Here is a 72,089-nt window from a genome sequence, read left to right as displayed (position 1 = left end):
ACAAGGATTTCACCTGATTCTCAGAAATGGATGTGGACAGATCTTTTCCTTCAATAGACATCACCCAGTTCAAATCTGCTGGTGGCCGGTTGTCAGCAGCAGGTGATGAATGATATTTTTAGGTGACTTTATAAAACTGGGGCATGGAGCACTGATGGGCTTACAGCAAAAGACACACTGTTAGCCAATCTTTGGTAATTCCGTAAAATAATAGTGATGACAATAATTTAAAAAAAAGTCTTCCTGGGCTTAAGCCACTGAATGGTTTTACCTTGGGCAACAGCTCAGTGGTCTCTGCTAGAGAATTTTTTGCAAAATCTTCATCCAAGTAATCAGCCCTTTAGGGAGAAGGCTTCCCCAGCTTCGGATGTGAGGCTGCGTGATCAGTGCATGGGGCACACAAGCAGTGTTCCTGTCTTCCTAAAACTCTTTCAAAGCCCGGAGACAGACAGTGAGCAGGTAACTGAAATCACATCTGGTTTCAGGTGACAGCAGTGTCTGGAAAAGATGTTCCCCAGGGGGTGTGAAGAGGGTGACAGGTACAATGGCCTTGCTTGGCAGCAGGAGCCAATTTGGGCTCAGAGACCAACAAATCAGTAATTGGTGTATTTTGACAGAAGGCTGAAATACACTGCCTTGTGCTGCCTCATTCCTTAGGTATGTGCTTGTAGTTAGCTCCTGTGGAGTTCTAGAACACCACGCCGCCTTTCAGTGGCTCTGGGACCGCTCAGACCTAAAGGTCGGTCATAACAAATGGATGCACAGTTCAGCGAGTGTCTTCGCTTCCTAAGTATCTTGTAATAGTACCTAAAAAGAGGTGGAGACAAAAAAAAGTAGTTACTGCTATGCAGTTATTATGAAAGAAATGACTTGAGTTGAAGTGATGTAATCTTGATCAAGTGGGTAAGGCTGCAGTGAAAGAGGCTGGGTTTTGGAGACAGTCAGGACTGAGTTCAAATCCTACCTCCGCTGGTCATCTATGGCCTCCGTGCTCAATGTTCTTATCTGTATGTGGGCGACCAGAATATTGAGTCACTTGGTTGTCGGGAAGGATTGACAAGGTAAGGTTATAGGTGCTACTGAGTTTTGTGAGGGTCAGTGGACATGTGATGCTATGGCTCACAGGGCATCTTTCCGAAATGTGGTTTCAATATCCCTCTGGAATGTTTTCTCTCAACGTTTACTTTAAAAAACAAAAAACAAAAAAAACTTATTGAAGTATAATTGATCTACAATGTTGTGTTATTTTCAGGTGTACAGCAAAGTGATTCAGTTTTATATGCGGGGTTGGCCAGAAAGTTCGCTCGGGTTTTCCGTACGTTGTTATGGAAAATATATATTCTTTTTCAGATTCTTTTCCCTTATAGGTTATAACAAAACATTGAGCATAGTGCCCTGTGCTATACAGCAGGTCCTTGTTGGTTATCTATTTTGTACACCGTAGTGTGTATATCTTAATCCCAAACTCGTAATTTATCCCACCCCACCCTTTCCCCTTTGGTCCACCTTCATTTTGTATCGTACTTTAGGCCTCATAGTAACTCACCAGGCAGTTGCGTCAGCCTCCTACCTGGTCATCGTGCTGTAATTCTTCCCTTAACCAATCCATTCCTCTCACTTCTACAGGGGGACCACCATAACCCACCGATGTGTTACTCACTCGCCAGATCAAAACCCTCAAGAAGCCCATGCCCTCTGCCACTCTTTATAGAATATTGTCAGGACTCCTTATAAGAGAATTCAAGGCAATATGACATCACCCCATATTTCTAGCCTCATCTAGTAAATACTCACAGTGGACTACCTACTGCTTTCTATACACAGAAAACAAGTAGGCCTTCAAGGTCTACTTGGATTCTCCCGTCCACCATAATTTCTGTTGCCTGTTAATATTCCACACATAATTTATTCAACAAGCATCCAATGAATGGATGCTTTGTGTCGGAAGTCTCTGCCCAGAGGTGTCTGAGCTTCCTTTGTAAAGTGCTCCTTGGGTGCTCTCTTCCCGAGCTCTCAGTGTAATTGGGACATTATTTAATGATAACACATATTGAACAGTATTAATGTCCAATGTGTTTTTGTCTGTCTCTCCTCCTGGATCTCGAGCATCTATCTTGGAATCACTGCCACTGGGCATAGTATCTCACACACCATAGACACTCAATTTTTATTTACTGGATCATTTTGAAACTATTCTTCTATGCTCTAAAGAATTAAGAGTTTAGCTTCCATACTCCCTACTTATACCTAGAGATAGTTTTTTTTATGGTGCATTGATAATTATTCTGGGATTTATTGGGATTTGGGGGAAACATCAACTCAGAATGAGATTATAATTTCCTATTTTGATAGCAAGAATAAAACCGGGCCTGCAGAAGATGGAAAGAATACTAATTTCCTGCTCATGTCTTCCTAAGGCAGAGTCAAAGCATGGTAGCCATAGAGATGTAGCCCCCATATGTCCCATGAATGAAGGACTTGGCCCCCTAGCTGTTGGTAGAGCTATTAGGAGATAAGCTTTAACTGCCATCTTTTTCAGGGACTGCCTCAGCTTCAGAGAGCCATCTTGACCAAGGTCATGGCCTTCCAAGAATGACTCACCTGGAATGACTGATCAAGGCAGTGGCATAAAGGTCCAGCCATTTTAGCCCAATGCAGGGCAGTTCTGATGAACCATTTTAGTTCCCGAGCTCTCCATGTTCTCCATGGGACTGGCTGAGGCTGTGCCTGGGAGGCAGCTAAGCTTTTCCTTTTGGCCAATCCTGCTTTGTCTGCTTCCCTTCCATGGAGATTGATTACAAGGATATTCTAATAAACACTCTGAACACTGAATTTCATCTTAGAGTCAGCATCCTGATGAATCCAAATAGTTGATTGAAGCAAGCAGAACTAAAATGAGATTTTTGAGCTGGACTATCCACCACCCAGCTGGTTATTAGGTTGCAATCACTTGTGGCTGGTGGTGCACATATAGTCCTGGAACAAGATGGTATCTGTTTGTTAAAACTTACATTGGAGGTGAGTTGGGATGCTATGCCAGTGAAAGGGAATGCACTAGCTGGTGTAATACATCAGGCATCTGAAACGTATGGAGAAAATAGGGGTGATAAAGGCAGTGAGATTAGTATATGAGTATTGTTAAGCTGTATTTAAGATCTAGAAAAACATAAAGCTAAGACTGAGAGTAATTAAGAGACCAAGTGTGAAAGCCAGAGTGTCTGTAGTAGCATATAAAAAGGCTACCATCCCCTGTAGCAGAAGGGCAAAGAAAGCTGAGGAACAGCCTCACAACTTAGTCACCATGGCAGCTGAGCTACAAAGAAGAGTAAACTCATCACCAACATGTTTATGACTGGGTAAAGAGCCTGATTGGAAAGAATAGCACCCAGACACACGGAATGAAGACATATGGGTTGATGTCCCTACAATTTTTGAATTCCCAAATTCCCCCAAATTTCTGAGCCTGCTCAAGGGGCCTTCCCCTCCCTATTAACCTAACCAGATGTTTCTCCCCTGCAAGACATCGGATTTAACAATTAGCAAAAATCCTCAGACATGGTGCAAACTTGTTCCTAGAAACCTAGAAAAAGTGATACCCAGGGTGAGTGAGGACTAAATGCCAGAATGTCTGTGTTTTATGGGACTCGAAGGCTCAGGAAGTGGGCATGCGGAGGCGATATACAGTGTATGAAAAACCCACTTTATGGGTTTTCCCAGAGGAAACAAGGAATGTGCTGGTGAGAAGGACATCAACATCACTAAGAAGTTCATTGGCGGTTCTCGTTTTTGGGCAGGATTGACAGTAGGGGAGCACATTATAGAACTAGAGTCACGGATAGCCATGAGGATGATAGAATCTCTGTTTAAGCCAGGTGATGGCAATTAATTGTTGAAATACAGGTAGACACAATCATTGTAATACATGGCAAGATTGTAACAGCAGGCTAGAAGAGAGCTGTAGAGATAATCATTAGCATGCAGTGTCCCTAGAGTCAAAGTAGTTGGAAAGCCAATTAGGACAATACTCAAATTGTCTCATCAGAAAAAATCAAGGATGAAAGATCTGGAGGGTGAAAACAGTTGACTCCATTCAAAAAATAAATTATGATCTCCTACATAGCTTCTGGACCTAAGCCAACTTTAATACTGAGAATCTATTAAATAAGGGAGAGGACAGAATGAAGGATCCTGCAATGCCATGGAGAATTGCATCGGAGTCATGATAATGACTCTCCTAGTCCTTCCCCAAAGTTGTCAACTCGGACAACTTTATACGGAGGGAATAGGAAAACCCAACTTGACATTGACACCAGACTCAAAAGTCATCATGGCCCAGTGTTGGAGTGGGGCCAGGTAAACAGACCGAGTCCTGGCCAATATCCAACCAACTGTGGGTCCACAAAGTCGGCTCCTTTCCCCAGATCTTTCTGCAACTGCTCCTCCCACCAAGCCAAGAAAGTAAATCAAAAACGGTATCACATCCAGGTGAACATTTGTTGAACGTTAGTTTCATTCACAAGTATCTAAATGATGCATAGGGAGTGGTCCCTGTCAAACCTCATTTAATCCATCAATCTCCTGCAGAAACCAGACGAGTTTTAGAGGAGGATAACAGACTACCATAAACTCCACCAAGTAATAATACCAACTGCAATTTCAATCTCTGTTCCAGACCAGGTATCATCGATACTGTATATTAACATGATTTCAAAGTACATGGTTTGGGTCTGTTGATTGTGGCCAATCTTTTCCATCCCTATCAGAAAAGAAGATCAAAAATAGTTTGTGTTACTTTGACTAGACAGAACTATAGGTTCATGCTTGTGCCCCAGGATGATATTAATTTCTTCTCTCCCTCACCTAGTCAAAAATATAGTCTGAAAAGACTCTGGACTATCTGATATCCCACAGAATATTACATTAACCCACATCACTGATAAGTCATGCTTATCAGATTAGAGGAGCAAAAAGTGGCTACCTTGTTGAAGCCTTAGTGAGACACATATACAACTGAAGGGGGGAGATAAACCCTACAAAGTGTCAAATCAATAGAATACTTAGGTGTTCGATGTTCAGGGGCAAACCAGGATTCCATCTATATTGGTTTCCTGAGGCTTCCATAACAAATTACCATTAAAATAACAGAAATTTATTTTCTTACACACAGTTCTGGAGGTTAGAAGTACAAAATTGAAGTGTTGACAAGGGCAAATTTCCTTCAAGGCTCTAGGGGAGTTTTCATCCCTTTCTTCCTCCACTTCTGGGGGCTCCAGACATTCCTTGGGTTGTGACTCCTTCCCTCCAATCTTAGCCTTCATGGTCACCTTGACTCCTGCCCTTGTGTCTACCAAATCTCCCCTCTGTCTCTTGTGAGAACACTTGCCCTTGGATGTAGGGCACACCCTGATAATCCAGAATGACACTCAGTCTCTGGTACAGCACCACTCCTTCAGCAGACCAGCTGGTCTCTTGGCGGCACATCCCACACTGCACGTGCCTGCATTTCATTCTGAGAGAAATTAAGAGATACTTTAGATACTCTTGCACATGGGTTCTTGGACAGCAACACTGTCTGAAGATTTATGGGGTGTTGGATCCACTGGCATGGGATCCTACATAAAGTTGCAAAAAACCAGTGGGCCCTCTGATAAGCAATGCTGGTGAAGGCCTGGGTCAATGACCACAGATCTGATCATAAATATGACACCACCCAGAAGCTACTGGCCTGAAAGAACATTGGAACAGCAAGAGCACAGCTGAAGCACCAGCTCAGAGACTGGTGGAGGATGGGATGCCATCCTCCAGGAAGCAGTAAATGCACTGAATCGGAGTCTCTAGGTGATGCTGTGTTCCTAGTAGGAAAAAAAAACTTGGTTCCAGGAGCAACATGGTAGAAGCCGAAGTGGCACCTCCTTAAGAATTCTGAGAGAAATATTTCCAGCTGTTATTCTATGCCATCTTTACCATCAATTATGCATGATTATAAAATAGTCATTTTGAGATGTTTATAGGCTCAAAAATTACCCCCCCCCCCAAATACTCCTTTCTAGATAGCTATTCAAGGAAGCATTTTACCTAAAAAGGGGGAAGGCATCAACAAAGGTGGGACTCATTAAACTAAGAATTCAATACAAGAGAGCCAAGGGGGGTCTCCAGGGTAACAATGAGAAGAGATCCCAGGCTCAGCAAGCTGCCAGTCTGAACAGAAGCCTCTGGAAGAAATGTCTTCAAGTGGATGAAATCTTTATATTACTGGATGTATCCAACTACATTATGGGGAGATTTTCTTTCTGGGGAAGATTTGGGGGTTGAATTAGCAATAATAAATAGAAAAGAGATAAGACAATTTTAGGAAAAACAAAACTGTGCAAGGAAATTCATTGAAGTGTAGTATATCACTCTACTGTGAATAGCTTTTACAGTCATAATAAGGTAAATGCTAAATTTTTATCCAGTTAAAATTATAATATGGGTAGTTGGGAAAGATAATGGGCCAAGAAATGTGCATGAATAAGGCAGGGAAGGGGATTGGAAAGAGAGGTAAAGTCTCATCTTCAAGGGCCTGCTTTTTACTAAACTGTGATTTGGCAGAAGAATATCAGCTCACATGCTTATCAGAAAAGAAAAAAAAAAAACTCTATTGTATTTACTTTAGAGATATATTTGAAGATTGGTCTCCTTTTATGTCCATGTCACCTTTCTGAACAACTATTAGGTAAATTTCCCTCTGGTTATTTTACTGAGAAATGTTATATTTCCCTTGAGAAAAACATACTTTTTTGTTTTTACATTCTTCCCTACGAACACATGAACCTTACACTAATCAGTTTTGACTCTTTTGCTTTGAATGCTAATAAATGCAGGGGATATTTTGCATTACATTTTTATCGCGTGCACAGAATATTATGACATTCATCTTGCATATTAACTCGCTGCTTGGTTCATTGTATTTTCTGACCTTCATTTTTCTTTTCTTCATAATATCTTCATTGAAAAATTCTCATAATGGTTCTATTTCTTCAAATTGCCATAAATTATTTTGTTTTGGAAAGAAGCAAGGTTAAAAACAAATAAACATACAAATAAATGTAACTTTGAGCGCATTCATACATTTTGGATGCGGTTTTTGTAATCGCTCTGCTTGTTTATACTGTGCTGTCACCGCGTCTTCCCACTGGAGCATAAATTTACAAACATCATGCAAATGCATTATTTGCAATAAAACTGACTAATGAGCATTAAAAGCCAATTATTTCTATACAGCTGCTGGCTATGGCTGGCAATAGTCGTGCATCATTCAGATTTATGGCTGTGTGTTTGCCTTTAGCACAATTTTAATCACTCATTAATTTATGGATCACAATTTGCATCCTGGGCGCCAGCATTCCCCAAACTGCCTCAGACTTATAAATCAAATGCTAGAGAACTTAGAATTATGACAATATAGGCTTCCTTTGTAAATTGATTCTTCATGCCAATGTCTACTGGATAGTCAGAGATGGGACCAGACAAAACCCCCCATAAAACACATTGGGAGCAGTTGATCTTCTATTGATGAATGACTTCACCATTTTTTACAACAACATACTACGCATTTTGGTGTTACTTTTTGACTTGTCAGCTAACTTCTTGATAGTCTAACCTCTGGAGATAGGAGATAGAGTAGAAGGGAGAAGTGGGCTTAAATCTTGTTTCCAGTCCTTATGTGTTGCGAAATTTGAGGCAAGTCACTTAGTGGTTCTGAATCCATACCTACGAACACTTTTTTTTTCTTTTTTTTTTAATAGCAAAGGTGCAGTATTATTAGAAGTGAGCATTTTGATGAATGGCATACTGGTATTTGAAGGAAATGTTCCTACCTACAGTAGGAATGAGCTTACTGGGGAAAGGACCAGTGAGTGACTCCTACCTGGACCTCGGAACTTGAAAGCAGAGAGGCTGGAGGACGCTGCCGCCTCCATGGCATAGCCTCTCCCCCAAGCGCCTCATCTCCATGCTGAACAAAAAGGCCTTTTTGGCCCCCAGACACATCTACCCAGGTGAGACTGGGCCTGCTTCCTCCCCTCCGACCCCACTGCCCACTTACGCTCACCCAGCCCTGATATCAGCAAGTCCAGCTGTGGAAAGGACCTCACACAGTAGAACATTGTCAGTAACAAGTCCACTAGGGGCAGCGGCGAATTAGAAGCACTGGCCTAGGAGGAGTGCATTTTCACAGGCTTATAGAAACAACAAGTATAGATTCTCTCAAATACACAGAAGAGAGGATGGGAAGAGAAAACATTTTGTAACAAATTTTATTGAAGTACAGTTGATTTACAACATTGTGTTAATTTCTGCTGTATAGCAAAGTGATTTAGTTATACATATATGTATTCTTTTTCATTATGGTTTATCACAGGATATTGAGTATAGCTCCCTATGCCATATAGTAGGACCTTTTGGTTTATCCCTTCTATACATAATAGTTTGCACTGCTAACCCCAAACTCCCAATCCATCCCTCCCGCACCCACCTCCACCATGGCAACCGCAAGTCTGTTCTCTAGGTCTGTGAGTCTGTTTTGTAGATAAGTTCATTTGTGGCATATTTTAGATGCCACATATAAGTGATGTCATGTGATATTTGCTTATCTCTGTCTGACTTACTTCACTTAGTATGATAGTCTCTAGGTCCATCCGTGTTGCTGCAAATGGCATTATTTCATTCTTTTTTATGGCTGAGTAGTATTTCATTGTGTGTGTATATATATAGATATACATATTATATATAGATAGATAGATATAGATAGATAGATAGATAGATAGATAGATAGATAGATAGATAGATAGATAGATAGATATAACATCTTCTTCATCCATTCACCTGACAATGGACACTTAGGTTGTTTCCATGTCTTGGCTATTGTAAATAGTGCTGCTATGAACATACGGGTGCATGTATCTTTTCAAATTATAGTTTTGTCTGGATACATGCCCAAGAGTGGGATTGCTGGATTATATGGCAACTCAATTTTTAGTTTTTTGAAGACCCTTCATACTGTTTTCCACAGTGGCTGCACCAATTTACCCTCCCACCAACAGTGTAAGAGGGTTCCCTGAGGAGAAAACATTTTTGATATTCAGAAGACCATATCGAGGGGATGGAGGGGGAAAAAAATCCAGCCTTGCAGTAAAGCAGCACAAGATAAAGTTCTGCCAGATACTAGACTTGAAATTGGGGATGGTGCTTATAGCACAGTTTAAGATGTGAGAGAAGAATCAGGGCCGCACCCAAGTGAACAATAAAAAAGATGAAAATGAACACACATCCCCGTCTGTTGGCAAACAGCAGACATGTACAGATCTCACTTCATAGAGGAAAAACTAAAAGACAGCAACAGAAAACAACAATACGGGCTGCAAGAAAAGATTCTGACATATAAAAAGGTAAGTCATGGCCATAAAGGTTCAGAGCAAAGGCACATTTATGAAAATAATTCAATACAAATGGCAGGAAAATAAATAGACTGCATCTGCTTTCTGCTCTTAGCATGTAAATAAATATTAGTGCTATGAAGTGGGATGGAATTTGTGCTGGTCCAGTGGCAGATAAAGTTTGTTTTTATTTTTTTTAATTTATTTATTTTTGGCTGCACTGGGTCTTCATTGCTGTGCGCGGGCTTTCTCTAGTTGTGGTGAGTGGGGGCTACTCTTCGTTGCAGTGCACAGGCTTCTCATTGTGGTGGCTTCTTTTGTTGCAGAGCATGGCCTCTAGGCACACGGGCTTCAGTAGTTGCAGCACGTGGGCTCAGTAGTTGTGGCGCACGGGCTCTAGAGCACAGGCTCAGTAGTTGCGGCGCACGGACTTAGTTGCTCCGCAGCATGTGGGATCTTCCTGGGCCAGGGCTTGAACTCATGTCCCCTGCACTGGCAGGTGGATTCTTAACCACAGTGCCACCAGGGAAACCCCAGCAGATAAGGTTTTAAAGGAGCTGGCAGAGTTAGAGGAAAAATGCAATTAAACCAAAATACAATTATACCAAATATTAAAATAGGGAATAGAGGCAGTAAAAAGCTGGATCAATACTTGTGGAATCAATGATGTAGTACAAGGGTTGGCAAATAATGGTCCAAAAGCTAAATTGGGCCTACCCCTGCTTTAGTATTGCCCTTGAGCTAAGAATGATTTTTACGTTTTTAAATAGTTAAGAAAAGAAAAATCCAAGAAGAATAAAATTTTATGTTCTATGAAACATTTGAAGTTCTAACTTCAGCATCATAGGTAAAGTTTTATTAGCACACAGGCACCTCTTTCCCATTCATTTACATATAATCTACGGCTGCCTTCCTGGTATAGAGGCAGTGTTTGGGCAGAAATCCAGTAGCTCACAAAGCCTAAAATATTTACTCTGTGGTCATTTCTAGAGAAAATTTGCCAACGTCTGATGTAGAGGACTAGTTAACAAGAGAAACCTGGGTCACTAGAGGAAAAGGAAAAATCATTAAAATTATGGGAGAGAAGAGAAAGCCGAGAAAGATTTTTGACCTGATCAATTGAAAGATGAAATTGTTCCCAACATAGAAGAGGAAGGCTCTGAAAGGGTCTGGTTCACTGAGCAACCAGGCTCAGGATCTTAACTCTTTCCTATCTATAACTTAGACCTAGCTGTACATTGACATCACATAGGAGGCTTTAAAAAAATATTTTGATCCTTGGCATCCACCACCAGATATTCTGACTTAATTGGTTAGGGGAATGGGTTGGGTATTGTTTTGAAGCTCCACAGGTGATTATATGAACAGCCACGTAGAACTACTAGACTAGAGTAGAGGGAAGCTTGTAGGTGGACATAATTGGCTCCATTGGTGGCAGAGAGGAAAAAAATAGAGAAGCAAGAATTATACTGAAAGTGAAGTCAGGATTTTCCAGCAGGTTTAGCACACTGACTGGTATATACTTAGGTGTTCAGTTAATGTCTATTGAAGGAACAACAAATAAATACATTAATTGTGTGTTAAGAGCTAATTTTTTCACAATGTTCCCTTCTCCCAAAATGGCCAAAAGAGAATGCAGGAAGGTTTTGCACAGGGCATCGTTGTTAATCCTCACAATGCCCATCTAGTGTCCTGCATGTTTTTAGTGCTCAGTAAACATGTGTCTTCATTCTGCTCTCTCATGCAAGCAGAGATGAGAGTATGTAACTACTGGAAGTTACTTTTATGCTGAATGAGTTGCTGTGTAACCAATTGCCACTCATTCAGTGGCTGAACACAACACAGACATCTTACCTCACAGTTTCCGTGGGTCAGAAGTCCAAAGACAGCTTAATTGGTTCTCTGCTTAGGCCATTAAGGTGTTGACCAGTGCCAGGATCTCATCTGAGACTCAAAGTTCTCCTCCAAGCTCACTGGTTATTGAAAGAACTCAGCTCCTTGTAGTTGTGGGACTGAGGCCCTCGGCTCCTAAAGGTCACTCATCATTCCCTGCTGCACAGCTACTTCTACAACAAGCCAGTTTGCCTCTTCAGACCAATGGAAGAGAGTGTCTGCTGCTGCCTTTAGACCCTTTTAAAAGGCTCACCAGATTAGGTCAGACCCACTCGGATTATCAGTTGATGTCAGTCAACTGATTAGGGGCTTTAATTACATCTTCAACATCTCTTTACTGTTACCATATAATGTAACCTAATTATAGGAATGACGCGCCCATATACACTTCCCACACTTGAGGGGAGAGGAACATACAAGGGTACGGGTCATTGGGGGTCATGTTAAAATTCTATCTACCACGTGGGCTCTTCCCTCATCATGTAGCCCCTTCGGCTTACACGCATCCAGAGACCCACTGACCCCACAGAAGAGCTCCACAAATAGTGGAGGGAGGGAGAGCAGTGCCAGTGACCTGCCCAGGACGTGAGCAGATCTGGTCAGCTTTGTGACCACAAATCACGTCAAGTATATTTGCTTTTCCTATTGGGAGACAATTCTCCACTGGGTTCTCTGATTTCAGCAAGCATTGCAAGCAGAAGCACTAACAATTTTGTTTCAATCCATCTTGTCAACAGCCTTGGATATAGTGTCACCCTTTGGAACAGAGAGCAGGTTTGTTTACTGTCCAGTAAAATAAAGATCATGTCTCTCTCCAGGGCAAAAGTTGCACAAGTTTGCTTGCTGTCCAATAGAAGGATTTCCATTGCCCTGAAACTTGGGATTCGTCATCTGTGATGCAAACCTACTGTGTGTACAGTGACTCCTGGGCCCGCTTCTGTGTTGGCTCCGTGAAGACTGGGGGACAAGGAGAACCAGTGTGACCATGAAGTTTGTGTTGCTCGCTGGGTTGTAAATAATAAAGTCCTAGTATGACCCTCAGACCATTCATGGTTCTTAGCTGCGCTGCTTCTCACCAATATGTCTCTGTATGAGTGATTTTTCCCAACTGAATTTCCTTAGCATCTTATCCTCTGGTTCTTCCAAATCACCATCAGACATCACTTCTTCCTTGGAAAGTTTCATGACTCATCCTCTCTCTCCCCTAGAAAAAGTCAATCACACTTTACTCTTTTCACCTTTTAATTTATACTTATTTACCATGAATGCCAGATTTAAAGGCCAAACATCTTCCTCAAAAAATATCCTTTTGCAAATAGGGAGTTGTACGCTATCTGATTCCATATAAAGTCTATTACAGGGGCCTCCCCCCCTAATATTTTGTTTTTCAAATCAGAGTAGTATTTGGAGAAGAGACATTAGCATGAAGCAATGTCAGTAAATGTTGGTATTGGATCCTCCTAGAAGTCACCGAATGGAATTATTAACAAATGGGGCAAAGAAATTTAATTTAGGTGTAGTTATTCCTCTGGGTAAAGGGGGATTATGACCTCTTCAGTTCTTTCCTGGCATGTGGTCACCAATAAGGCTTAAAAAACAAATCACTTTCAAAAAACACTAGAGAAACAGATTCATGCTGGGAAGCTCATGAAGAGTGAATGGAACTTGTGGCTTAAGAGAAAATTTCCAGTGACAACATATTACAAGGATCCGAGAAGAGCTGCCCCTCACACAGATGGAAATAAAGATGCTGAGTGTTAGCTGATTCAAAGAACAGTTCTCCTGACAAGGGGTTACTGACACTGAGGGGCCCTGTGGGGAGTCTGAATATACTTGCATCATGAAATGAGAATAGAAAGATTTAGCATCGTTTATAAATTATATAATTTGCAATGTACAGCTAATTTGAAATTTAAATATTTTATGAAGTTTTGGCCAACTTAGCTACTTACATATTGTGTGTGATTGTGTGTGTGTGTGTGTGTGTGTGTTTGTGTGTGCACAACCCTATTTTGGACTTTCTAATTGGGAAGATGGGGCTCTCCTTACAACCACAGCTATTTCGTATTTGGTCGTAAATGGTGAACATTCTAGGTACCATGACCATGACTGACAGTCTCTTCTGAATGAACTGAGGTTAGGAACCATTGCATCCTCAACATTATGCACGGTGTCTGACACATGGTAAACATAAAAATTCATGCTGCAGGTGAAAATCCTCACCTGAAGTGTCAATTTCCTTCTCTGTAAAATAAGGTGATTTGACTCACTCATTTCCGCTGTCCTTCTGGGTTCAGATACTTCAAGACCCCCTCCCTCAGTGGCTGCTGGGATCGGATGCTGTAATTGCCTGCACATCTATGCAAAGACCCAGTTGAAGTTTCCCATCTGAGGCCTGATCAAGACAGCCTTGCCAGGGCTGAATGGCGCCTTTGTGACAGTCCCCATCCCATGTGCGATGGGGCCAGGTCTGTGGGAAGAGGGGAAGCTCGTGCTTTATGGCATGTTTTGCTAATGTGAGAATCAAAGGCTTTCCAGGTGTTAATGGTGGCAACGGTGCAGAAAGCCCAGAGTGACATAACTTGGTTCTGGTCTGTGTTGGTGTGATTGCCTTTCTTGGCTCAGCTAACTCTTCATTTCCTTTCACCTTTCGGTTGCAATGGATCTGGTGAGCTGAGGCAAAGTTTCCTAAGGATTAGGATGTAAACCTGATCTTCCTGAACCCAGATCACAGGGTTGGGAGTCAGCTGGCTGAGGCCGGGGAGGGAACTGGGGCCCATTCCCTCTGTGGAAGCCACCACTCTCTCTGCTCAGAAGATGTCGGAGAAGGAAACATGCTCACAGGGTCCCTTAATTAAGAACCCGAGCCCATCTTTCCTCTGCCACATCGATGAATGCCATTGCCTCACCCTGCCTGCACAGGAGTTAAACGTCTTATTCTGCCTTGTTCATGAAATTCTCAGTTTAAATAGCTCGACCTGACTGCCTATGGTGCCTGGAGGCTTGGGGAGAGCCCTTCCCAGTTATCACCTCCAGAATAAACCTATTCAGGTCTCTGCAAAAACAAATTACATCACCAACAATTACCTTGTCATCACGTGCCATTGACTTCTTTGGGAGGATTTCTACCTGAAACGTGTTCCCTCTAATTCCAAACAGTCCAGGGAGGTGGGCTCTCAGATTCTCAGCAGGAAGAGCACCTTAAAAAAGCCACTTCACTCAGGGTGACCCCAGAACCGATCTTTCTTCCACGGCCGCAGAGCTGGTGTGTGTGCCCTGGGAAAAAGAGCAAGGCATGTGGAGTTAGTTCATGCTGTGTTCATATCCTGGTTCCATAGTTTACGGTGTTATTTAACAGCTCTACATCCTTTGACAAATTTATTTATTTATAAAATGGTAATCATCTCATGGGGTTTCTGGAAGATATAAATGCCTAAATATAAGTAAAGTATTTAAGTTCCCAACAAACATGAGTTCCTCTCTACTTTTCTTTAAAAGATACACCCTTTCACCATCAGGAATTTTACTTGCAGGTCTCCCGAATGGCAGAGTTACAGAAAGACATGTGAAAAAGAATAGATTAAAATATGAGGTCAAACATTAGCACATCATTACAGGGGTTTCATGGAGGGAGGACTAAACAATTTGGAGTTTTCAGCCCAATCACCCCACACGCTAGATGAGCCCCCCTTGACAGATGTCAGCTTCCCTACGACTGTCAGTCCTGCTGTCCCAGGTACAGTGTCACTCACCTGAGAGCAGGACCTCAGACACCAGTAAACTCACTGGTTGTTGCTCTAAAACTCTCTAAACAAAATGGTCGATGACAAGGGGACCCAAGGACAAGTTTCTATTCTTCCACATTCCAATGCAAGCTGGGGCTCAGACTCCCAGAAACTTCTTCTGCACTGAAGGGGCCCCAGTTCCCAGCTTTGACTCTTTTTATTTCCTCACCCTCTGAACAGAATACCTGCCCTGGTTAATCATGTTCCCTGGACTCACTATAAAGCTACAGTGTTGAAGATACCAGTTTATTTTGAAGCAAACATTTCCAACTGAATAAGTCAGATTCTGTCTGAAATAAGTCAGACAGAGAAAGACAAATACTGTATGTTATCACTTACCTGTGGAATCTAAAAAAATACAACAAACGAGTCAATATAACAATAAAGAAGCAGACTCACAGATATAGAGACTCTCTCTATATAGATATAGTGGTCACCAGGGGGGAGAAGGGGTGGGGCACTGTGGGGTGGGAGAGGGGAGGTTGGGTGTAGGACAGGCTTGAGGATGTAGTGTAGGACACGGAATATAGCCAATATTTTGTAATAACTGTAAATGGAAATTAACCTTTAAAAATTGTAAAATAACATATAGGCTGGATAAACAACAAGGTCCTACTGTATAGCACAGGGAACTATATTCAATATCCATGATAAACCATAATGGAAAAGAATACAAAAGAGAGTATATATATATATATATTATATAACTGAATCACTTTGCAGTACATCAGAAATTAACACAACATTGTAAATCAACTGTACTTTGATAAAAATTTTAAAAATTGTAAAAATAAATGAACAAACATCTCCAGCTGAGGTATAAGGAGCATACTCACTTCATAGATGGGAGTCACTGGGGTAAGGTTTTCGGAATCTAAGGCCAGAGAGATGGAGGAACAACAGAAGAACTTCTTTGTAACAACGTTTTTGAATTTTTCAAACGTTTGCTGATCAGCTGAACTTCAAGCTGCTGAAGTTCAGCTGATCACACAGACGCCTCTTTCATCTTCATTTTCTTAAGCTCAGTAGTCAATGTTAACACATGTTTCTGATTCGACCCGACTTCGTTCCTCAGCATGTTGTTTTGTCTAAGTTATTTAACACTGAAAAAATCCCCCAATATCGTGAGTCTTTTTTGGAGAAAGAAGAGACAGAACTAACTACATGATTTGGAAGGCCCAGTGCAAATGTGCAGCCTTTATTCAAAAGCTGTTAAGAATTTCAAAAGGGTGACAAAAGATAATTAAACCAAGCCTGGGACCTTTCTAAGGGCAGGATCTTGTAAGACTGGACAGGTCACAGGCCCAGGAATCCACCCTAAAGAGACATTTCAAAGAGCTCAAGTGCAATTGTTGAAGACCTTCAGACTGGGCATCTTCCACAGATTCTTTAAAATATGACTTCAAAACTGACGATACAGGGATCTCTAAATGCAGTGGAGTCAACCGTTGGGCGACGTCTCTTGCATGTGCATCCGTTCACTCCTCACAGTCTACTGAGGGTTTACTGGGTACCATGCATGCTGCTTGAGGCTGGGGATGCAAAGATCTGTAAAGATAGACCCTGCTTTTTATTTCTATTTCTCCAGCATGGCAGAGAGTCTTCTACATACAAGACAGCTCATGAAAGGTCATTTAAGTAAATATATGGCTCGCATGGATAGAGGCAAACCATTAGATAGTACATGGTCCAGGGCGACGACTGCTCTGGTCGCAGCATCTGTGGAAGAAAAGTTATCCTCGTCACTTGGCTGCATCATGATGGCTTCGCAATCTCAGCCACACCCGCAGCCTTGACTCTCCTCCAGCTGCTGATTCCGCAGGCGTAGGAGTTCCCAGGCTCTGGCTTGGATACCTCCACAGTGACACGAAGATGGCACAAGTAATACTGCCCCAGGAACATACTGGAAGGAGGAGGCAGCATGCTTGGATCTGCTGACATGAAACACTCCTCAACCCACGGCAGGCAGAACCACTGCCGTCCTAGAGAGACAAAGGCTGTTCCTCTACCAGATACATCCCAACCCTTCATTGCAGTGAGTAGGATCCTGTACGTTATACCCTAAGGTGGTGGTGGTGGAGGTGGTGGCTTACACTCAATTAACAGCATCATGTATGGAAAAGATACAGCCAAGCCTGAGTTCCAAACCAGCTCCTGGTCTGCGCAGGTGACAAACCCCAGGTGAGTCAGGGAGGTTTCGGAGCATCTTCTCTGTGCAGGCGGTGACCCTACCATGGTGCTTTGACTCTCTGATTGGTGCTTCTCTCTCAGTTTGACTGATGAGGAAACTGAGGCCAAGAGAAATCAGGTGCCCTTCCCAAATGGGCGCTCAACTCAAGGTGTCGGGGCCCCACCTGTTTTCATACCGCACATGACTGGGGCCTCTGTACCCTTGTCTGCAAAGTGAAAAGCAAACCCCTCTGCTAGTTATGTCAAGGGTTGTTGAATGTCCGATAAGGGGATGGATTAAAACTACCTCGAAAGCTACGAAGCATTGCGGTGATTATGTAAGTGACTATGATTATTTTTCAGCAAATAGAAATACACATTTTATATAAATAGCTTTACAGGAAGAACACAATATCTGTATTGCTTTGTATTCTTCACCAAGTCTTAAGGCAATTATTTTGATTTTTATTACCTGATTATAAAAATCACATATGCTTATTGTAGGAAATACAAGTGATATAGACTAAAAATAAGGGAAAATATACCTATAATCCCAGACCCTAGTGGTAAATATTTATAGCCTGTGTTTTCTATGTGTGAGGGCCCATAAAACGTTTTGTTGAGAGAAGATTATATAATGCAGGCGTACACACACCATTTACATCTTACTCTGAAAATTTAACATTCATTCCTTCATTCAACATGCCTAAGTTTCTACTGTTTCAGGCATATGCTAGGTCCTGGGGGGAAGAAGATGAGCGACATAGAGAGCAAAACTTAGCAAGGCAGGTAGAATCAGACAAAGCAATTGCAAAAATGAACCTGATCAAAGCTCTTGAGCGTGTTGGAAGGAAGAATACGTGAAATGAAAACAGAGGACAAATAGGAGTTAGTAAAATAAAGGGGGGCTGGTTGGGAGAGAAGCAGCCTATGAGCAGGACCAGGAAAGAACACAGTGCACAGTAGGTACACAGAATAAAAATAAGATCACTATGGCTGCAGCTAAAAGAACAAATGGGGGCTTCCCTGGTGGCGCAGTGGTTGAGAATCTGCCTGCCAATGCAGGGGACACGGGTTCGAGCCCTGGTCTGGGAAGATCCCACATGCCGCGGAGCAACTAGGCCCGTGAGCCACAACTACTGAGCCTGCGCGTCTGGAGACTGTGCTCCGCAACAAGAGAGGCCGCGATAGTGAGAGGCCCGCGCATCGCGATGAAGAGTGGCCCCCACTTGCCACAACTGGAGAAAGCCCTCACACGGAAACGAAGACCCAACACAGCCATAAATAAATAAATAAAAATTAAAAATTAAAAAAAAAAAAAAGAACAAATGATATGAGCTATAGTGTATGAAATTGCCCACATCGCTGAAACTTTCTGTGGAATATCATTTTGAAGGTCTGGTGCATTTTGAAGGTCTCCACTGTAAAATTTTAAAACATGAGGTTGCAGGTTGCAGACAATCTGTCTCACCTCTGGCTTACAAGCTGGGAAGCTTTCTTTCCCTGGAGCAAGATTTGGCCCAAGATTCTAAGGAGTTTTGTTATCCTTGTCATCAGGTATCCGTCCCAGAGAAATCAGAAAATGCTGCCTAAAACTATTGTGTTAAAACATATTTATGGGCTTCCCTAGTGGCGCAGTGGTTGAGAATCTGTCTGCCAGTGCAGGGGACATGGGTTTAAGCCCTGGTCTGGGAAGATTCCACATGCCATGGAGCAACTAAGCCCGTGAGCCACAACTACTGAGCCTGCGCGTCTGGAGCCTGTGCTCTGCAACAAAAGAGTCCGCGTTAGTGAGAGGCCTGCGCACCGCGATGAAGAGTGGCCCCCACTTGCTGCAACTAGAAAAAGCCCTCGCGCAGAAACGAAGACCCAACACAGCCTAAAATAAATAAATAAATAAATTAATTAATTAAAAAATATATATATATTTATACTATATTCTTTGATCTATCTGCATGTGTCTCTGGCTCTTCCACATCTTTCTGAGGCTTCCTCAAAAATCTCAATGTTAGGGCTTCCCTGGTGGCGCAGTGGTTGAGAATCTGCCTGCCAATGCAGGGGACACGGGTTCGAGCCCTGGTCTGGGAAGATCCCACATGCCACAGAGCAACTAGGCCCGTGAGCCACAACTACTGAGCCTGCACGTCTGGAGCCTGTGCTCTGCAACAAGAGAGGCCGCGATAGTGAGAGGCCCGCGCACCGCAATGAAGAGTGGCCCCCGCTAGCTGCAACTAGAGAAAGCCCTCGCACAGAAACGAAGACCCAACACAGTCAAAAATTAATAAATAATAAATAAATAAAGGAGTTCCTTTAAAAAAAAAAATCTCAATGTTACAGGATTTGTCTGTATTTCCTCATGATGTGGAGCTTTGAATCCATGCAGCCTGTAGATCCAGGCTGGGCCTGAAAGCAAGGTCATGATTCATCCCCTCCTCTGCCTTAGAAGATTCTGTCTTAGGCTTTTAAAGGAAGATAAGATGGTGGCGAGGACTTTGGTGTGAGGTCCACAAGTGTTTGGGGCATCACTTTACCTCTCTGGGTCTCAGTTTCCTCACTGGTAAAAGAGGGTGAATGGAGGAGGTGAGGATTAACGTAAAATGGGTGAGGACGTGGCAGACCTGGCGCTGGAGGCTACCCTATAAGAGGGCGTAGTTGTGACAAAGCCCCAGACTTGCCGTCTGCAGGGAAAGGCCTCAGGGGAGGAAACCGCAGGGCCCCCTCCATGGATGGGCATTTCCTGACAGGACCGGTCTAACAATGCTTCATTGATGGGCTCCTTTTATACCCTGTGCTTTCGGTGGGGACTGGGTCTGTATATCAGGGTAATTGGTGTTTTCATTCTGTGTATGCATCCTAACAGGATTTCACATTTTATAGGAAAGTCCCCAATAAACGATGAATTAAAACCCCATAATATAGGACTTTTAAAATCCATTTATCATTCAACAACGAAGCCTAAGAAGCTTATGTTGTGCTTGTAGATCACAACACACTTGGAATCAATTAATTTATTGATCTGTGTTCAAAGCAGCCCCTTATCTCATCATCTGCAATGTGTCTGAACTGTGGTGGTCACAGGTACAAGGCAAAGGGGTGAGGGAAGGGATCTCACTTATGTGGAGAACTTACTAAATGGCAAATGCTCTTACTTTGAAATTCTCCCTATCATGATTTGAGACAAGTGCTAGGGTCTGCATTTTATAGAAAAGGAAATTGACACTCAGATTCCTAGGTGGAACTGAAAAGGTTGCTTGGCCAGGAGATGTTGGAGCTGAGCCCTAAAGACAGGTACATTTGGTTCCAAATTCTCTGCTATCTCAGCTCACCTATGTGCTATCTCCAAAGATGAGTGAAAAGTGTCCCCTGTCATCAATTATGCTGAACTTAAGAGAATCTGAATGAGGCCATAAACAGCCCAAGTTCCCTACAGCTTTGAGTCCTTATGCTGAAAGATGGAGGGGAATGGCACGGGCTTGGCTGACTCCTGGAAGGGTCCGTTCTCTGCATGGCAAACTAGTATGAGCATGGTGGTCAGGGAAGGCTGCAGAACTGCTATCTAGGAAGGATGCTGGCATGGAGAGGCGGGCAGATTCCAAAACCTCCATCAACCTAAATCCTGTCAACAAGGTACTCACAATGGGTGCAGACCCAGAGGTCCATCAGTTCAAAAGTTTGAACATAAGTTTAAATCTTGTTCAATCTCTCTGTCCATTTTTAAATTCAATTGTTATTATTATTATTATTACTTGCTATTGAGTTGTAGGAGTTCCTTACATATTTTGGATATTAACCCCTTATCAGATATATGGTTTACAAATATATTCTCCCGTTCCATGTTTCCCATCCACTATGTTGATATTTTCCTTTGCTGTGCAGAAGCTTCTTAGTGTAAGGTAGTCTGATATATTCACTTTTCTTGCTTGTACTTTTGGTGTCATATCCAAGAATCATTGCCTAGACTAATGTCTTGAAGCTTTTCCCCTGTTTTTGTCTAGGAGTTTTACTGTTTCAGGTCTTATGTTTAAATCTTTAATTCATTTGAGTTGATATTCGTGTAAGATAATGGTCCAATTTCAGGAGAAATCCAAATGGCCAACACGTATATGAAAAGATGTTCAACACCACTAATCATCAGATGCAGATCAACAGTGAAATATTGCCTCACACCTGTCTGAATGGCTATTATTAGAAAAAAAAATAAAGAAAAAAGATAAGTACTGGCAAGGATGTGGACAAATTGGAATTCTTATACACTGTTGATGGGGATGTAAAGCCGTGCAACCACAGTGGAAAATAGTATAGAGGTTCCTTAAAAAATTAAATTAGAACTACCATGCAATTCAGCAATCTCACTTCTGGATATATACCCAAAAGAATTAAAATCAAGATCTCAAAGAGATATTTGTACTCCCACATTCTCCGGAGCACTATTTACAGTAGTCAGGATATGGAAACAACCTAATCAATGAATGGATGAAGAAAATGTGATGTATACATACACCACACATACACCAACATTCAAAGGAATATTATTTATCCTTGAAAAAGAAGGAAACTCTGCCCCATGAAATAACATGGATAAACCTGGAGGACATTATGCTAAACAAAATAAACCAGTCACAAAAGGGCAAATACTATATGATTCTACTTTTATGATGTTTCTAAAATAATCGAACATATAGAAGCAGACAGTAGAATGATGGTTGCCAGCTGCTAGGGTATAAGGTCTCAGTTATACAAGATGAACACAATTAGAACTCTGCTGTGCAATACTGTGTCCACAGTTAGCAATGCTGTATTGTGCACTTAAAAATGTAAGAAGGTAGATCTCATATTGTTTTTCCACAATAACAGTAAATGAACCTAAACTCCCACTAAAAGGTAGGTGGGTCCTCCCATCATCACCAAATTGAGGATTCCCATCAGTGGTTCTCTCTTGGCCTGCACATTAAAATGATTTGGACCAGTTTTAACAAATACTGATGCCTGGGCTTCACCCCCCAAAGTCTATTTCAATGTCTAGGGTACATCCCAGGCATTAACATTTTTGAAAATCTTCACAAATGAATCTAACAGGCAGGCAAGTTTGAAAATCAGTGACTGGGACTTCCCTGGTGGCACAGTGGTTAAGAATCCACCTGCCAATGCAGGGGACACGGGTTCGAGCCCTGGTCTGGGAAGATCCCACATGCCGCAGAGCAACTAAGCCCGTGCTCCACAACTACTGAGCCTGCGCTCTAGAGCCTGTGAGACACAACTACTGAGCCAGCACGCCACAACTACTGAAGCCCGTGTGCCTAGAGCCCGTGCTCCGCAACAGAGAAGCCACCGCAATCAGAAGCCCGTGCACCTCAATGAAGAGTAGCCCCAGCTTGCCGAAACTAAAGAAAGCCCACGCACAGCAATAAAGACCCAACACAGCCAAAAATAAATAAATAAAAAAAAAAAAAGAAAGAAAATCAGTGACTTAGAGAATTCTCTTATCTTCCATGGGACTCATTTGCACAATTTCAAGGATGAGTCATGTGGCTTTACCTTTCTCTTTTACCTCGCAATTTCAATGGCTTTTCCTACTTAACATTCAGTATTCCCTTCCCTCAGCTTCTTATACCTGCTAATGGTGCATACTAATTCAACTCAGGGCACTAACTCCTTGGATTTCCCAACTCAGAGAGCACTTCTATTTAGAAAGGGACGTTGATGCCTTAACACAACAGAAATCACAGGAGATCCGAGGGGCCTTTTGAAGGCTTCTGAAGGAGGTTGCATGGGAAACTCTGTGCTGTAATTGTATACAAGCCAATCCTACCTAGAGTACAAACATTCCTTGGAAAACTGCCATCTGATTCTAAGTTGAAGCCCATTCCTGAGCCCTTGAACTAATTTATCTTTGGAGCTAAAGCAGGATTTCTTTTTCTTTAGAGGTGAGGAAACCTCACAAATCCTAGTTGACCACAACATTCCCAAAGCTCCAAAGGGATTCTCTGGCAGGCGAGCCAGGTGATCCAAGACTGGGATCACATCATCTAGTTCAACACACATGGCCAAACATTGACCCCATGCCATGCTCTGTTGTACCCTGGGCCCTGCACTCAGAGAGCTGCTTTCCAGGGGATGGAGAGAATTTGGGGGCCACAATTACAGGACAGTGAGATAAATGCTATGTGGGCCCAGGGGATGGACCCATCACGCAAACTGGAACAGGTGTATGGGTCAGGGAAGACTTCCTGGAGGGGATAAGGACCGAGCTGAGGCTTTTAGGACACGTCACAGCACCAGGGGAGAGGCATTCCAGACGGAGGGGCCAGTGTGGGCAAAGGCATGGAAGGCAAACATGTGACTCTGAGGAATTGGGACAATCACTGCACTAGACTCAAAAGCCTTGGATAATCCTCATCCCAACAGTTTGAAGTTCTCTGTGTGCAATTAAGTAGATAGATTTCCTTTCTCGGAGCCCCACTTTCCAGCTGTGAAACAGAGCAGTGAGTGATCGTCTCTCTCCCTCGTTTCCCATGGTTCCAAGTTCAGGAAGACTTCAAAGCCACCTTCCTGTGCAAAGCAGATACTCCCATCTGCTTGGTGATTTCAATTCTCTTTTTAGTAAGTGCCAGGCGACACTCCCTCCTTTCACCCACCCCTGACCAGTCAGCAGAAGAGGCCAAAGGAAATGAAAATAAGTCTGGTGCAACAAACCAAAACAGCATGCCGATCATGGTGATCGTGGGGCAGTGTGACGCCTCCATCTGGCCTTGCTGTGTCTCTCCTGGGCAACGTGCTCCGTTGTGTTTGTGCAGGAAAGTGACAGCCAAAGAACAGCCCCCGCGGCGGGTCAGGGCAGAGGCTCCAGGGCTGTCTCCAGGCCTGGTCCCAGGCGTGAACTAACCATTCCCTCGGCTGTGGTTAGCAGGCTTTGGTTTATGGTTCCCCAAGGGAAGGCAGAAGGGTCTTTAGAATTGTTTTTCTTTGATTTCCTGCCTCTTCTTTCTTCTGGAAAAAAATTAAAATTTGTTCAGAATCCAAAGGCAATAGCATCTGTGGCTGGTACAAGGTAGATCTCCCTCCCCTGGCTGTCCTGTCCTTCACTGCACGACTCTATTTAATTTAATTTGTTTATTTTTAACTATACTAAGCCCTCCCTGCTTAAGGGAGCCCTCAGACAGCACTGCTTCCCAGGCTACAATTCTGTCTCTGCTCCACCACTAGCTGCCTGGCTTTGGGGAGAAAGGCAGAGGCTGACTCTTACTGACTTCCTGCCCGTGTCAGTCCCTTCAAAGGAAGCAAATGCTCTCATCCATCACGTGATCTAAGCATTATTATTACTCTTGTCATAGTATCATTCTCACTTTACAGATGGAAGACCAGCAGCTGTATCTTAACAGTTGGCTTCAACTGCCTGACTCCAGGGCTTATGGCCTTTTCCTTTTTAATTTTTCTTGCTTATGATGGTTCCTCTAGCTAAGTTACCTTCACTTAAGTTTTCTCATCTGTAAGTAAAGATGATTGCAGCAATCATTAAAATGTGGTATAAGTATTAAGATGTGATAGAGTTTGCAAAGCACTTAACAGAACGCTGGGCACATAGTATGTGCTCAGTTAATGCCGATTTATTTCCCATTTTGATCCTGTCTCCTCTGAGAGTCTCTGTGGGAGAGGAATCTTAAGTACCATCCAGCTTATTGTATTAGGTTGTAGGGCTGCTGTAACAGAGTACAGCAAACTGGGTGGCTTCAACAACAGAAATGTATGGTCTCACAGTCTGGAGGTCAGAAGTCCAAGATCAAGGTGTCAGTAAGGTTGGTTCCTTTTAAGGTCTGTGAGGGAGAATCTGTTCCATGCAGGTGATGGTTAATTTGGTGTCAACTTGACTGGGCCGGGAGGTGCCCAGATTAAACATTATTTCTGGGTGTGTCTGCGAGGGTGCTTGGGATGAGATCTGTATTCGAGCCAGTGGACTCAGTAAAACAGATTGTCCTCCCAGTGTGGGTGGACTGAACAGAACAACAGGCAGAGGAAGGAGGGATTCTTCCCCATTTTTTTTTCTTCTGCCTCACTGTTGAGCCGGGACATCTCCTCTCATTTTCTCCTGCCCTCGGACTGGGATTTATATCATCGACTCCCTTCTTTCTTAGCCCTTCAGACTCAGACTGAATATTATACCACTGGCTTTTCCTGGGTCTCCAGCTTGCAGATGGCAGATTGTGGGATTTCTCATCCTCTATAATTGTGTGACCCAATTGCTCATAATAACTACCATTTTATATATACATATATCTGTATGTATGTATATACATGTGTGTGTATAGAGGATATATACATATTTCCTATTGGTTCTGTTTCTCTGGAGAACACTGCCTAACAGAATGCCTTTCTCTTAGCTTCATTTGCTGAAATCTTTGTCATTCTTTGGCTTGCAGAGGCATCACCCCAATCTCAGTCTTCATCTTCATGTGATGTTCTCCCTGTGCGCATGCCTGTTTGTCCAAATTTCCCCTTTTTCGTAAAGAAACTAGTCATATTGGATTAGAGCTCACCCTAATGACCTCATCTTAATTCATTATTCTGCAAAAAACCTATCTTTAAATAAAATCACATTCTGAGGTACTGGGAGTTAGAATTTCAATATGTGAATTTGCAGGGGATGCAATACTCCCCATAACACTTACTTTCAAGTTGATGCTAGAATCCCGTTTACGACCTCTCTGTGCCTACCTTTGGTCCAAGTGATGAAAACTGACTCCCTGCCCAAGCAAACTTTCTATCTATGGACATCTTGAAACATCCATTTTTTCCTATAATTCTAGCTCTCATGGACACAGTACATATCAATTTAAGTTTCCTTCTGATTCATCCAGATAATTTGAAGAAAAATGCTTTTTGTTTTGAAAAGCCCAGGCTCCTTGGAGTCCTCCATCACAGACATGCTCAACCCTGGCTGTTCACTGGAATCACCTGGAAAGCTTTAAACAAAACCTGATGCCCAGGACCCATGGCAGACCAATTCCATAGAATTTCCAGGGGAGGGACCAAAGCCTCACTTTGCTTTTCAAAGCTTTCCAGCATATTCCAATGTATAGCCAAGGTTGAGACAACAGTGATCTGTTAGAATACTGGGAGCTTGTCTCATCTCTACCAGTGAGAAAACTGATGGTTGAAGAACACATTTTGAGGTCTTTGGATTCAACTAAATATGACACACTGGTACTCTAATCCTTAAAAGACTGGGAAAACCCTTCATAAGCTTATGTCAAATATTCTTTTCTTTAATTTTCAAACATGTATATTTAAGAGAGAAGTGAACCATCTGTTTCTAATTCAGTGACACTTAAGTCATCATTGGAATGCTATTTTGTAAAAATATGCTGATGCCTCAGTACTCCATTTGAAAAGACCTGGTTGTTCAAACTGGAAACCAAGGGATATGGGCTGGGTCCAGCAGGCATCAGAGTTGAAAGCCCAAAGGATTTAGCTAGTGTCCCAATGTGTACTCTGTGAGTAGGAACCCCAGAAGAGCTGACTTCTTTATTATCGGGACCGGGGATGTTGCTGACGGTCACACTTTTGAAGGGTGTGGGGGATTGTGAGTTTCCTGTGTTTCTTTGCTCCTGTCACATAGGTGTCTTGTGGAAGTTTAGGGATTTTGTTTTCTTTCTCACCATGAGGCCTTTAACCCATTTATCAAACTAAACTGATTTGTACCAGGCTCAGTCTTCTAGAAAACAGACAAAAATGACTAGTCATGATAAAAATCTGAGCTGGGAAGCAGCTAAATGACAGAGTAAAATAAATGCTTCCAGGTAAGATATAAGTTCCAGAAACACACATAGCTCTGAGGGAAATACACATTAATGGAGATCATCATAAAATTTTATAACTAGTATATCAGAAACGAATCTACTTCTGTCATTTTATAGATGGAGAAACTGAGGCCAAGAGAGCGAGAGAGATAGCAACTTACTCAAGATCACACAAAAAGCTGTTTACATATCCAGTGAATAAATGAGGTCTCTTCCCTCCCAGACTAGGGTTTTCCAAAACGCCATCCTGCTGGGAGATGCCCAGATAAAAATAAAAATAAAATATGAGCATGATTCATTTAGCCTTGACCAGTTGCACTACTAGCATTTGCTATCAAGCACAGTTTTCAAGATAGAGGGCAGATCCTGTTTAAAATGCAGAAGATGGGCTTACTGGTGACATGGCATGAGAAAATGGCAAAGGGGACCAGGATGCATGCCCAGGTAGGATCCTGTTTCAAGGTCAGGTAAGACTGAAAGAAGGATGCTCAAGCATGGGAGTGAGAGACAGGGTCAGATTTGCATTATTGAACAATGGTTTCCAACCTCATCTGTAAGTTAGAATGATCCAAGAAGATTTTAAAATGATACTGGTACTCAGACTCCACCCCTCCCCCAGTAATTCTAATTGATCAGCAATGGGGTCCAGAAGTTGTTATGATTTAAAACTTTCGTGATGAGTGGCCATGCTCCAATAGTCCGAGGAAGAGATGATGAAGGGAGGTACTGGCATGATAATGGTGAGAATACGCAGTGGAGACAGCTGTAGGGGCGAGATATGCAAGATATATATGATTCAGTGGAGCTTAGGGATTAGTTGGATAAGGGGTGAGGGAAGGGGGAGGTTCTGACTTTGGTGGCTGGGCAGGTGATGGGTCTATTCTCGGGCTGTAGGGAACATGGGATTCTAGGCCGGTTTGATGGGACAGTGATAAATTCACGTTTAGACTTGCTGATTTTGAGATGCCTGTGAAGCATCCGGAGAGAGTTTAGAGCAGCTGATTGGATGAAGGCACCTGGAGCTCAGCTAGTTCTGCCTTGGAGATCGCTGCGTGTTAATTCCTAAGAACTCTACTCGTATTCAAGGCAAGAAATGAATCTTCCAGCCAGAAGAAGGGCAGCAACAAGATCATTGAAAGCCCTGGAAACCTGAGCATACACACTGCCACCCCTCCTCTCCCTCTGTCAGATGACAGCTCTTGGACACACCATACCCCACTCTAGGCATCTTTCCACCCCAGAAAAGGGGTGCATGTCAGGTTGCTAGAAACAGGCCATTTTTCATCATTGAGGACCTTTCCTATCCTAGAGACCTGAGTGGGCAGGGAGGGGTGAGGAGAGTGAAGGGGGACAGCAGGGGAGTAGGCAGTGGGAAGGGGGGTGCAGGGAATCTCTGTGAAACATTCCGTTGTATGTAGCTGGCTCTGGAGGGAAGGAGAAATAGATATCAGTAGCAGAAACATCAGGGGCCAGAAAAAGATACAAGCAGAGCCTCAGACACTAGTCTCACTAAAAAGTTAAGCAAACAACTCAGTCTTACGTCATGCCCCAGATATCGCCAAATATGACTGAGGCCAAACCACAAGTGGGGGCCTCCCCAAGGCTCTGGTCACCCTCCCTCACTCTGTAGAGAGGCTGTCCTGTTTAGTGTGGGGTGTGTGGCTTTGGATCAGAACAGGGAAGCCAGCTCAGGCAACATCTTCCGAGTCCTTTGGGTAGAAGAGGTAGCCACTTACTAGGAAAGGCACAAGGCTTTGCAATTCAACTTCCCTGTGCGTGGCTGCAGGAGACAAAGGTCCCTGATGATGCCTGACCTCCACACATCCCAGATGAAAGCTCACAAAAAGGCTCCCAAGGAATGAGGTCTTCCCCAAACTCAGAGTCCCTTTGAAACGTATGCCGGATCTTAAGCTCAGATTTGACCACATACAAGCACCATGCAGGGCGCCTGACATACATTTTCCTACTTAATCCCTATAAACACTTAGCCGAGGTTTTGTTATCTACCTTGACTATGGTAACCTAACCAATCAATGGTGAATAGGGTCTGTCTAGATCACTCCTGGTCGCCACCCACTGCTTCTATAAATACATGGACACATCTATAGACTGACACATTTCCAGGACTGGGAAGGCAGCCTGCCCTGATTCAAGTGTTACCTTGACCTTATTACGGGATATTTGTTTGTTTGTCAAGGGATGTAAAAATTAATACACCAAGTGTTAGGAACCCTAAATCTTAAATTTGAGCTTTACTGTTCACTGGTCTTGTAATTAACAAAGTATGCAATGTACTCTTTGAATAGCAGTTTTCTATTATAGTAGGGATAACAATACCTAACTTATGAATTTTTTTTTTAGATTAAGCATTTAAAATTTTCCCAATAGGTTAAATTTGCCACCTTGGTCTCACTGTCATTAACATCAACTAGGGAAGGAAGAAACCACCCAAATATTGGACTCTAGCCCAAAACTACGTATTACCTTTATGTTGGTTTTGATGAGATATACTTGGAGTCATTACATTTGGGTATCTTTAAGCTTTAACAATCTAAGTCAATAGTACCTTTAACAAGTACAATGGAAAGTAAGATTATCCTTCTAAAATTGAGCCTTGAGGATGATTTGGCATGCCTTCCCACGCACATCTTCTCCCTGAGCTGAGATCAGCAAAAAATGCCAAACAATGAGCCCAATAGGTTGTATTGGTGAGACATACGGGCTTTGGCAAGGCAGGAAAAAACACCCGATAATTCCAATTTTGACTAAGAGTTGTTTCTTCTGCTTAGGTCCAATGACAACTGGGAAAGCCCAATGGTCCAGTGTCCCCTGCTCTAACCTACTGCTGGTCTCCTCACATGGACTCAGCTGCTTAATTGAGAATATCATTTTTCTTAGACCTACATATTTCATCTCAATCTGGTCTAGATATTTTGTAATAACAAGGATATTTAGACATAGGGACAGCCCATATTTGATCTTAAAAGGTGCATGGTTTTTAAAACCAGACTTTTCTGCATCTGGGTCAGGAAAGGCAGAGTGAAGCTGGTTTGGAGCCAAGATCTGTTTCCCCCACTGACTCACAGTGTGGGCACTCTTAAAGCGCAGTGAACTGTCCGCTCCAGAGAACAATGTCCCCCTTGTGAAGATCGCTGCATTCCAGAGCCCGGGCTTCCTCCACAACAGGGCTCAGCGTGCCCGGGTGAGGAGGCTGAGGCATTCGTGCAAGTGAGACTGTGCATTCCAGTGTTTTCTGTAGCTCCTCTCCCTTCCTGTCTGAAGGAGTCTAATTGGATGCAGCTGGACCATCCCAGCTCTCTGCACTTGCATGCTTGAGAAAAAGGTGTGGGAAAAGCAGTTCCCACTCTTCGCTGAGCCCACAGGCCACCGGAGACTCCTGAGATAAGGGCTCAGACTCTCACTCATGTCACTGCATGTGTTTTCCAACTGTCAAGACCTGGCTACATAAAACTGAAGTCACTCTTTAAGAATGCTTTCAGATTAAATTTATCTTCAGCTTGAAACACTGGGAATAAAAATTAATGGGAAGAAAAGTAATAATCTGTAGCATTACTTACTTCCCCAAATAATTTCCCTGGTGTTATCGGTTGATTGACTACATTAACTTTGTTCTGAAAATGAAATGTTTTTCGACTAGGGTACAAAGAAAAGATAGGTAGCATGATGAAAAGAGCATGACTTGGGTTCAAAATCCAGCCTTGTGTATTACCAACTGTGTGACCTTGGGCAAGTCAGTTAAAACTTACCTGAATCTCTGCTTCCTCAGGTTACAAATGAGCATATGTAAAAGCACGTTTCCAATGGATACAAGGAATTATAAAAAGTGTGATCAGATAGTAATAAAATTAGACTTCTTTCATTGCTTTACTTTTTTTTTTTTTTGAAAGAGCGGAAGGTATATATCTACATGAGTGTATTTTCTTCCAAGAGTTTGTGGAAAGCTTATTCTTATGGTGTAGTAATCCTCAGAACACTTTTGACTCCCAAACTGGGGATTGATAGAGTGCTTGCTTATGAAACACTTGACTTTGTATGACATGATTTTATAGTCACATCCTTTTGTACTCATTTATTTTTATCCCCATTGATAAGTCACTCCATTTATTTCTTTGCCTTGTCTTTGAATGCTTTTTGGCTCTTTGCAAAAATCAAATCCATTCTCAAAGTTCAAAGATTTGACTTCAGTGAAGAAATCCTTAAGTCTATTCCTCCACGTCTTAAATCAATCCTTTGCGTATTGTGAGCAATAACCATGTACAGGATTTACCTTTCCCCCTGGGCTGCTTTGTAAGAGAGAGAATTTGCATTAATTGGATGCTTACTTCATGCCATGCTCTTTCTATGTAGGTGTAGCTCATGCACATCTGATTTTATCTTCATAATAGTATTGCAAGATAGATAACATTATCTCTAAAGATAAAGACTCTGAAACATAGATATTTTAACTTGTTCTCACCTACCTGATACACAGGGGTGCTAGAATTAGACCTCAATTTCCTCCGTGTCCAAAGTCTGTGTCCTTTTTCAGCCACACTAGGCTTCTTCTTCATCCATGAAGATACGCACACCAAATAACCAGCCTCATCATTATACAGTCACACCTTCTTCCCTTATTTGTTCATTCAACCATATTTGTTGAGCACCTTTTGTGAATGTGGTCCTGATGGGGACCCGTGAGATATCCACTTAGACTTCCTTGGCTCTGTATGTCCAAAGTATTCCATTTCCCCAGTGACTCAAAGTACCACAATAACATCACATGTTTAATAATTGTTAGAAATGAATATGATACAAAATTAATTCTTTACATGCCACAAATCAATAATGCTTTGTCCTCAGAACAACCATAAGGATGCTTTAGTTGGATTCAGATAAGATTAAAAAGGAGGTCTAGAATAGAAATATATATATATATATATATATATATATATATATATATACACATATATATATTGAATTATATTTGTCTTCTGGCTTTTATTATACTATTGGAGATATAATTCTGTGGATCAAAAGTAACACAATTCATCTCCTACATTGAGCCAAGCTATAACAACAGAACTAGCTTTAGCTTCCCACTTGAAAAAAAAAAAAAGTCAAACTAACAAAATATATGAGGCAATGGTTTTCAAGGCACTGAGCATCAGGCAACTAAACACAATGATCCATGAGAGACAGAAAACAAATGAGGTAAGCCCTACAATGTTTCCAGTTTACCACCTTGAGATAGTTTGCAGACTATGCTACAGGAGGAAGGAACCTAGGCAGAATGTGGTGAACTTCTTGGGTAGGGAAACAAAGATGAGATTTCAGAGAAGCCAAAGAAGTCAAGATTTGCAGGACAGAGTACTGAAGAGGAAGATATGAAGAGAGAGAGAATCCTGGAGAAATGCAAAGGAGCTTCTTTAAGTTTTCACCAGAATATTGATCCAGACAAGCATGTGAGTAAACTACCCAAGACTGGAGAAAGAACCATCCAAAGAATTAATGGAAACAAGGCTCAGCATTTACATATGGTTGGAAATAGTACCTGTTTCCACCAGCCAGATTGGAAAAACTCAGTGTACCCTGGGCTTTGGGTAGAATACTCAGGAAAGTCATGGCTCAGTAATGGAGAGTAAGCCCTAAATTTCTCTGGATGTACCTAATGAATGACAAAAATAAGACTCTGAAGGATCAAACTTTTTCCAAATAATTGCATCACAGAATAAAGCTCAAGAATGTTTACAAGAGTGTAAAAAAAAAAAAAAAGTATCTAACAAGGTAATATTTATAATGTTTTCCATCCAATCAAAGATTCTGACCCAGAACTGACACAAAGGTTTAAATTAGCAAACAAAGACATTAAAATAGTTATTATAAATGTATTTCAAGTATTCACAAAGTTAGAGACATGGAAGAATTTTTAAAAGCCAAATTGAACTCCTAGAGAGAAAAATGATAACACTGGATAGGATTAATGTCATATTAGACGTTTCAGAAGAAAAGATAGTGAACCTAAAGGCACAGAAATAGAAACAACTAAAACAAACCACTGATAGAATAATAATTTAAAAACTAAAAAGAACAGAACATTGATGAGCTGTAGGAAACTTTAAGCAACTCAATATATATTTTGTAGTCCCTGAATTAGAGAAGAAAGCAAAGGGAACAGAAAAAATATTTGAAAAAAAATAGGCAAAAATTTTTTTGAATTTGATGAAGCTATAAACCTACAGATCTAAGAAATATGAAGAAAACTACACCAAGGCACAATAATCAAATTGCTCAAAACCAGCAATAAACACAAGCTCTTAAAAACAACCAGGAAAAAAAAATAGACACATTTTATACAAAGGAACAAAGATAAGAGTGACAGAGACTTCTCATCAGAAGCAGAGCAAGCAAGGAGACAGGGTAGGAACATCTTAAAAGTACTGATAGAAACAAAATATCAGCCTTGAATTCTATACCCGGCAAAAATATATTTCAAAAACCAAAAGTGAAATAAAGACATTTTTGGAAAAACAAAAGCTGAAAGCCTCATCACCAGCAGACACACACTCTAAAAATGTTAAAGGAAGTCTTTCAGGCTTCCTTTCAATCTTTTAGGAAAATAATATCAAATGGAAATATGAGTCTAGGCAGAGGAATAAAGAGCAATAGAAATGCTTACTACCTGGGAAATAGATGGTTTTTTAATTATGGAAATCACTTTCCATGATAACTGACTGTAAATAAAAATAATAACATACAGAATAACATGTATAAGTAAAATGTATGACAACAATAGCATGAAGTCTGAGAGAGGAGGAATGGAAACATACTGTGTTAAGGTTCTTATACTATATTCAAAGTGGCACAGTATCACTTATATGTAGATTGTGATAAGTTAAAGGTGTACTTTTAAATCTTATAGCAACCACTAAAATAACAAAACAAAGAGTTATAACTAAAAAGCCAAGAGAGGAGATAAAATGGAATTATGAAAAAATGCACAATTAATCCAAAGTGAAGACAAAAAAGAAGAAAATGGGAACAAAAGATAGTTGGAATTCTTTTTTTTTTTAATTTTAAATAGCAAGATGATAGACTTAAACCCAAACACATAAACACATTAAATTTAAATAGTCTAGAAATCTCAATTAAAAGGTAGACGTTGTCATAGTTTACAAAAAAGAAATATCCAGCTATATGCTGCCTACAGAAACACACTTTAAATATAAAGATACAAATAGGTTAAGTTTAAAAAGATATAAGAAGATACAAATACTAACACTACTCAAAATAAAGCTATACTGGCTATATTAATATCAAAAAATATATATTTTAAAGGAAAGAATATTATTGGGAATAAAGAAAATAATTTCATAATGATAATGATAAAGCACATGAAAGTCTTATAGACTGAAAACTAAATACATTGCATAGAAAAATTAAAGGCGACCTAAAAATTGGAGAGATATACCCTGTTCCTGGGTCAGAAGACTCAGTATTGTTAAGATGTAAATTATCCCCAAATTAACCTATTGATTCAATGCAATACCAACCAAAACTTCAACAGGCATTTTAGTAGTAATCAATACATTGATTCTAAAATTCATGTGAAATCATACAGGACCTAAAACAGCCAATATAAGTTTGAAAAACAATAACAAAGTTGGAAGACTGTCACTCCCTGATTTTGACTTATTGTAAATCTGCAGTGTGGTATTAGTTCAAATATAGAAAAGTATAGATCAATAGAACAGAATAGAGTCCAGAAATTGACCCATAGATATTTGGATAATGAATTTTCAACAAAGATGCAAAAGCAATTCAATGGAAAAGGGATAGTCTTTTCAATAAATGATGCTGCAACAATTTGATATCCATATGCAAAAATAAACTTAAATCCATGTCTTGCACCATATGCAAAAATAACTCAAAACAGAAGATCAACTTACAGGTAGAAACTAAAACAATAAAACTTCTTGTAGAAAACCTTTGTGAGCTTTTGTTAGGCAAAGATATGACACTAAAAACAGGATCCACAAAAGAACAAATTGATAAGTTGGACTTCATCCAAATTAAAAACCTTTGCTCTTTGAAAGACTTAGAGAATGAAAAGAAAGACCCGAGAAAAGGGAAAAAAATATTTTAAAAGCATATACCTGACAAAAGACTTGTATCCAGAATACATAACAAATCTTCAAAACTCAATAACAAGAAAACAAAGGATTCAAAAACAACAACAACAAAACAAAAACTGAGAAAACTATTTGAAGATGCATGTCACTAAAGAAGATATAAGCACATGGAAAATAAGAACATGAAAAGAATCTCTATATTATTAATCATTATGGAAATGCAAATTAAAACCACAGTGAGGCAGCACTACACACCTATTAGAATTGTTAAATTAAAAAGAATGACCCTACCAGGTGTTGGTGAGGATATGGAACTCGCATACACTGCTGGTGTGGTGTAAAATGGTGGAACCACTTTAAGAGCTAGATTCTTAAAAAGTTAAACTTGTATCTACCATATGACCCATTGTACCCCTATTTATCTACCCAAGAGAAAATAAAGCACATGCCCATGAAACGATTTGTTCAAAAACGTTCATAGCAGCTTTAATTGTAATAGACGAAACCTGGAAATAACTCAAATGCCAATAGCAGGTGAATGAATAAACAAACCTAGTATACTCATACAATGGAATAAGAGGAACCAAAATATTGCTGTACAATGACTGAATCTGAAAATAATTATGCTGAGTGAAAGAAGGCAGACTACAGAGCACATACTGTATGATTCCATTTAGATAAAATTCTAAAAAATGTGAATTAATGTATAGTGAGAAGAAGCACATCAGTGTGGAGGGGAGAGGTACAAAGAGATGCAGTGCAGGAAAGAGAGATTACAAAGGGGCATGAGAAAATTTCTAGGTGATGGATATTTTCATTATCTTGATTGTGGTGATGGTTTCACAAGATACACACACACACACACACACACACACACACACATATATGCCAGAACTTATCAAGTCTGTGTTTTAACTATGTTTAGCTTACTGTAAATAAAAATAATTAGTATGGTTTTTAAGAACAAGTCTATTTAAAAATGCAATCCATCTTTTAAAAATCACATTTCCAGTAGACTCAAAAAACAATTTTCTAATGAAATATTGATTCAATTGTCCAAAATAAGCCACAGGATATGAATGTTAAACAGCTATGCTAGTTCTAGTTGGCATAAAGCTAGACAGCCTGAAGGAAAAGCAATGACAGCTTCGCTGAACAGAACTCAGCAGAGCAAAAAGTCCCTCCAGACCTAACAGTGTCCCTCAGAACTGTTTTACAGTGGGAGGAAAGGCAGCTCTTTCTAGTGCCTTGGTGTGTATTCCTTAGCACTTGGAAGGCCTACTGTCTTCCAGAAATGCACGGAAGGAACTGACCTGCGGGTAGATGGGCATGTGGGGAAGCTGCAGAAAGAGAAAAGCTCTCACAAACCCAACCATAAAGTCAACACAGAGAAAAGGAGAGGGAAAGTTATGCCTCCCCAGTCACACAGTTCAGTGGTCCCCATGGAATGTGCAGAAGAGCTTCGAGGTGTGACAGTGGGATGGGGCATTTAGCCCTGAAAGGCTGGGAGGCCCGGAATCCTTACGTGATTAACCCCACCGCCATGTCAGAAGTAAAACCCAGTCCTGGCCCTCATTCCTCTCCTGTGTCCTTGCACAGCCCTCTGAAGGGCGAGAGGCAGCACAAAGCCTTGGGGAGCAGTGACCCGAGGCTGGTCCCAGAACACCCACGTCCTATTCTTCATCTTTCATGACTTCCCAACTTCTGTTTCTTGACTCTCCTTCTAATTTGCTGTTTCCTTCTCTCTCTTCCCTCTCTCATTCCTCACATTTCCTCCTTCCTTTCAATCTCCTTTAAATGATATCTGAACAAAGCAGGAAATACATCAATGAAGTATGTGAAGAACACTTTTTCAGCAAATATTTACTAAGGAGCTTCGATGTCCCAGAAACTGTGGTGGGCACTTGGGTGAGCAAGTGAAGAATGAACAACTCACTGTGAAACCAAAGGGATCAATGGGAAATGATGCATTGCAAATGATCCACATATGTGCAAAGCACATGTAAATCAATGATGGTGGCAGCCCTGGGAAAAGACAGACAGCCTTGCCCCCAACCCCTGCCCCGAATAGTCAGGGAAGAAGAAACATTTGAGCATTTGAAGAAAGAGTAGAAGTTTGTCAGTCCAACAAGAAGCGGGTGGTCAGAAAAATGGCGGCATTTCATGCAACAAAGCAAGTGCAAAAGCAAATAGTGGAAATGGGAAGTTTCTATGATTACCAGGCAGAAATCCAGTAGAGTTAGAATTAATGAATTTATGGCTAAAGTGGCTCTCCAGATACTGGTTAAATACTTCCTAGATCTAGGCCTGTGCAAGCTGCTAGCTTAGGACCATAAATTTTTTTTCTCTGTAAAATAAGGAGCTTGACTAAATTTATCACTAACCTTGGCTTTAATTCTGTGACCCCATGACACTCGCACATGTTGGCAGTAGCGTCTCTGGTCTCTCCTTGTACGTGTGTGCACCTGTCGGCCTGACACATTCATTGTATCTTTTAAGCGTATGGGTGATAAACCATCTCTCACATAAATAGAATCCACAAGCAAACCTCTTCTTTGAAGCCAGAGCAGGTTTTGGCCCAAAGCCTGGTCTTTAGATGTAGTCAAGGACAAAGAGGAGTGACCTAAAAGCAGTGCAGTCAAAGGAGATGATAGATTTGACATCCGCACAAGTTTGCCAGCACCGTTACACGCTACTCACAACACAACAGGCATATAGTATAGGTAACTGCTCACTCCTTGTGTCCTCCATCATCCTTGTTTTCAGGGAGGATAACAGGATAATAGAAGATTCGGCAGAAGACCTGCAAAGGACCGTATGCTAGGCAAGAACATTCTCTCTGGTTTGTGCCTACTTCTACTGACCCATTCTGCGATCCCAAGCCCCCAGCCTGCCTGCTATAATGAAGAATTGCACATGTTAGAATTAGGAGTTCCAAAATCCCATATTACAAAGAGAAATCTTCTTAGGAGGCCTAAGAAATGGATTCCAGACTGAGTCATGCAGCAAACTGTAGCCCCTTAGTATAACTCTGGGCTTCTTCTAGGAATCAATGTGAAAGAGATAAAAAAGCATGGGTCATGGAACCAGTCAGACCCCGGCTAGAAATCCAGTTCTTCCCTTTCCTGGCTGAACAGTGCTTAGCAGGATGGCTGCTTTCTCTGTATTTCCTTTTCAAGTGGGAATAATAACATCTAGTGCAGAGGATTGCTGAAAGGATTGGGGTTAATGCCTGTGAAGGGCTTGGCATGGTGCCTGGGAGGTATTAAGCGCTCACTGAGTCCAGGATAATATATACACTGCATGAGGCCTCATCTGTGTCTTTCCGGTGACATATAATAAAGGCATATTTCTGGTGGAGGTGGAGTTATGAAGTTAACATAGGTGGAAAGTGAAATATAGTCCAACTGCCCTTGAAAATCCCTTAAAAAGATTCCATGGTAGAGACCAGCACATTCTCACTCGAACACAGCCATGTGGTTTTCTTTTCCAACCCAGCGATGTAACAGATCACCTTTTATTTGGTTGTCCACCAGATAAAGTCACTGGTTTCTGTTTAGAGACAATATTCTACCCAGGTTGTAAAGAGTTGTAGAGTTCAGGCAGCTGGCAAAAGAAAGAGCAGATGCTTTGTTTCTTCCTCTGCCTGAAAAAGATAATAACAACCATGTAATCTTAGGTGTCTGCCCTCCTCACAACGTTTTCATGAGGGTCGAATAAGAAAATGCGGGGGGGGGGGAAATCTATATTTGGCTGTAAGATACTTATAAGTTAAAAATACTAAATAGATCTGTCTTCATGCAGCTGACAGTAAAGCACTCCAGAAATTCCTGATTGCAATAAAGAAAACTGAAATAAAGAAGATTTAAAATGTCACGGGTGATACCAGTCACCTTTAGTTGCAGCCAAATTTAGATCTGTAAATAGAAGGCCAGGGGGATTTAGAGATGCCTAGCGTGATCGTAGATAGCCAAGTGTGATTTTGCCTAAGGAAAGTGAAACTGAACTATTGTATTGATTCTTTCTCTATGGGCAGAACGGAGAGGTATCTGCCTGGAGGTCAGACCAAGGAGAATCCAAGAGCAAGGTGAAGTGAGTGTTAACACAAATTCTCTCTAGCTGCTGAGAAACTTAAAGAGCTTTTCCTATCTCTTGAAGCTACCCTTTTCCAACAGGTCTAATGTGCATTTTTAAAAACACTTATCAGCTCTAAAATCCAGATGCATCTGAAGTGAGAGAGACTGAAAATTCCTGTCAGCAAGGCAGTATTAATATTGTAATTGTCACTGACTGTGCATTCATGAACTTGGACTTGGCTACTCATATTGTTTTTGCTTCAGCGTCTAAAACATTATAAAATAGCCTTTTCAATAAGTTTAAAATAAAAATTCAAAGTGGTAAAGAAACGTTGTATCATCACGTGATGACAGCATTCTTGTCCTCTTCCTCCTTTTCCTCCTTCTCCATTTCCCTCCTCCTCCTGCTTCTTGGTGGTTCTTCTTCCATTTGGTGGCCTCTTAAGTGAGATGAAATACAGTTATCCTACAGAAGAGATGTCGCTGAATTACACTCAGTTTTAAGATTCTTCAGTTTCCCCCTCATCCTGGTTCTAGACCCATGGAACCACTTCTAATTATAACTTAGCTTCCCAAATACCTGTCACTAAAAGGGGAGACTAGACATACATTAGACATGAGTATCCTACGAAAGGTATCCTTCCGTGTACATCAGTAATAACAAGGTCTGGTTTTCACTTCCATTGCCTGAAGTTTTGACGGGCAGCATGAGAACCCCTGAGTCTTATCACTTAAGGGCGCTTTGGCAAAACACAGACTCTCAACCGGAAAATCTGTAAGGAAGATGCCAAACCATGGTGATCTCATCGCATTTCTGTCCCTTTGCAAGGCTCTGCTTGGGCAGCCAGCCTGGCTCCTATAGGACACGGCTGTCCTCTCTCTCTCCCCACACACCTCTGTCTTAACACTTAGTGCAGCCTCTTGCGTTAAATCTCCCTTATGTGTCAGTCCTGCCATTTGCCTTCACATTGAATCTTGCCCTCTCCTTCCGCTGATTTGTGTGGCAGGAAGGCTGACCCCATTCAGGCTCCATTTCCCGGGTCCTCGTTCAGATGCTTCAGCTTGGATTCTGTCAACGTGAGGGAATGACAAGCCACGGGAGGGGGAGAAAAAGGGCAAAGCCAGAACTTTGTCTCCTTCTGTGCTTTGTCTCAAAGAGTGTTCCCGGCAGCAGCTCACTCTGTCTGCTCTGTATCCAGCTCCCCCAGGGAAGCTTATGGTTTCAGCTTGTGCCAGGAGACCCCTGCTCCCTTACTCTGGTCACTCCACCTCCTCCCTTTGTCCTTCCAGCTGAGAGGTGGGAGCTTTTTACTGCTGTTTCCAATTTCTGTATTGCCCCTCCCCTTTCTGCTTTTCACCCTTGCATAATCCATTTCCTATAACACCCTGACCAGCTTGTTTCCCTGCTTGGACCATGACAAATACCTACAAGTCTGTATCCCCAACAGGATTATGAGCTGCTGGAAGTCAAGAACCCCACTGCACACCTCTGCACCCTTACATTTGAGTGGGTACTTGATAAATCATTGTCCAATTGAATTGAAACTGTGTCACATGAAATCTAAGCTGACAAAACTGATAGACCTGAGATGTCGTTGTTCTTGTGTTGCGCAGCTTGTGGGATCTTCTCCCAGCAGGGATGGAACCCGGGCCACGGCAGTGAAAGCCTGGAATCCTAACCACTAGACCACCAGAGAACTCTCGTTGTTCATTTTAAATGGAAAAATTTGTTACTATAGTTAAAATATGACTTGCTTTAAGAAAATCACATGTTCATGTCCTTTCTGGGATCACAGGTACCTGTAAAATCATTTCCTTTGAAAAAATCACTGAACATTAACTGAGTACCTATTAGGCACCTTAAGGAGATGATTTATAGTTCCCACCACTAAGTTCTGCGGTGTGTAGTACTCGTCCCATTTAACAGATGATAAACTTGCTTTACAGAGATGTTGAGTAACTACTCCAAGTTCACACACTTGGCTTGTAACTTAGTCAACACGTACTCCAGTAATGCTCAAACTTGAAGCACCGTAAAAATCAAATATTTGTAAAAGAAAAAGAAAAAAAAAAAAAAACCAAGGCCCGAAGTCCATACCTAGAGAATCTAATTTAGCAGGTCAGGGTGTGGCCCATTTTTAACATGCACAGTGTAATTATTCATTTATAACATCCCTGCCTGATTCTGATGCATTCTCAATCACACCTTGAGAAATACTGAGCTAGAACATAAGGAAAATACATCTGTGTTAATTTAGTTCACTGACACACACCCCCAAATCCTAGCCAAGGGCCTGGTACTTAGGCAATGATCAATAAATTATGGTAGCATTAATAAATGAATGAATAACTTAACCATTTCTGCCTGAATTCAAATCCTGAATATTTTCTATTACCTTTCACTAGCTCTTATTTTAGACATCATGCCAAAGCTTATTCATTTATTAACTCACTCAGTGAACATTGGCTTAACCCAACCACTCTGTTGACTCCTCTTACTGAAATTTGTATTATTTTCCTTATTTTTTAGGTGGGGAAACTAAAGCCCAGAGAGGTAAAATGGCTCGTACAGGACCACCCAGATCAGCTCAGTGATGACACAACTAGAACTACTTATAATTTTTTATTTTCCTGGTGCTGTTCTAGATTGAGTCTGTAATATCCACATAATGATGAAATGGGTGCACTTGTTGACCACCTTTAACTACAAAACAATTTAGCATCATCTCATTTCCCCTCCATGACGGTAGCAAGGTCATTGAAAATTAAATATGTCAGTGATATGGCAAGCCATGCAGCCATGAAATGGTTGGGTCATTTAACCTAGCTTACCTCTTATCTGAGCCTGAAATTTCCATATTTGGAGGAACTCCATTTGTTTCTGGATTGTCCTTATTTTCCCAGAGTCATTTTTTAAGTGTAACTATTTAATATGGAAAACCATTACTATTCACTCTGGAGATAAAAAAAGGGGGGAGGCGGGGAGAACACTTGATGGATTATATACTAGTTCAGCTGTAATCTAAGATCTCATTTTTATTCCTTTAACTGATAAACAGACCACTAAACCATGATAGATTTGACTTTTGTTGAAGAACAAAAATATTTAAAATGACCACAACATTAAACTTTCCAAATATTTGCAGCAATATCTTTTTATAAACTCTAGTATTACTCTTGAGTATTATCACATTTGACATAATTATCCCTTGTAAATACCTCAAACTTGTAATGACATCCTTTCAAGAATTATTACTAATTATTATACTTGACATGACAAATTAAACATGTTGTTTGATGTAATTACACTAAATAATTCAAAATGCTAATTATGCTTAGAAATAGCAATTAGCATAATTAAAGAAAAAAAAAAACCAAACTGCTGGAAATTTCAATACAAATTCCAGTATCACAAGCTGGAATTTTTTAGAAGATTTTAATAAAGATTGACTGATGTGACTTATAAAATTGTATCTTTAATCAGGAATGATGAAACATTTATAAAGGTTTTATAAGTCCTGGAAGAGACAATAAGAAAATAAAAGAGGGGGCTTCCCTGGTGGTGCAGTGGTTGAGAGTCCGCCTGCCAGTGCAGGGGACACGGGTTCGAGCCCTGGTCTGGGAGGATCCCACATGCCGCGGAGCGACTGGGCCCGTGAGCCACAACTACTGAGCCTGCGCGTCTGGAGCCTGTGCTCCGCAGCGGGAGGGGCCGCGACAGTGAGAGGCCTGCGCACCGCAATGAAGAGTGGCCCCCACTTGCCGCAACTGGAGAAAGCCCTCGCACAGAAACGAAGACCCAACACAGCCAAAAATAAATAAATAAATTAATTAATTTAAAAAAAAAGAAAAAAGGAGGAAGACCTCGATGTTGTATGAAGGGCAAAGTCTATAGAGGTAGCCAGACTTGAGTATGAACTCAGACCTGGCCACCGTTAACTGGGTAACTCTAGTTTAGAGATGGAGTCTTTCTGAACATTTTTCCTCTGCCAATGGGGGCTTTATTTGCCTCCAGGCCTGATGTAGAAATCAATATTGAAGAAATTTTAGCACTCCTAGGTTCATTGCAGCACTATTCACAAGAGCCAAGGTATGGAAACAACCTAAGAGTCCATCAAAGGATGAATGGATAAAGAAAATGTGGAATATACACACAGTGGCCAGAAAAAGGAAGGAAATTCTGCCATTTGCAACAACATGGATGAACCCTGAGGACACTACACCAGGTGAAATAAGCCAGTCATCGAAAGACAAATATGGCATCATTCCACGTGTATCAAGTCTAAAATAGTCAAATGCGTAGAATCAAAGAATGGAATGGTGGTTGCCAGGGGCTGGAGAGAGGGGAAAGTGAGGAGCTACTGGTCAACATGCGTGAGGTTTCAGTTCAGTAAAATGAATGAGCTCTAGAGACCCACAGAACGACAGCAATGGTCAACCCATGGTCAACAACAATGTCCTGTGCACCTAAAAACATGTTAAGAGGGTCGATCTCATGTTGTGTTCTTAGCAGAATAAAATAGTTTTTTCTTTTTTTTAAAGAATAGACTAAGGATATAAAATGCCTGACACAGCACATGACCCCTAAGAAGGGCTCAGAAAAATTCAGGTTCCATATACCCTACTCATTAAAGGTAGAAATATGTTGGATGTGGTATCCTAGGCTACTTGGAGAAAAAATAAGGGAGATATTGTAGAAGGTAGTTATCAAAAAAAAAAAAAAATCAACAACCTGAAAAGGAGGGGAAATGATCTCTAATGTATAAGTTTGTGAGGATAAGGTGAGGTGGTATTTGTAAAGATAACTACCAAAGTGCCCGGCACAGCTCTTCATAAATGATAGCTTCTTTTCCCTTTTATAAAAACAGATTTTTTATTGAACTATAGTTGATTTACAATGCTGTGTTAATTTCTGCTGTACAGCAAATTGATTCAGTTATACATATACATACCTTCTTTTTTACATTCTTTTCCATTATGGTTTATCACAGGCTAGTGAATATAGTTCCCTGTGCTATACAGCAGGACCTCGTTGTTTATCCATCCTATATATGATAGTTTACATCTGTTAATCCCAGACTCCCAATACAACCCGCCCCCACTCCCCCCTTTAACCTGAGCCTGAAAAGTTTAGACCTGTCCAAAATGAATAAGTTGAATGGGGATTTGAATTCAAGTCCGAGACTGATGTAGCCGCTTTGCATGATGTTGTACTGTCTTTAAGGGGGCAGGTCTGCCCCAGTCAAGACCCCTCCTTAACTGGCTCTTCTGGGTGTGTCCCATCAGCCTCTGTCCAGGCTCCAGCCGCCCCGGAGGCTCCACTTCAGAGACACCGCTCTGCTTGGCTCTCCTGGGGAATGTCCGGACTGGTGAGGTAGACACCACTTTTATTTGGATCTTGACAATTTTCTTCTTATTTGTAAAACACTGTGATAAAGTAACTTTGTGTCTAAGACAGACAGCTTATCAGACGTCTCATCAGGGAAGAATAACTGTCAAGGCACTTATTTTTTTTTTTTTTTCAAGATAAAAAGATAGAGATGGACTCTTATTATGATGTAAATGAGCTGACTGGCAGGAACTTTCTCCCTGGGAAGGTTGGGGAAGGGCTTGACTACAGGGCTCTAGAGGTGGAGATTGCAGACACAGGTCTGTCAGCCAAGGAAGTGATTAAAGACTGGACCACTCATCCTACCCGATACCTTGAACTCCACAGTGCAAATGGGTTCCTGCAGTCAAAATGAGAAAAGAACAAAACAACGTGGGCACACAGTTTTAAAGCCCTACTGTGTGCAAATAACTTTGCTAAGTACTTCATGGGGGAGAACAAGGTGAGGTTATTACAATCATGTTGAAAAGACACATTTCCTTATAATTTTATCCTGGGGACTCAGGCATAAAGAACATGGTACAGACAAAGAATCAGGAGAAATGATTTAGGTACTAAGAAAGAGAGATGGTGATTTAATCTATTAATCATATGTGTGTGTGTGTGTGTGTGTGTGTGTGTGTGTGTGTGTGTGTTAACAGTTCCCAGCCTTTAAGGAAGATGGGGGAGTAGGGAGAAACCAATTCTGGAGACAAAGAGGATGAGACACCTGTCTCTGCCACTTACTAGCTGGGTGACCTGGGGAAACTTTCTTAACTTCTCTGAGTCTGAAGTTACTCGAATATAAAATGGGTGAGGGTCACAGAATTGTTAGAATCAAATGTGAAGGGCCTCCTTCCACTGCTCCTCTTGTCCCCCCAAGGAGTCACACTGAGACGCCTTTCTGCAGGTCTCATTTTGCTCCTTTCCTCTAAACCACCATCATTTTTCCAGCAACCTAAGCGAACACACTTAGGATTAATTCTTCACCTATTTCAAGGGTATAGGGTCCCCACCTTTTCTGGGGTAAGTACATACTACAAGAAACATCCCAATTACAGAAATGTTAACTGTAGAGCATAGAATTTGGAGGCAGAAAACTCGGGTTTGAGCCTGGTTTTGCCAATTACATGGTGTGTAGTCTTGGAACCATCACTCAACTTTCCTGAGCTTGGGCTCCATCATTAGTAGAATATCAGACTGTCGTAGCACAGTGAGAGAGAGGAAACCCAGACATGGAGATAAAAGGTAGGAGAGATCACTCGATGAATCTAGTTGAGAGCAAAGTCAGAGGCGGTGGGGATGGAGACAAGATGACAGAAGCAAACAACAACAAAAGCAACAAATTCTTAAAGAAGAGCAGACAAGACCATTCCACTGGCCAATGTGGGGACCTGGGCAGGGGAAGAAGTCAAGTGTGGTTGGCAGGTCTGCATGAACAGAGATAACAGGGAGAGGAAGGCAGGTGGGAGGGAAGGGAGATGTTTGGAGACAGAGACTGGGTTTCGGGGTAGATGTGCTGAATCATAATGCAGCAGGGTGTTTGGTTAATCATTTAGGCTGCCTTGGCATTAGGGATGTAATTATGGATTGCCTTTGCATTGACGTGATAGCTGGAATGAGTTCTCCAGAGCAGAATGGTATAAAGAAAGGGGAGCACAGAGTTCTAGCAGCCATTGCAATGGGATGAGGCAAACATGAAGCCAGTGAAAAGTGCAGAGATGCAGGATTAGGGAAATATTAAGTGACCAGCGTGGTGAATTGCCCTAAAGCCTAGAGACCAAAGCAGGGGAGCAGAGGATGATAAATATGGGGGGACGGTTAGTGGAGAGAGAGACACTGTGAAGAGCAGTAGAGATATGGAGGAGAAGAGATGGAGGAAATGTGCCTGCCCAGGGGTAACCATGGCAGCCTTAAAGGGCTTTCTCTGTTCTGCCCTTGCCCTTGAAGGCAGTCCAATCAACCAAGCTCTTCACACCCAGTAAAAACAAGAACAGCCCCCATAGGCTTTGTATGCTGGGTTTTCTATGAGCTTTTTTCTCAGAACGGATCCATTTGCCCGATCATAAAAGAGGTAGAAAGTGCCTACTTCAGACAACTACTCAATATCTACTGCACTAACCAATTTCCCATGTACGTTTATAAGCCAAGTTGCCATTGTCTGCTCCTGTGCCCATTCTCCCCTGGTTTCTTAGTCTAGTGTGGATGGCGCCTCCAGTTTCCTCGCATTCTGGCTTCTTCAGATTTACCTCCTGACGTTTTGTATCCTGGCTTCCCTTACTAGCTCCCGGGCAACAAAGCTCCAGTTGGTGCCTCTTCCGGGTCTGAGCTGGGAAGATACACACCAATCTATCTTCAGTTCAGTACAGAATCCACGTACAGGAGGATTAGGGATGAGTGTGAAGTGACGCTCAGAGGATATGTATGAATGCTGCAGCATTTTGCTCCAGACAGAACGGCCAGGAGGAAAAACATTGCACAGAAGCGGCAGCCTCTTTTAGAAATGCTGGTTTGTTTTGATTTGTGTTTTCTAAATTGGAGGAAACATGAGCGTGTTATAAGGTCAAAAAAAAAAAAATGTCAGAGGAAATAAAGAATTTAAATGTGTTAGAGAGCTGGAGAGAGAGTGAGCAGGCAGACAGCCTGGGAGAACATCAGCAGGGGAAGGTCTTAGAGGAAGAAACCCCATCTTGTATAAGGTAGTAAATGCCAATTATCCCCCAGGGATTGCTGACGTAAGAATGAGAGGATGGGAGTAGAGAGGGAATTATTGGGATGCAGGAGGAAGTTAGGTTCCTCCAAGTTTAGTCTGGGAATCTGGGATACATCAAATGCAACAGAAGTGAGGAAGAGTGGGAAGGCTGGAAGAAGGCAGAACGTTTCTCCAACACTTTCAGCATTTATATCCGTTAGCATATTAAGTTCGCCTAGCATTAACCTAGGTGTGTTCTCACGACTGAGAGAAGTTAAATAACTGTCCTTGACATCAAATTTTCGTCTGTGACCCAGCCAAAATTTGAATCTGGGTCTGTCTAACTCCATAGATTACATTTTTCCATTTATTTTTTTCTCTCCCCTTATTTACCCATGCTTCTTCCTGCTGCTGTCAACAATTTTTTTGTTAATGAATTTAAATAAGGTCAAGTGTTCTTTTATGGTGTCCTGAGCTACCAGCCAAGAAAAGTCTTTGCAAACAAATAAATAAGAAACTGATTTTATTTTTTGGAATCAATGAAAATACAAATCAAAAAGTTTCTTCCTCTTGGATTTCCTTCCTCAGCTGAGTGCCACCATGTTTCCAGTAGATCAAGTTGGAAATCTACGAGTCATCCTGGACTCCTTCCCACAGGGACACGTCCCATGACACTACCTCCTAAACATCTCTAAAATCCAGCCCTGCTCTCCCTTCCTGGTTCATAGCCCCAACTTCACTTACCAAGAAGGCCTTTATGTGCTTCTCCAGCTTTTCTTCTTGCTCATTCTTATCTCCCTTCTCCCTCCCCACTATCTTACGTGGCCTTAGACATTAGGATCTGTTTCTTATCCCTCAAATTCTTCTGTACTCCCATGTTCATGATCACATGTATCCCACTTTCTGAGAGACCATCTGGCTCCCTCTTCTGTCCTGGTACACCTGTCTGACAAATATCTATTTGATTTTCAATCCCTTCTAAGGAGGCTTTCTTGACCTATTATCTTCTTCTCTCCCCTCAAGAGAATTTTATTCAAGTCCTTGTGCAGAATTCCATGAGAGAATCTATAACATACCTTTGCACCTACTTGCTTGCGCATCTCCTACTCTTACTAGCCTGTGAGCACCTTGAGTGCAGAAGCATTCCAATTCATCTTTGCATCCCAGGGACTGGCACATCTGTGCTGAATGAAGAAATGAATGAATCAATCAATCAATCACAATTGACCTTTGGCTGAACAACCATATATTTTTCTGGTCTACATTGGAATTTGTCATGATGTTGATTGGAATGAAAGCCTTTATAAATACAAACCTAAAACTCTTACAAAAATTCCTTTTTTGTTTTGTTTTATTTTTTGGATGCTTTGAGCTGCCCATCAGAAACTTGAGTGGACAATTAGCATGATAGCCCCAGTGATTACTCCCGGATTCTGCAGCCCCTTAGTGGTAGGAAATAGAGGTCTTGGGGAGACTTTGTATATATTTCCTTATTAGGAAATCACAGTGATTTTTATGAAAGTCACAAAGGGAATGTTCTTACTGAGAAATCACATGCTGTAACTAATGAGGAGAGGAAAAAAATACATATTTTTAAACCTCACATACTAACACATCCGACATAGCAATAGCTTGCAGTAGTGTGTCTCTTGTCAGTGTCAGAGGCCCTTTCTCAGACATTCTCTTATGTAACCCTCACAATGGGTAGGTAGCTTTTACATGCTTAACAGGTATGGAAACTGAGGCTCTGATTTCTTAAGTGACTTGTCTGAGAACATGCAGTGATGAGGAGGGAGCCAAGGCACCAGCCCAGGTCTGATTCCCACTGCTTCAGAGCCGTACCTCTTGGAGATGTATACACCATATATTGAAATCCAAATAAATAAACTTAGATGTTAGTATGAAATCATTTACGTGACTACTGAAAAACATGATAGAAGCTCCTTGACTCTCCTTGATAGTCTTTTCAACAAATCCTTCAAAAAATATTTTTAAATGAAGGGAAGAAGGAGAGAAATAAAGTTTAGGACACAAAATACTCTGGTCCTAGTCCTGGCTTTGGTGACAAATTCACTGTTTGACCTTGAGTGAGTCAGTTCAGACTTGACCCCAGTCAAATGAGGTGTGTGAGCTTAATCATTTCAAAAGCACACCTGTCTCTGACTAGCTTATGTTATGGGAAAGCAGATGGCAAAACTCAAGTAAAAAAAGATTCAGGATATCTTCTCAATGACCAGTTGGTAGAATGGGAAGAATCCACAGGTAGGGATGCTAGCATCTGGTCAGCACCCAGCACCCCTCAATGTTCATTTTTAAATCAATAAGTGAATTCATGAATCAGTTATCTATTCTTGCATTTTTAGTAGCGTTTGATTTTCAAGAAATGGGTCTTCCTGTGGATGCTTCTTATACATTGCAAGTGTCCTGGTGTCTACCAACATGGGCAATGTAAATTGCTGGTGTCAGGATAACGTTAAAACAAGGCAAAAGAAGTTGTACAAAAGGGAACAGAATTAACAGCAGATATCAGAGAGTGACACCTCAGGTCAGCCAAGGCAGAAGGGCAAGTGTCAGGAGGGTTATTATGCATCACTGACTGAAGGAATGTTGATATCTTTTTATTATATATTTTACTTACAATCAAATCTCGTCTTCCTTTAAAGGCAAGGATGTTGTGAATGTTACTTTTCTTCTTGGCAACTGTAAAGGAAAAGTGAATCCACATGGCTTAGGAGTTCAGTGGAAGAGTCTTTTGAATGGCTCCATATTGACCCCAATACCATGTACAGAATTCTTCCCTCCGTACTATACACCATAATTACTATTGGAAGATGCCAAACTCTGTCTATTTCTATAATGCCTACCTTTCTGATCTTAATTACATACTCAACATCTCTTTCTGACCCTAGTTATTGATAATAATCTCTTTGATTGCTATTAATTCAATTGATCAGTATTTAAGCAAGATTTGTGGGTCAAGAGATTGATTCAAAACATTTAGACAACATGGTCCAATTGGTAGTCTGTTCTGGGCACTGGAAGTACATTGGTAAATATGCACACAATCTCTTGTCCTTGAGGGCTTCTCTAACTAATAAAGAAGACAAGTGTGTAAAATCAAATGCCGTTTAATGTGATAAGTGCTGTGATAAAAATAGAGTGCATGGCACAGTGAGTCCTAAAAGAAGGGTTACCTAATTCAGAATGAGAGGGTTTAGTCAGCACAGACTGTCATGTGATGATCACAAGCAACCCTAAAATTTTAGCGGTTTACAATAAGCCTGAATTTCTTGCTCATTTCACATAATGATCACAGATTGATTTAGGGTTGATTCCACAACATCTTTATTCTGGAGTCCAGGCTAAAGAAGCAGCCCCTGCCTGGAACATGTAGATCAGAAGACAAAGAGGGCATGTGGTAAAATGTCATGTTGGCTCAGAAGTGCTACTTGTCACTTTCTGTTACATTTCATTGGTCAAAGCAGGTCACATGGCCAAGGGCTGGATTTGTTTAATGCACCACATAGAGGTGTCTAATAAGGAGTGGCACTGAATATTTAAAAAAATAATAGAACCTACCACAGGGAAAATACCCTTCATCAATTATGGTTGGAGCATAAGGTACGACAGAGGGTTAGTGAGAAATGATATTAAGGCAGAAAATAGATAATGGGGAGTTTATATTACTAAGAAGCTTGGCCTTGATCCTATGAACAATCATGCAATTGGTAGGTTTTTGCCTGGGGGAGAGGGAAGTAGTGTAGTCAGATTTCCAGTTTAAACACATCATCTTGTCTATGTTGTGGGAAATGGTTTGTAGGCAACATGCTGCTGGCAGGAGCAGAGGAAGAGAACACTCTTGAAGAGTTGATGGAAATGTGAACTCAGGCAGTGAGATGGGGATGGAGAGGAAAAGAGAGAAATGAGAGCTTGAAGAGGCATGTGTCTTTGACTGCACCTTATGTAGTTTTGATCCACTTATAAGATGTACTTTTCTCCATGAAATGATACATTAACACTAGTAAAATGTCTGCTTTATTTGCAAAATACAACAAAGGAGACACATAATACTTGGTGGCAGGCTCTCTGTAGCCCTGCAGATCTGCGAGGGTCTTTGACTGTTTCATGGAAGTTCCTGCAGGTGCAGCATTGATGAGAGATGAGAAACCACAGCCAGATGCGCTCCGTGGTACAGGACCCACCAAAAGAGGGCCCATTTGTTTGCACAGCATGTCACAATTCACTAACTGGAGCTGTGGCAGCCATAGAGGCTTTGGAGGGAGATAGACTTGAAATTTAGTCTACCAGCCGGTAGACCCTGGTCAATTTATGTTATTTCCATGAACCAATTTTCTAATCTATAAGGAAGGAAGGGGGTAGGTATGAAAGTAGGGAAATAAAGAAGAAAGAAAGGTTGTATTAGAGTTCTCCAAAGAAACAGGCCAACATCAGAGAGAGAGAGAAAGAGAGATTTAGTTTAAGGAACTGGCTTATGTGACTGTGGAGACTTGGCAGGTCCAAAACCTGACAGAGTGGGCTGGTAGTCTGGAGACTGGAAAGAGTTGCAATTCAATTTCAAAGGCCATTTGTTGGTAGAATTTTTTCTTGTTCAGAGGAGGTCAGACTTTTGTTCTATTCAGGCTTTCAACTGATTGGATGAGGCCCATCCACATTATGAAGAGCAATCTGCTTTACTCCAAGTTCAACCAATTAAATGTTAACCTCATCCAAAAAAGAACACGTCACAGAAACATCACAGAAACATTTGACCAAGAATTTGGGCTAATTTGACACATAAAATTAACCTTCATTAGAAGGGGAAGGAGAAAGAGAGAGAGAAGGAAAAGAAAAATGTTTAAATGTGATGCTCTCTGTTAAAGGTCCAGGACCTGGTAGTAACTCATCAAATGATAGCTTATTTTAGTATTGTTATTATCATTATATTATTTTTATAATCCATCCTTATTTCACAGATAATGAGGTTGGGATTTGGAGATGTTAAATCCCCTGCCCAAAGACATGCAGGCTCTTCCTTTCCTCTGTCCTGTTGAGGTCATTCAATCAATCATTGGATGCTCTTGGTCATTTTTCAGCCTCTGGCTCATTCTGAGATGGGCAGAATACTTAGGTTTTCTATGTAACTGACTTAAGTCCCCATTCAGCAGGACCAATCAGAATGATCAACTGAGAGTACAATTGAATTCATTTGTAAATAACAGAAACAAACACTGACCTAATTTACATTGTTGAGTCAGGCTCCAGAGCTCCCAGCTCTGCTTAAGGGGAGCTAAGACTGCCAATGGGCTTTGTTTCATGTGGACATCATCAATTCATTTGCTGATTTAACAGGACATGATGAACATATACTATAATGTTATATGCCTAGCACAGGGCTTGACTTTGAAGGGACCCAGAAAAGTAGAGAACACAACGAGTATTGAGTTCTTACATTCCCCGCATATTATTGACATGTATGACCTAATTTTATCCTCATTTTATTTTAAGCTGGATTCAACTTTGGGAGATATGAGTCTTCCTGGTTTGGTTTGTTTGTTTGATGAGTAGGTTGTAAAAGAGCAGGGTGCTGCAGTCCTGTCTCACGATTACACTGATGAAAAGTGGAAACATTGGCATAAGAGTTAAATTGCTGTCCTGTACAAGCAGTGTGGAGTGGGAGTTGCAGACAGGTCAGAGTACCAAACACCCAGGAAAGTGGTGAGAAGGGAGGGGGCGTGTGCAGCGTTATATAGATCCCTAAAGACAGGTTAATAAGAACTAGCCCCTTTGGAGGGCCAGAGAGGTCCATGGACGAGCCTGATTCATCCTGCTCGTGAGTAGCAAAGCCAGAGCAGAACATTTGCAGACACCAATGTGATGTGCTCCCTCCGGCTCACACCCTAGCATCCCTCCCACCAGATGCGACCCTGCCCTGCAGCTGTTCCCTGAAGACAGCGGGGCAGTGCTGTGGCTAGAGAACAAGCTTTGAATCAGAAAGAATAAGCTTTTGAAAGAAAGAAAGCCTTGAGTCGCAGAGCCCTGCTGTACATTTGCTGTGTGCTCTTAGGTAAGCGACCTGCCCATGCTCTAAAATGGGGATAAGCATCCTGACTTTGCAGAGCTTGCGCTAACAAATGATTGCGTGACTGCAGATAATAAAGCGCTCAGCCCAGTGCCCAGCACATCCTAGACTTGGTACTTTCTCATCCCAGTCATGTACAGCACTCTTAGGGAGCTATGGAAATGACATTTCTGCTTTATCAAGAATTCAGCTATTATTACCGGTCTCTCTGGGGAAAGCCATCCTCTTTTGATCTGAGATTGACAAAGAAGCCACTCTGAGAAGGACTAATTACAGAACACATCCAGTGAGTGCCCCTCTCCGCCCACACACAGTTATCAGAGCTGTGCTGTGACTTGCAGCCAGCCTTGCCATGTGGCCCCAAACTTATGGTACCTGTTGGCAATGGTTGCCCATAGCAACAATCAGCTGGGGGAGGGGAGCTGTGAGGATGGAAGTCCTTTATAGTGTCCGTGTTTGATTTTGCCCATAAATTCTTTTGTTTTTTATGTGTATACATGTGAGGGAGGGTGTAGTTGAAAGTGGGGGAAGTCCCATGGGGAGCAGTTGGAAGGGTACTTCCTCTCTGTGCTAATTGTAATGCATAACTTCTAAAAAAATAAAAATGTCCACCTGGGAAACTGCTTATGCCATTTATTTGCAAATACGTATGTAGGTAGTAAAGACCCCTGTTTCATTTCACTCCAATTCATCCTACTCCTTTTCAGGGAATAGTTCTGTGATTCTCTGAGCCTTTGAGAAGGTAAACTTGGAGAGAAGCAAAGCTGAAACAAGGATGATACAAGAGGACATGAAATCACACAGAAAATTCCACCACAGGGAGACACAAATAAAGATGATAAAAACAGTTCCATGGGTGCTTGCAACGGGAGCTGGGAGGGTCTAGGGTTTACCTTCTCTACATAAAGAGAGTGAACAATGAGGGGCTTTGTGTCATCAGACCGTGATTCCTGAAAGCTTGTTGGGATTTACTAGGAACTTCTCTAGGTGGTAACTTCTAACTTCTTCAGGCTAGTTGCCAGCCTGTCAGCATCTCAGGTCCCAGTACTTTCATCCTGTTGGATGGGAATAACGCTTATCCTGCCAGGTTGCCATAGGATTTGCTGCAATATACAAAGTTCCCAGTACAATGCCTGGCTGCCTGGCTTCTTTTTGTTTGTTTTTGTTTTGTTTCTTAGGTTTGTGCATCCAGAGAAAAACAATTGCACCTTTTTTCCCCTCAGTAATGCACCCTATTTTTTTTTTTTCTTTATACTGCCTGGTTTCTTGTGGCACTCAACAGATGCAAATTTTGTCCCTTTAAGGGACTCCGACATTGTGAAGGAGAGTGTCAATGAGCTGAGAGTCAGAGAAATTTCCTGCCCATCTTTCTTGCCTGTTCTACACATGGCGTTCCCATCCGCTCCTTTCCAGACTTTGCCTCATCCTGGCTCCATGGGGATACAGATGAATCTTTGTGCCTTCTGAGATGTCCTCTCCTGGTGTGTAAGTAGAATTCATGGTGCCCACGCCTGTAGGCTGGATATTCCTGAGGACGGGGTGAGCTGACATGCACAGATCTCTTCCTGGTCCCCTGGTCAGGATGCAGCCTTCTCCACAGCAAAACATGTCATCACAAGGAAGAGTGGTCTGAGATTCCATGACTATGGGGAGAAAGTCTTGTGAATGTTACTGCTTTTCAACCTAAATAAAAACATCCTATGAAGGAAAAAGCTCAGTTCGCGTAGGAGAAAAGGGACTGCAGTGACTTTGGGGGATAGTGGGGAGAGCAAGGAAGGGAAATCTGAGATGGGAGAGAAAAGCTGAAAAATGCTTCTGCTTAGAAATTTCCATTTCCTCCAGTACCCTGAAGAACTTGATCTGACCCCATTTTCCTTTGGGTTTGTTATTTTTAATAAAGGTCTTTTCTTTCTTATCAATTAATCTTTTTATTAGAAAGTTAAAGAAAAGTGAAAAGAAGACACTAGAAACATGCTACCATCTGGATATACATCTGAGCATATGTGTATCTTCAAGTTTGTATCTCATGAGTATTTTCCCAAACATTAAATATTATTTGTCAATATCTTTGCCAATTTCTTCATTTCTGCTGTAGTTTAACATTTTTTTATTTGTGTACAGAATCTTTGAATTTTCTTTGAAATTCCTCCTAATGTCTTCACTGTGTTCTTTGTCATTGTTTTGCTATTTTTTCCCCCACTGGCTTATTCAATTTGGATTTTAAAGTTTCAGGATGTGCAACATTTTTAATTTGTATATATTCAAATTTATTCTTCTTCTTCTTTTTGATTTGTTTTTCCATTGTTATTAGAAGCTCTTCCTCAGCCCAGTAACAATTAAATAGTCAATTAAATTATAAATGTGCATTGGATTTAATTACTCAGCAGGAATGTATCTTAGTGTACAACATGAGGTAAGAATTAATTGTAATTTAAAAAGTCTTAGCAAAATTTGTAAGCATATTTTATTGACTAACATACTAGATTTTTATATGCAATAGGAGTAGTTTCACTGCTGTACTTTTTGTGCCATACTTTTTACTGCTAATTTTTCACAGCTACCATACTCTTAATTTTGTAGCTATATAATGCGTTCTTGCATACGATAAATCAAGTCCTACATTTTGCGCTTGTTTTCCAATTTCTCCCCTGCTCCTATTTATTAGTTTTTCAAAATGAAATTCAGAAACATTTTGTCTTTTAAAGACTCTAGAATTTTGATATAAATTGTGTTGTCTGTAAATTAATCTGGAAAAGACTGATTTTTTGCATCATGAATCACTTATTATTGTATTATTATTCTATTGTGGGTCTCAATCACATGATGATCTCTCCTCTCGAATACTCTGAGCAGTATCCATTCCTGGTATTTTTCCCCAAATCAGTGCTCAGTATCTAACCCCATGCCTTCCGTGCAGTAAGTGTTCATTACAAATGAGAAAACAGAGCTCTAGGAATAAGAAACCTTTCTGGCAGTAGTTCTACTAGAATCCATATATCTAGAATTATCTAACTCCATAACCCATGACAATTTCTAAAGCATATATATTTTTTCAGTGTGAGTTGATCAATTATATTTATCCTGAAGGAAAAATAATCAACATATCAAAGTTTTGAGAAAATTACCACTTTCCAGAAACACCTCCCTTTCCCCTCCCCAGAATATCTGTGTAAACAGCACACAGCACATTGCATAAAATTTTTCACTGTGGCTCTGTATTTTACATTTATGAGTGGATTAATGCTGATTATGTAAAAGATTTTGGTATGAAATTTCATAAAGATACATTATACTTATCTGAGCCCAATACCTCAGAAACTGACATGGGGAATTCTTACTACAGCATACTGAATGACAATGATGTTTAACAATTTAGATGACCAAGCGAATAGCATCGTCTTGACCAAGGGTTGGAAGCTACGTCCGTCCATCTCCCCTGAGCCTCAGTTTCCTCACTGGGGAAATGTTGAGATTGGATCCAAAGATCAGTGAGGTACCCCAAGCCAGTTATTTCTCTGGAGTTGTTTCTTCCCCTGGGAAAGGAAGTTAATCTCTAAGGGGATCTTCCAACACTGGCATCAATGAGATTATATCTAAAACTGGGACGCAGCTCTCAGGGGACATCCCACCCCCTGTCCTGGGGGTGGCTGAGTAGAGACAGAGCCACTAAGTTTGCTAAACTTAACATCATGACAATCCGCAAAGTCATGACAATCTGCAAAGTCATGACAATCCGCAAAGTCATGACAATCCGCAAAGTCATGACAATCCGCAAAGTCATGGACGTGGCCCGCATCTGAGTGCCACCCAAACAAAACCCAGAACAATTTGAAATCACCTTTTTCATAAAGCTCTGATAACACTCTTGGACTGACATTGTATTTTCCTTGTTAAAAGAAAAAAAAAATACATATGTAAATCACAAAAGCCAAATGGCTTATGATTGTTAAGAAAATGAAGATGGAACCAAGCACCCGGCCATACACAGGTGTCCTCCTGAATCTCTTCATCTTCTGGAAGCCTGTCCTCAGCTTCCTGCTCCTGTGAATTGGCCTCTTCTGGCCCCTCCTTCCAGAACTCATGCCTGTTTCACTGACTCAGGCCCATGAGGACAAGCTCTCACTATTCTCCGACCTCTTCTCTTCCTTTGATTCACTCTCCAGTTATATGGCAAGTACCCAAAGGTAGATCCCACATCAAATGATTCCCTGTGATGCCCAAGTGCCCTGAAGTGTGTCTTCACATAGTAGACTATGAAAAATACATGTCAAACAGGAGAACATGCTATATAGTTTAATATTTAATGTCTATATGTTCTCCAGATATTTAAGAAAGGAAAACATCTCCAGAAATGAAGGAGAATGGGGAGACGGAAAAAACAGGGGTGGGTCAGGCTGACTTGGGTATGAATTCTTCCTTCACCCACTGGCTGCGGTGAATTACCTAATCTCTCTGAAAGTTGTTTTCCTCATCAAGGAACAAGGGCTATGGCAGTGCCCGTCTCAGGGGTGGTTTGTGTCATGTGTTTAATACAGTATAGGGCCCAACAGGGAGGGCTGGCATCTCGGGGACTCAAGGCCACCTCCTGTCCTTTCTCACTTTCACACACTGTGCTGTGTGAAAGTGAGGACGTTTTGCTGCAGAGGATGCATTTTAGGAGCTCAGCCTGGTGCTGGGCATTTGTAACATTCCCCGCTACACGACGGTCTCCTGCGTTCACTCACCCCTCCATCACCCGAAGGCTGATAACAAACCCACTGGAATGTGCAGATTACAGAGATGCCCTCCTGGAATTTGATCAATGCCTGTGAATGAAGCACCGATTCTTTGGCCCAGGGATGGACCAGTGCAGCGGGCTCTCAGCCTCTCTGAGGACTCTGAAATACCCTGGTCGGCCCTCTGTTCCCACACACCCACCACGGCTGCCTTTTGCTGTAGTAACCCTGGGGTATTTTCTTCTGCCTCAGTCATCTGAATCCACATGGGTGAAGGGGGCGGACACGTGGCTCTGCCGCTCTCCCTCCGCCCTCCCTTTCAGCTTCAAGCATGTACCTACTGTGCCTACTGTGTGCAGACCCTGTGCTTGGCGACAGTAGCAACAAAGATGAACTGTGCCCCATCCTGCTCCCCCGCCCCCCAAGCAGACTGGCTGTTGAGGTGGAACTGAGTTTTGACATAGATTGTAAGGAAGACTCACAGAGTTCAGGGTGACGGGAGGTGCAGGCACTTTGGGAGCAGAGGTTAGAGTAATTACCTCTACCTGGAAATTTTCAGAAAGGATACAAGGGATTTACCAGAAGGCAGGGGTAGAAGGAGAAGGTCATGTCAGGCAGACCGTATGATATGTATAAATGCACAGCAAACTTCCCCATAAAGAGGCAATTACGGTTAAAGCATGTCAAAAAGGATTTGCAGGGCTTCCCTGGTGGCGCAGTGGTTGAGAATCTGCCTGCCAATGCAGGGGACACGGGTTCGAGCCCTGGTTTGGGAGGATCCCACATGCCGCGGAGCGACTAGGCCCGTGAGCCACAATTGCTGAGCCTGCGCGTCTGGAGCCTGTGCTCTGCAACAAGAGAGGCCGCGATAGTGAGAGGCCCGCGCACCGCGATGAAGAGTGGCCCCCACTTGCCGCAACTGGAGAAAGCCCTACGCACAGAAACGAAGACCCAACACAGCCATAAATAAATAAATTAATTTAAAAAAAAAATGAGAAGGAGAAAAGATTGTTTTAAAAAAAAAAAAAAAAAAAAGGATTTGCATTCTCAGAAAAGGGTTCAGTTGTCTTTGTAATGACCAAATATCAGTGCAATCATGGTACCGATTAAATGATCACCATCCTTATATGCATTTGAATTGAATCTTACACTTTATTCAAAACACTTCAGGATATGTGGCATCATGGAAAAAAAGAACACGGGCTAGGAATTCTTTCCACCCCTTACCATCCATGTGATCAAGATCAAGTTTAACCTCTCTGACTGCATTTATTTACTGCTCAGTAGGAATGATCTGAGGCCTCCCTTTCAGGACTGCTGTCAAGGTCATAGGTGGTTCATAGTTAGAGCACATTATGTGGACTATGACGGAGGCAGCCCCGCCCCTTCATATACTGTGCAGACACAGCATGAACAGGACAAATCACCAATGCCGATTGCAGAGACATATCAGGTATGGTTGAAAGTTCTCCGTCCAAATGCTGCCTGAGCTCTGCTCCTTATTATAGAACAGTCAATTCCACCACCTCCTACGGCAGCACTGTTTTTCTTCAGGAGATTATTCTTCAATTGATTTCACAGTCCTCCCTGGTATATTATCCCCCTGGCTATGACAATGTGCAAACTCTTATAAAGACATTCAATACTGCCATAAAATGAAACTGTATCATTTGTATCCAAAGGTGAAAGAAGCACTGTTTTTGGAGGTGAAAACAATGGAGTCCCCAGAATAAAGCTATAATCAGCATGAACTGTAGCCTTTAATTGTCTGGGAAGGCGAGAAGTACTCTTTAAATTGAAACACTAGACAATCTCAATCATCCATAGGAGAACATCCCTCCACGCAAGAAGACAAAGGCGTGCATGTTTATTACTTATAACTGCAAACACTGGAGCTCAGGGTTAATACTTCTTTTCTTCTTTCTTAGGTTACTCTTGCTGACTGATATCTTAAAAATTGTCACCGAACTTCCTGGGTATAGGGGACACTGGGGTATACAGAGCATTAGATGTGCCCCAGAGTGGAGAAAGATTTTCCAGCAGAGATGGGCTCACTCTCCTTATGGGTTTATGATTTGAACAATAGATTATAACGACAGTAGGTCTGTATGTTAGGAGGGACAAGCACTTTGGACTTTGATGATGTTGATTATTATTTATCATGTATTTCATATTTGTTTTTTCTACATTGAGTTGCTTGCATCTCCTCTTCATTGCTTGTACTGTGAGCTCCCGAAGGGCAGGGACTCTGTCTTGTCTTATTTCTTAACATCTTTTTATCTCATTTAATCTTCTCAGTAAACCAATGAATAGGTGCTGATACTGACCCATTTTACAGATGAAGAAATTCAGGCTCCGAGAGGAACAGTCAGCTAGTAAGTGGAATACACCACACCAGGTCTGCTGGGCTTCAAACTTCTGCATTTATTGTTCCTTCTGCTGAGAATGCTTTTTCCCTATATGTCCACCTGGTTGCTGCTTTTTCAGCCTCCAGGTCACAATTCCAAACATACTTCCTCAGAAGTGGAGGGCCTGGACCACCTGGACCACCCAGCTAAGGCAGCCCCAAGTCTCTCCTTCAAATTATCTTATTTTATCTTCCTAGTCTCCTTGGTATAGGATATCGTCTTATTCATTTATGAGTTTGTCTCCCATCACTAGAATCAAATCTCTATCTGGATGGAGACTCTGTCTCATTTGTTGCTCTAACCCCAGCATCTAGATAATGCAAGATATACCTTGATGGTTTGATAAATACTTACAGACTGACCCCCTCTGTCTACTACACCAGGCAACTTCTTTTCTTCTAGTAACAAGTTCTTTGTCTTCTAGGCTTCAAGGACTTGTCTGGTATAAAGGGAAATGAAGAGGCTGCAAAGTTAAAGCCTCTGCTCCTTTGACACAGAGGAAACTTGCTCTGATTTACTTATCCTCCGAAGATGAAAATTACAACTTTGCTCAGGAACTTGTCCCATTGTAACTGCCCTGCCAGGAAATTCTTCTCCAGATCTGACCTAAATTTGTCCAGCTGTGGCTGAAACTGACTTTGTCCTGGGTGGTCCTCAGTGGAGGCAGCTGGTGAAAGAGCTCTTTGTGTCCAGTGACACAACACCGCACTCAGACCATGAAAGGGAAGATGGGGCTTAACACATGGTTACAGCCTAGTTGAGCTATCCGGCTCCAGGGAGGCAGCCAGGGTACAGTAGACAAGGCCTCAAAGAAAATCTGGGAGATCTGGACTTAGCTCCAGATCTTTGCCTACCTGCTGGGTGACCTGGGCTAAGTCATTAACCTCCAGGAGCTTCAACTGGTCCTCAGTAGCGTGCGTCCTAACACCTGCCTTACAGGTGTGTGAGACGATGGTGGTGAGCTGCTGTTTGTTCATTTCTTCATTTATTTAAAAAATGCCACTAACTCATAAGGGTTATGCGTCCAGGATAGAACAATGACCTGTCCAAGCTCACTGAGTAAATTAATGGTCCTATTCAGAAGATCTCCGTCTTCAGAGTCATGACACTACTTTTGTAATTCTCCCTCATCCTTCATACAGGTTTCAAGCTCCCTCTGACATTTTCAAAACAATAAAAGGAAAGGTTTTTGTTAAATAGAGGGAGGGCTTCAAAGCGAGATCAGTGATCAACCACTGGGAGTTGCTCCCAGGAGGAGACTTTAGGCCTCAGGGCTTCCTGGTTGACATCTGTTCGGCTCCTTACATCTCCCGACAGCCCCACGGCTCCTGTAGCTGAACTCGCTTCAGGCCCCCTAGTCCCCAGCACTCCATGGAAACTGACAGTGTGGGAGCTGACAATGCAAAGGAACAGAATGGGCAAGGCTTCAGATGTGGGCTGTCTTGGCCTCTGTTGTGGGTACATGCAGTCTTTTCAAATACCTTCCAGCAAAGCAAACCGAGCTGTGACTGGTATTGTCACTGTTTCCACCTCAAATAAGCATGTTTTTCAAAATTTTACCTACAGGCAACAGACACAGAATAAATCCTTAGTGCCAGAAGGGACCTTAGCATGTCATACAGATGGGGAAGCTGAAAGGCACAAGTAGGGAGTGATTGGCTCACTGATTTTATGACAGGGTAGGGCTAGAACCCAGGTCCCTGATGCCCAGCTCTAGATCCTTCCCACAGCACCATGTTCGGGCCACTAGATGAATCTGACACAGCAAATCTCATAGGCATATAAATAATTCCCTGTTCCCATTTAGATTGGAATCACGGAATTCTTTAACCATTGGATTCTAGTCATTGGTGTGGCATTTTCCTAAAGGTTAATTTATTACATCTTGCTAATACCACTGTGTTTAAGAGTGTGGGCTCTAGGGACCAATAACAGGGTTTATAACCTGGTCATAACATCTACTTGCTGTGTGTCCTTAGGTGAACTATTGATACTTCATCTTTTCTGTCCCAATTTCCCCATCTACAAAATAGTGATAATAAACATAAGTTTATTGCCTCATAAAGTTGATGTATTAGATAAGTTACTAGACATTCACTGTTTAGAGTGCCTGGCATTCAGTAAGCACTGAGTAAATGCTAACTGTTGTTTCTATCCAATAGATAAGGGAACTGAGATGCCCAGAGGCAATGTCAGAAGGTGAATTAATGAAAATGTAGAAATTAGCAACAGGCTTTCCAGATTCTGGGTGCCATGACCTTTCCTCCATATAAATTAAATTAATAGAATCACAGAGCGTCAAGGAGAGAAATGGCTTTAGATTCTCTTCCTCCCGGTTTCTCTGATGTACAGCAGGAGAACCAAGGCCCAGAAAGGAGCACTCCTGGCTTTGCACTGGAGCCACCTGAGGACAAGGCAGGGAATGAAGCTTGCTGGGCCCCACTCTGAACCTATGGAATTTCTAGAAGTGGCACCTGAAATTTTGTTCTTTTAACAGTTATTCTCATGAAGCCAAATCAAAGCAGATTTATGGAATGGTGTTTGGGAGTCACTGAATTAGAGCATTGCAGCCTGGCTTAGAATACTTGGTTGATGGAATTTGTATCTCTAGACCAGTAATATACAAATGATCTTATTTTTACCTCTTTTAGACATATATTTATTTGTTTATATATTATATACTCCAACTACTGCACCCAAAATGTCATGTTCATTATTGAACGGACACAAAAAAACACAAAAATGTCAAAAAGGCGAGGATACAAGATCAACGTCAGTGGAAGATCCAATATGGTCTTTCCATTACAACAGATCATCTTTGGGCATTGCCTGGCTGAGCATGGCCCATTTTCCAGACCACAGCTCTACAAACCAAGATATTATTTGTTGCAAGGCGCCAAGGGGCGTGTAATCAGACTGCTGCTTCCCAGTCTCCTGTCCTGTTCTGTCATCTCTGAATGCACAGCTGTGAAGGAGAGCCTGCTGTACTACCCCTGACGGTCCGGGCTTCTCCAAATGAAGGAGCCACCAAACTGGTCATCGGGATCCAATGTGAGTTGGGGAAACTCCCCAGAAGTCTCCCTATGCCCCCTTTCTCGCCCCTCCTCCAAGGACCGGTACTAATCTAATTGATCAGGCACTGAGTCAGATCGACCAGTGGGTGGGTCACCATGCCTGCAAAGGTCAGACACATGGGCGTTGCTCTTCCTGCTTTGTCCACATCTGGCTAGAGGGGAAACTGACTTCAGGGCCGACTAGCCCTATGCCCTTCTACCTTTCTTCTTTAACTCCAGATATTCAGACTTGTGTTTAAGGATTTAAAGATAGCCACCTTCAGCCACAGAGTTACTTGAGCTCGGACTAGAATTGTACCCAGCACAGCCAACACTGCACTTCGTCAGCAGCACTTTGCTTTTCCCCTTGGGTAACTGGGTCAGGGAGACTTTGGCTCCCCAGTCGCACCATCAGTCCCTCCCTTTGCATCATCCAGATGGATCTCTGCTACTGCGTATTCTCTGCCCACCACAGATCAGCCTGATTCCAGGAACACATTCCTAGTATACTTTTTAACAGGCATCTTAAGTTCCAGACTTGGATAGTGCAAATTCTGCTGGCCTTGAGTCAGATAATGTGGGTTTCACCACTGAATGCTTGGATGACCCTGGATAAGTCAATTGATCTAACTGGATCTATGTTCTCATCGGTGAAATGAAGATACTAATAACCGCCCTGCCTACTTCATTTGACTGGTATGTGGGATGAATATGTAAAGAGGTTTTGTAAACAATCCCATCCAAATGAAAGGGATATGAGGCCATCAATGAAAAAAAAAAAGAAAATAACAAAATGACTTTTGTTTTTAATGCAATGCAATCTGAAACTCTGGGCTTTTTCTCTTTAAACAAAATTCTCATTGGAATGAGCATACTCAGAAAATTTGGTAAAGACCTTGAGAGAGAGGGAAACTTGATATAAGGAGGAATCATTCATTCTTCATTTTATGGTAAACATATTCTGAATCCCTATTACATGTCACACACCCTCTGCCAAGTACTAGAGAAAGAAATGGGAGTGAGACACGACTCTGGCCCTCAATGAGCTCACAACCTAAGGGGGAGAGAGGGAGAAATAACCATGCCATCATAGTCCGATGTGCTAACTTCTGTGATGCAGATGTGAACCCAGAGCTGGTAAGAGTAAACAGCAGGACCACCAAACCTTGCCTGGTATCACGGAGTATTTACCTGAAATAGATGCTGAAATACACAGAAGAGTAAATAAAACTAAAGGCGGGGAGGGAAGGTTCTGAATAGAGGGGAGGTCAGATGTCATGAATTTGAGATAAGAGAAGATGTTGCACCTGCCGAGATAAGAGAAGATGCTGCACCTTCAGAATTGCGAAGGGTCCTGCATGGCTAGAGCGCCCTCCGTATATGGAGCCTCAGGAGGGAGGTTAAGAAGGATGTGGAACAGTGGAGGATTGAACGTGAGAAGCGATATGCTATTGACCTGTGTTTTAGAAAGATCATTCTGGAGACTTCTTAAATTAACGATGGATTGGTCTAAGCTGCAGGCAGGGTTTTCCAAATCTGGCTGAGCTGTAAGATTCACTCAGGAAACTCGTACTAAGTTCAGGTTCCTGACCCCATGTCTTCTGAACCTGAGTCTAGAGATGCGTCTTTTGAACGTGTTCCCAGGTAATTCAGGTGACACTGTATGAACCGAAGTTGACTTAACGGTGGCCCCCGAAATTACATGTCTGTGTCCTAAACCCCTGGTTTATGAATGTTACCTTATTTGGAGAAAGAGTCATTGCACTTTATCCGGGATTGTATGTGTGAGCCCTAAACGCAACTACATATATCTTGAAAGATAGGAGATCAGGAGGGGGTAACGTGACCTTGAAGGCAGAGATGGAAGCGATATGGCCACAAGACAAGGAACGCCTGGGCCACCTGCAACAGGAGCAAACTGTGCCCTTGAGCATACAGATTGCCTCAGGTCCTGCCGACTTCTTGATTTTACACTTCTGGCCTCTGGAGCTCTAAGTGAATACACTTGGGGTGTTATGAACCACCTAGCTTGTGGTCTTTTATTACAGCAGCCCTGGGAAATGGATATTTCAACCAACAGCAGTTTCATTTTTTATTTTCTTAGTTTCATGAAGAAGGGGAAAATGGTGGCACAGACGGAGGCAAAACCTAATAAATTGTTAGATGGAGTTTGCTGAGAAAGCACATAGCAAACTGCATTGCAATAAAAGAACTTTTCAATCTGAGCTGCAGTGTAACCCTGACCTAGGCTGAGCTTTGGACACAGCATTCCTCTCCCTGCCCCTTTGTCCTGCACCTCGTTCCTAGGTACCCTGCTTTTGCTCACTGGTGCCGGAAGTGCCTACGAGGTGGGCAACCCTAAACACAAACAGACCTGTTTCCATCTCGTCGGAAGCCACACTCAGCAGCGCGCAAGGGGAAACTCCCAGTTACTGACTGTATGAAAACACAGGCCTTGGAGACGCACTGGGCTGACCGGGCAGCTTCGAAAGTGCTGCAACCTGACCCTCTCGCAGGTGCTGGGCAGGTCAGAATCCAGGTCACTGAGTCACCGGGGACCTTCTGGACAATCGTCAGGGACTTTCTCTATTCATTATGTTAGGCTATAAAAAAAAGCTTCCTTAATGGGCTGCGTGTGTGTGTGTGTGTGTGTGTGTGTGTGTGTGTGTGTGTGTGTCTGTTTATGTCACTGTGTGTGTGTTTCTGTTTCTGTTCTCTGTGTGTGTATCTGGGTGTGTCTGTGTCTCTGTGTGTGTGTCTGTGTGTGATTTGTGTTCAGTTCCTTCCTAGGAGCCATCTATTTCAGAAGCACCTTTCATGATACTAAAGACATTTCCTGAGCATCTAGTATAGCCCCATTGAAGGCAATGAAGACACAGAAGTAAATTACACTCCATATCTGCCCTGAAAAATGTTCACAGCCTAGTGGAAAGAGACACACTATCATGTTAAAGTTGAGGAAAACAACTTCGGATCCAGACACACCTCCATTCAAGTTCAGGCTCTGCCTTTCATTAACTGAGTGATTATTAGCAAGCTTCCTAAGCCTTGGAAGCTTTAGATCTGTAAAATGCAAATAATAATATCTTCTCTCAAGGTTGTTGAAAGGATTTCATGAGTCGATATATGCAGAACCTGTGATGTAGTGTCTGCTGTATTCTAGGCACTAGTAAAAGAGATTTTACTATTATTTTATTTGTGCTGTAATAGAGGTGAGCAGATGATTCAGTAAACACAGCAAAAAAGAAGGAAGTAAGCTTGGCAGAGTCAGGAAAACCTTCCCAGAGTCATCAAGAACCAGGAAGCTGCCAAAACCTCTGGGGCATGGGGTCTAAGCAGGAAGAAGGGTTGAGTCTGGGAGGCAGAGTCATCTAGGATCCTGGCTGCCCTGTTAACCTTGACCATGCCGTTGATGGGAGAAAAAAAAATGACATGGTTTTATAGTTAATGTCAATTGAGAATTAACATTATATTCCTCTAATTTCATACTCAGGAAACAGAAACTCCTCATTCAAATGGAGTAGTGTTTGGGACTTCCCTGGCAGTCCAGTGGTTAAGACTCTGTGCTTCCACCGCAGGGGTTGAGGATTCGATCCCTGGTTGGGGAACTAAGATCCCGCATGCCACTTGGTGCAGCCAAAGACAAAACAAACAAACAAACAAAAACCCAGAAAGAACAAATGGAGTAGTGCTTGGCCTCATAAAAACACAGTGAACACGAATCACACAATTGAAGAATTAAGGTATTACTCCTCATTTTGGGAAGGAGCCGTTACACTTAAGAAAAGTTCCTAAAAATGATTTCTATCTTGTTTAGGGCTAAAGCATGAATAAAAGAATAAATGAAACACATTCAACATTTTTTTAAACCCAGCTTTTAAAGAACACTCCCCTGATGAATTCCACATGTCTTACTTTTTGCTTAAAAAGAATACCATAGTCTCACATTTTCTGAATGGCATAGAGCCATCATCACACACATGGGTTACTCAGTGGTGCCACTGGTGGCCCCAGTCTCAGCCATTTTCCCCCGTGAAGTGTCCCTGACTACACAGCTCTTACACTGGCCACATCTGCTCTAGTTTTGATCATAATTTTCCTCTTTCTTTAGCTCCACAAATTGTGCTCCTGCTGAGACTAACCAGGGCTCAAAAAGTGTTTGATCTCGTCTAATCTTAAGCTGCATAACAGTGTTGGGAAGTAAGTTCCATTGTCCTCATTTTAAAGAATAGAAATCAACTCAGACATGACTCAACCAAGTACACACAGCTAAGAAATGGCAGATCAAATCTCAGTCTATTTGACTCCGAAATCCAATCTTTCCACACCAAAGCCTCTTCCATTTATGTTCATTCATTTATTCACTGAACAAATATTTATCGGGTCCAACTGGTGGGAACCAGGCTAGATGCTGTTGCTTACCCTTTTGTAGGTCTTCTTGCATCTTTCACGTATCTTGGTTCTCATTTACCCCCTGAGATTTAGCAGATTGTCCACTCTTTCAGATTCCTGAACTTGGATATTGGAGATCCGCCATCATTCTCTTCAACAGCATCTCCTATAACTTGGTTTCCAGTTACCACCCAATCCTGGTATCTTTTCTCTGAATAATCCATTCATGGTGCCCCTACAGAGTGCAGTGCTCAGGTTCACATGCACTCATCCAAAATTTAATTGAGCCACGCAGACCTAAGCAACCTGTTGCTGCCTCACTCTGGGCTGTCTATCCCTAATTCAGGCCAAGAGGACTCCGCAAGATGGACTTTTAGTCTAAAGCAGCCTTACCCTCCTGTCTTCAGTTACCTCCCTGACATTCATGAGGCCCCACAGATAGAACGAGAACGAGGCATACCAACACAGAGAAGACTCATCAGACGTGAAAATCATCCCCAGCCTCAGAACCCACAGACCTCTGAATGTTTTCTTCCGTCAGCTCAATTCACTGAGCTGCAGATTCCACAGTCTACTGTTTTATTAGAACTTTCTCCAAACACTTCAGTAAATCTCAATGAACTGCTCTTCTGAAAAGCCCAAATGCTCATGGCAGAGATATTTAATCATGGTGCACCATGTTTTCAAGTGAGATGAGGGGAGTGAAAGTAAGTATTCCATAATTCATGGTGGGCGCCCTTTCAGAAAATGTTTTTATTAAGAATTTGATGAATCGTCTAATCATACTGCACACACAGATGACTCAGAATAGAAGATGCACAGGAGGAAAAAGTTCAGAATGCTTTCAGAGGCCTTTCCCCATCTAGAATGAGATGGCCTAGAAATCGGAATGAAAAGGCAGGTTGTGGACTCTCATTTGTTGCCTTCAGAAAGGAATACTTTTTGAGGAGCCCGAATTCGCTGAGCACTGGGTCTGTTCAGCCAATGACTTTCCTAGTGGAAGAGACAGACTGGTACACCACAGGCAGTGGGCAGGCCAGCCTGGAATGGACTCCAGGCTCTGCCCCGCACAGACTGAGCTCATGCAAAAGACTGAGCCTCGCTGAGCCTAAGTTTCTAGTCTTGCAGTTGTGAGGATTAAGTCAGGCAATGCCTGCAAAATTCCAGCTTCATAGCAGTTGCTCCCTAAATGGCAGCTGCTTGTAGGTTCAACATTAACCAATTTATCTAGGCAGAAAACCACTTTCCACTTTTAAAGAAAAATAGGCAACTGAATTTTCTCCAAATGCTGGGCTAGGAGACCACCAACATTAGTGGAGCCCTATCTCTGTGTGCCAGACGCTAGGCTTATGCATTTAATATTCACACTTTCTGGAGTGGGTTAAATGGTGAGTCTCTAAAAATATATGCTCACATGTAAATCCCAGAACCTATGAATGCTACCTTATTTGGAGAAAGAGTCTTTGCAGAAGTAATTTAGTTAAGGATCTTGAGATGAGGAAATCGTCCTGGATTACCTGGTGCATCTTAAAGCCAATGAAAATGTCCTTACAACAGACACACAGAGGAAAAGGTGATGTGAGGATGGAGGTGCAGATTGGAGTGATGTGGCCACAAGCCCAGGAATGCCAGGAAAGCCATCAGAAGCTGAACGATACAGGAAATAGCTTCTCCACCTACAGCTCCCAGAGGGACACTGTCCCCACTGAAGTTCAGACTTTTGAATAAGTGTTTGTTTGTTTGTTTGTGTTAAGCCACCAAATTGGTGATGATTTACTATAGCAGATTAAGAAAACTAATAAACCTTCCTTGCTCTGTGGGCATTTTTGAGCAAGAAATCTCAGAAAAGTCAAGTAACTCACCTAAGTTCAGACAGGCGTAGTGAAGCTATGATGCAAATTTAGGTCTCCCTCCCATGAAGACACACAAATGCTTGTTTGTTTGCTTCTCCTACTCAGTGATCAAGTCATCCATGATGTCTGTTGGATTTGGAATAAATTCTTATCATTCAGGAATGTTAGAAGGGTTATAATGAACATCTATCTCACCAACTCCCATCCAATGTAATCCAATCTCTCGAATAAATCCAGTAACAAAGATGATATCCTAACTCGGCATTAGAATGAATAGATACAGGGCTTCCCTGGCGGCACAGTGGTTAAGAATCCACCTGCCAATGCAGGGAATGTGGGTTCGAGCCCTGGTCCAGGAAGATCCCACATGCCACGGAGCAACTAAGCCCGTGTGCCACAACTACTGAGCCTGAACTCTAGAGCCCGCGAGCCACAACTGCTGAGCCCTCATGCCACAACTACTGAAGCCCGTATGCCTAGAGCCTGTGCTCCACAACAAGAGAAGCCATCACAATGAGAAGCCCGCGCACCGCAACGAAGAGTAGCCCCCGCTCGCCACAACTAGAGCAAGCTCTCGTGCAGCAACGAAGACCCAAAGCAGCCAAAAATAAAAATAAATAAAATTAATTTTTAAAAAAAGAATTAATAGATTCAAACATACATAGGGAGCTATTTGGAAGAGCGTTGGGATCGTCCATCTCTATTTCTAGTCCAGAGTAACAAATAAAAGAAAAAGCTATGTAATAAGGGAATGTAGAATAATCAAACAGACACTGAACTGGGAAACAGAAGATTTGGGGGTTGCCAGATGGGTCAAATTCCTATGTGATCCAGAGACAATCATTAGCTTTCTTCTGGACTCCATTTTCTTCACCAGAAAATATTGCGGCTAGAATCCATTATTTCTAGATGCTCTTCCAACAAGATTCCCAAGAACTACCTTTAGGAACATTTCTTGCATATACCTGGAGCCCATATTTCGCACCAAGTTGTAGCTCGTTTCTGTGGCTACCTTGCCAAAAGTCACTGGCTCATACAAAGTCCAAACAAAACTTTAAAAATACCATTCAACAAAAAATTTAACTAGATACAAAATCTTGGTCAATCTTGAACCTGAGCAATCAAGGAGAGATTAGTTTTCTAAATATCAGTTTGTCCTCTACTATAAGCAAGTTCTTCCTGTATAGATCATCCCTGACATTTGTCATCGTTTTGTAGCTAACAAAGTGCTGTCATACACACATAGCCACAGGTCACACTGCTGGTGGAGGTCAGAGGCAGGATGGAGCCCAGGCCATCCAGGAGACAAAGCTTCTCTTCTTTCCACAGTATTCAGGGCCTGTTGATGACCCATGGACCTAAAACAACATTATAACCCCATCCATGTTTTGATTGCCTGACTTTAGAGAAGAGACTCACAACCTTGCACTCAATATCTATCACTTAATAAGTGAAGATCACTATTTGTCTTTGAAGGCAATAGCTTTATTTTATTTTCCCAGCACTTGGGACATGGGTGACACTCATAGAATTTTAATGAACAAATGAAAGATAAAATCAATTCATTAATTTGGGAGTTGAAGTCCAGAGAGAGAAAGCCACTTGACCAGAATCTCCCTGTCAATACTGCCAGGGCAGAATTCATTTCTAGGTGAACCAAATCTCTTTTTTTTAAAGTTTTCTTCAGTTATGTTAAATGGCATGAAATAGATCTTGTACAAGTACCTGGACAACGTAAAATTATTAAATTTTATGATATAAATTAAAGATGTGTGGCAGAAACTCAAAATCACCGTACCTGTATTCTCGGAAGAAGGCAATGGGGTACGACAGAAGACCGTATTTGCATAAGCTGGAAGGTTTCCTAAAAATATATTTGTGCCGTGCTGTGCTGCTGGGTGCACAGTGGAACGTGTGGAATCTCTCTGTTGTGCTCACTACTTCCTCTCTGTTACAGGTTGCAGGCCCATCTCCTTATGTTTTTGTTTCCTTCAGCATAACTGCTCCAGTTATGCAATTGTTCCCTCCATGGTGAGACCTCAGAAGTCACTCACTATAGCATGACGCCAAGACAAGGACATCTTGTGCAAATTGGACAGAGGCAAAGAGCAGACACAAGCCACTCCTTCTGCATGACGTTTGCCATGCCTGCTTCTCATCCCAGCTCAGGAGGCTGGCACTGAGAATTTTTAAGAGCATGGGGAATAAAATGTATCCTGGTAGCAGCTAGGGAAGGAATTCTGGCTGCTGTATCTCCCAGAGGAACA

The 72,089-nt window shown here is 41.9% G+C and overlaps 1 long non-coding RNA gene across 1 annotated transcript; it reads right to left on the bottom strand.

Annotated features, from left to right (window-relative positions):
• Positions 1-48,221: 48,221 nt before the first annotated feature.
• LOC118906431 lies at positions 48,222-71,732 on the bottom strand. Its single transcript, XR_005022487.1, has 3 exons — positions 71,621-71,732; positions 49,961-50,022; positions 48,222-48,506 (listed from the first exon to the last, which is right to left on the bottom strand). It is a non-coding gene; the product is annotated as an uncharacterized LOC118906431 (long non-coding RNA).
• Between the last annotated feature and the right edge of the window lie 357 nt (positions 71,733-72,089).

This window comes from Balaenoptera musculus, chromosome 13 (genome assembly GCF_009873245.2).
Source record: "Balaenoptera musculus isolate JJ_BM4_2016_0621 chromosome 13, mBalMus1.pri.v3, whole genome shotgun sequence".
Classification (NCBI taxonomy): domain Eukaryota; kingdom Metazoa; phylum Chordata; class Mammalia; order Artiodactyla; family Balaenopteridae; genus Balaenoptera; species Balaenoptera musculus.
Note: the sequence above shows the minus strand (reverse complement) of the source record. Positions and strands in the feature narration are given on the sequence as shown.